The sequence below is a fragment of the Coffea eugenioides genome, chromosome 8 (assembly GCF_003713205.1).
Source record: "Coffea eugenioides isolate CCC68of chromosome 8, Ceug_1.0, whole genome shotgun sequence".
Classification (NCBI taxonomy): Eukaryota; Viridiplantae; Streptophyta; class Magnoliopsida; order Gentianales; family Rubiaceae; genus Coffea; species Coffea eugenioides.
Genome location: NC_040042.1, coordinates 3,643,638 through 3,713,660, shown reverse-complemented (window position 1 = coordinate 3,713,660; position 70,023 = coordinate 3,643,638). Strand labels below are relative to the sequence as shown.

Genomic DNA, 70,023 nt, shown 5'->3' with positions numbered 1-70,023 from the left:
TTTGTTCTTTTGGGTGTGAGATTTAAATAAGCATCTTCTTCCATTTTCAAGCAATAATTTTTTGGGGATATCTAATTTCACAGGTAAAATCCAGTTATCTCGTCCAGTTGTTGACTATTATTCAGAGCATGCTTACAAAATATGCTTGCTCTCACAGACTTCCACATCTGACAGGTTACAACTTTTAGTTAAGAATAAGGAATTCTTTCATTAGATTCAAGTCTATGCATCTAACTAAATCATAAAGGCATCCTTAGCCTAGTGTGAAACAAGGTGATACTAATTGCCATGAACACCTGCTATAGGCATGTCAATGGATCGGATCTTACCCAAATCCAACCTAGACCCACTATATTTGGGTAGGGTTTGGATTTAATTTCTCAAATCCAAATTCTATCCAGATCCAAACCCTATGAGAGAGTCGTGGGTTTAGGTAGGGTCTGGTTTTCTAGAATCCATATCCAAATCCAGACTCGTACCAGAACTTACCCAGACCCATATATATATTTAATTAAATAATATATATTAGTAAATTTATAAAATAATCTAATATTTTATGGCTATTAGATCGAATATAGTAAGATTTTATGGCATTAGAATCTGCATTTAGTGTTGGTGGTTGGGTGATTGATGAGACTCGTGCCAAATTGCTTCTAGATATGGTTGAAATATTAGTGACTACTAATGATTGGATTGAATCAAAGAAAAAATGAATAAGTGTTTGTAAATCTTCTTATTCTATTATTTATTTGTCATCGGTCCTTGGTCAAATGACTTTTATTTCATTCACTATTTTAGTGCTGGATTGCAAGACATCTACCAACATTGAGGTTTAAATAAGAAAAAGAGGCACAAAATTACATTTTTTTAATAAGATTAAATATTTATATATGTTATGGTTGTTTTCTTTTTTAAAAACTAATCCTAATTGTCATTGTAATTGATACAAACTTTTCAAGAAAAGGAGAAAAGGTAAAGGCAAACAAATGAAATATTGGATACGGATGCAGTTGAATCTTTGAAAATATATAGAAGTAGTCAATAATAATTCTTTCTTTGAGTTCACAATATTGCATTCAACTTGTCGAATGTTAATTTTATTATTTGAAAACAAAAATTGGATGGTATTTATATTATTTATAAACTCGATAAATTTTAAATACATTTTTACTTTAGTATGTTCAGAAAATACCCATGGATGCCTATTGGATACCCAGATCCATAAGAGTCTAGCTATGGACTTACTTTTTCAGACCCAAAAGGGTCTAGATTTGGGTCTGGATTTAACTAAATTAAATGGGTCTAGATCTAGATCAAAGGGATACAAAACAGACCCTACCCATTAACATGCCTAACCTGCTATTTGAGTTTTCAAGATGAATGAATATGACAAAACTAGAAGCTCATCTTAATAATTATATATTAATTCCAAGTAAAGCTTAAGTGGGTAGGTATAACCAACATTCTGAATGAAACACTAATGCAAACAAGACCACATGCACAATCATACATCCTGAGTGCCTCAAACAGTTCAGGGAAGAAAGTGACTGACCATTCTCACAAGCAATCAGACCATCCAGTCGAAAGAGTAAGCATTTGGCAAGGCTAGGAATCAGTGATCCAGAAGTCACTAAGACATTTACATGATCACATCCAGTCCTTGCACAATTAGATCTATGAGTTGAGTCTATAGGGGGTATGAGGTCTGTGTTCCCAGCAGCACAGTGCTCCAAGCACCCCCGAGCTGCATTGCAGAGATTTACACTGATCAATTACACATACATAAGTTACATCTAATCTCTTCAAAAGCACAGCTGATCAATTCTGATGAACCACCAGAAGGCAACAAGCGAAGTGAGCTAAAGAATAGAGACCATCAAGCATAGGGTTAAGCAGGTCTATACCACATCAGGTCCACTACACCAGATCAGACCTGGTTCCATTGTCAAAAATGTCAAACATGACCAACGTACAGTATGAGTTGCATTCCACTGAGAGTAGCATTTCAATAAAATCTCATTCCAATGCAAAAAATTGGGCCAAAGAGTTAACACTTGCAAACTTTACATTGTGTCCCATATCACACCAATGTGAAAAAGTAACCTCAATACAACAAAGTATTCAAGCAATTTTACCTGTGTCTCAATGTGGAAAAGAAGCAATCAAGCATATCATGTTGAAATATACTTAATTCACTGAATCATTGCAGGATAAGAGTGAGGCAAACAGAGATACAGCAACTTGCATCACTATGATAATTTCAAAATTGTCAGTGATGATTTACCTACCTGAAGACAACCATCTATCTGTATATCTGTCAGTTGAATCATAGAGAATCTCCCAGGATTTCACCATGTCTTGGTCAATGATGTTGTGTAACCCCTGAAAGAATTTAGAGGGTAAGATTTTCATAGATATGGTAAATCCAGAAAACACCACAGACATTCTTGAATTACTGTGCATCACGAATAAGATAAAAAACACTAACTAAAAAACAGAGACATAACACTGGTTGACTGAAGGTCAATCTTAATGATGAAATACGTGTGATTGAGCATATTGCAAACATCTTTATATGATTAAGCAGTTTCTATCACTAGGAAATTACACAATCAAGTCAGGATTGGGAAGCTTAGAAATTTTTTTCCCTCTTTTGCTAACCTTTTATCTTGGAAAGTTTTGACTTTTTTTTTTTAATTCTTTTCACCTTATGTCCCATATTTTACAAAGAGAAATAGAAATCATATTGAACTCAAAATGTGCTATTGATATCTCAGGCACCAAAATAATCAAGGACATTGTAAACTGAGTAAGAATTAGATAAGCCATGATTTAAAGGAATTAAAGTATAGTACCTTTTTGTACTTCTGAGCTATAACCCGGTGGCGGTATGCTAATTTTCTTTTATTGACATCATCAAATGGGGGCCCAAAACCATCATGATGGAAATCATAACCAGAGAGGTTTAGACCATCATCATATTCACGCATGACATCCAAATATGGTTGATTGCAGTTTTCAATCTGAATGATTAAACCATGAGAACTCCAACCAATAACAAAAGAAGGACTAAGATCAGCCATCCACACTTATGAACTGTGAACGAAATGCAACATTTTGAAATTTAGAAAAGATACGCTGAGGAGGCTACTCACTTGTTCATAGAAGAAATAATCATCACATATTTGAAGAATATGATTCTCCCACATCTTCCCCATTTCTACACCATTTTGTACATTCTTTACACCATTGAATGCTTCAGCATATGTTCCATTTATCAAAGACTTGAGCAATATTAGAGTCTCGTCCATGTCCCATATATACACATTGATTTTCTGATCTCCGCTGGTCCCAGCAGAACCCATTATAAACGTCAATCTAATTGCAACCCTTAATCAGTTGAGGTATCAATGCGTAAAGTCCATGCGATATCACTGACAATTGCACGCAGGAATTACATGAGATTCGATAAGTTTAAAGGAATCATAACTGCATATTTTCGGGAGAAAAAAATAGCAAAAAGCAGCAAGCAACAACAATTAAATATAAGTTGGTCCATAAAATTCACATAGCTACTTGCAGCATGAGTTCATGTCTACGCAATCTTGAAACCTCGAACCACAGAGGCCAAAAGTGGAAATGCATCCTTGTTTCTAGATTATTGTTTTTTCATTTTTAACTGTAATCATGATTTCCAATTTCAACAAGTAGAATGTCCCCAATGTATTTTTCACCAAGAACATACTTTTAAAAAAATTGTCATCACTCTAGCGGTAAAACACCTATCTAGAAAATCCCACCTGACTAACACGACTAATAACAGCAGGGATTTCAAAAGTTCGCAGTCAAGTATAGGTTCCATCAATTTTCAGCACTTCACCACACTATATCAAAACTATTCAAGTCGAAAGCACTGTCTATTTTATAGAACCAAAGAAACATAGTCAACACCCCTTGTTTCTTGAAAAATTCAATCCCAGTTACTAAACCAAAATAAAAATAAAACAAAATCTGATCTTTATGGCTCGAGACTTGACTTTCAAGTAAAGCATTACATCCCAGGAATACAAAAGTAGAATAGATTCAATAACCCATTTTGCAGATTCTTTTGTCATGAAATTTGAGACAGAAACCGGGGGGGAGGGGGGGGGGAAGGGAAAAAAAACATTTATTGGAAGCATATTGTCGAGACAACAACCAAAAACGAAAAAAAAAAAAAAAAAGAAGGTCTTGTTTATCTGGGAATGAATGAACATAAAAATTAAGAAAAACATGTATAAGAAAAGCAGTAAGAATCGAAATTTATCAGCAAAAAGAGCTAGAGCACCTTAGTGGATATGCAGATTCTTAAGCCTGCTTGGTTATGGATGCAGATTACTGGCAAGTGGGAAAGGGGGAGAGCAAATATATATTTTGGGCTGCCTTTGCTGATGCATTGGAGATTCAACGGCGTCGTTTCTATTCCTGAATGCTAGGAGGATCGAGCCTAACAAAAGAAAAGGAAGAATGCAAGAATGGGTTTAATCGTTTAGGGAAAATTTTTAAGTGGACAAATATTCTGTGAAATAACACCAAATTAATAAGGGATACTTTCAGAAACCTCCCTGAGGTTTCTAACAATTTCAATGAGCTTCCCTAAGGTTTTGAACATGACACATACCTCCCTCGATTTGATAGTTTTAAGTGGACAAATATTGAAATAACACCAAATTAATAACGGTTAATTTCAGAAATCTCTCCTGAGGTTTCTAATAATTTCAATGAGCTCCCCTGAGGTTTTGAACATTACACATACCTCCCTTGATTTGATAGTTTTAGTACAAAACCTTAAAATAATATTGACTTGGTCAAATTTTTAAATAAATATCCAAAAATGCCCTTGTGTAATAAGTTTTAATTTATTTCCTTATAGAATTATAAGATTATCTAATGTAATTATAATGAAAAGGTGCCGAAATTTTCATGTCTATACCTACTATTTGATAAACAACTATAATAATAATAATTTTGTCACTATGATAGGATACTTTTGATGGTATTTTATTATGGATTTAAATTTATAAGATAGAAAATAAAATATTGAAATAATTGATTCAGAATTTATGAATTTTTTGAGTAGTAGAATTATGGGAAATTTGCCAAATTGGTCCCTAATATTTACCAAAAATATTTTTTAGTCCCTAACATATAAAATCAGCCAAAATTATCCTCACATTTAAATTGTGATCCAATTTGGTCCTAATGCTCGTTTTTGCTAATTTCTCCGGCTAACAATAGCACGCCTCTCCCACGTGACCATATTTTTAGGGCAAAACCTGAAAACACATTTCCAGAATTGAAAGTAAAAGGATAGGGGACCACCACTCCCTTTTCACCTTTCCCCCTCAAATTACAGTTTCAAGAAACCCTAAATTGCATCCCTTAATTAACAATCATAACTTGGAAATGTTAGTGATAATGATGACGAAGACAAAGTTGTAGAGTGTGACAGCCGGCGTGCTTGGGGACATGGCATCTCATCCTAATTTCGGCCTTAATGAACTGGATTTCGTTTTCTCCACCCTCGTCGTCGGCTCCATTCTCAATTTCCTACTCATGTATCTCCTGGCACGCACCGCAGGGGCTGGGGACGCTTCTTCTTCTGGCCGCCTCCCCTCCATTTTCGCCGCCTGTCCTCCCAGCCACATGTTCAAGTCGGGGGCTTACGGCGTATTCAGTCGGATGGGGCCTTTTGTGTACAAAGGCACCCTCTTTGCAGCTGCGGGCTTCACTGCCGGACTCGTGGGAACTGTCATCTCCAATGCCCTGATCAAGATGAGGAAGAAGATGGATCCCAATTTCCAGACCCCCAACAAGCCTCCTCCGACGCCTTTGAACGCTTTCACTTGGGCCGTCCACATGGGTGTCAGCAGCAACTTCAGATACCAAGTCCTCAACGGCATCGAGTTTCTGCTTGCCAAGGGCCTTCCCTCTTTTCTTTTCAAAAGCTCCGTCGTCGTTTTGAGGTGCTTAAACAATGTTCTTGGAGGGATGTCTTTTGTTGTATTGGCCAGGTTAACAGGATCACAAGCTGCTGCTGCTCCTCTTCCTTCTCCGTTTTCCGCTGTTGCTGAACTGGAACAACAACAACAACAACAATTAGTCAAGGGGGAGGAGGAGGAGGTGGTGGTAGGTGTCCGGGAAGGTGGTGTTGCAGCTGGAGATGCTTTGCCTACTGACAAAGTCAAGTGGTCCCCTATCCTTTTACTTTCAACCGGTAATGAAATGTGTTTTCCGGTTTTGCCCCTAAAAATATAATCACGTGAGAGAGGCGTGCTAGCAAAAACGAGCATTAGGACTAAATTGGATCACAATTTAAGTGTGAGGGATAATTTTGGCTGATTTTATATGATAGGGACTAAAAAAGTGTTTTTGATAAATGTTAGGGACCAATTTGACAAATTTCCCTAGAATTATCATACTTTAGTAGTGATTTTGGACAATTTCTTTTTGATTTATTGTTAATTTTAATACCAAAAAATAGAAAACAAAGATTAGCAAAAATATCGAATTACGTATAAAGTTAACTTATTAAAAAAATCATTAGTTCGACATTTTGTTACAATAGAAACTAGAGATAATAATGGTAATTTTACAATTTTATTGGCAAAGAATTAAAAAAAAAGGAATAAGAAGGAAAAATAATGAAAAATAATTTTAAAGTCATTCTAACTATAAGCATATCAAATAAGGGAATTTCATTAAAATATTTAAGGGTAGTATTGTCATTTTAAATGACAAGGGAGGTATGTGTAATTTTTCAAACCTCAGAGGAGCTTAGCAAAATTGCTAAAAACCTCAAGGGAGGTTTCTGAAATTATCCCAATTAATAATTTTTTTAATCCTTTTTCTTTTCTTTTGTTGGTTTTTTTTACTTTTTCTTTCTCTTCTTTTCTTTTTTTTTTAATTTTGATTGTGCAAATAAATAACTGTAATTAACGAACTCAAATCAAAGAACACATTTGATAAACTTTGGATTTGTTAAAGATAATTTTTTATACATTATTAGTACATAATTTTTTAAACACTAGTTGGTATAAATTATGTCACGTAGCATAAATCCAAATTTGAAATTTAAATCATGTAATATGGTATACATTCAAATTTGCTATTTAAAAAAATCACTACACTATCAATGCATAAAAAGTTAATCATTTCTTAAATAAGTTAATCAAAATTTTAATCTCTTTATAGATTAAATGGAGTGTCTCAAAAGAGAAATATGAATAATAAATGGATTAATCTATTTGCTCAAGTATCAACTTTTTGCAGTTCATAATCAGTTGAAAAAGGTTCCCAAGTTATTAATAATCACTTCACAATCACTTAAAGGATTTTTGGCAGGAAAATTCTATATTTTTCACAAATCAAATTTGGATCATGAATCTTTTGGATTAAAAAAAAAAATCAAACATGAGCACTAAACTATGCTTTCCACTTTTTTGAATTTTTATGAGAACCCAACGTAAACTATACTTGCAAATGCTATAATTTCTTGTCTTTCTCCAAGAAAAAGTGCAGATTAACACTAGTTAGGTAAACATGTCCTTAGATGTAATCAATTTTTTTTTTAAGATTTGCTATCTTAGACAACTGTTTTGAAGAAACCTTAACCGGGAAGGAGAAGATTCACCATTCAGATAATGTTGTTTAGTCCAACTCTTTGCATTTCTTTTTTTTTTTTGGTTGCCTGCCACGGTATCCAGGACTTTACCCTGACTAATCCGTTGGTCGACCCGGGTCGCACACCTGGCTGTGGTGGGTGAGTCTCCCAACAAGGATAGTTGCATACACCAGGTTTCGAACCCGAGACCTGCTTAAGCGGAACCAAGCTGCTTACCACTTGGCCCAACCCCAGTTGGTACTCTTTGCATTTCTTAATTGTTGGATTTGGTGAAATATCACTAGCATGAAACATTTCATCAAATGGAAACAATGTCTATCCATAATGCTGACAGCAGATTCCAAAAACCATTTTTTTGAAAGAATGGCTGAAACCAGGCCAAATTTTCTGCCCTTCTTTGCCTCTACGAATACCAACGCCCCATCAATGTAGAGACATGTTAATATTCCCAGCAGCAATACCAGCACTACTTCAGCTGCCAAGCTCTGTAAGCATTGATGCTCAACTTACATTCTTGATGATTTCCAATAGCTAAAACGCCCATACTTAAACATTTATCTGCCACAAAGGGTTGATAGTTTATGGAATAATCTTGATTCAGCATGACAGATTCATGCAGCCAATACTTGTTCTGTATGATTGAAACACGTCATTTTAGTAATCAAAAGTGCATTTAAGGATCCACAGATGCTATGATGATGGAACAAATGAGGTGGCCTTTCTTTCTTGCCTCTCTTCAATCAAGTGAAAGCAGAAACTCGACTTTTGCACATTAGCTTGCAAATACACACAACAATGAACAAACTCAACCAACCCCTCTTGCATCTATCTATAGATATTGATTCACTTGCAATTTTCATTTCTGTTGATGGTGGTGTGTATATGTGTGAGAAGGAGACTATATACATATAAGCAAATGACTAAGCTTATAAATTCTTTCTTGCACTGAAGGTGGTGTGTATATGTCTGAGGGGAAGGCTATATACATATCAGCAAATGAATACACTTCAATTCTTTCTTGTATTGATGATTTCATGCTGTCTCGACCCGAAAGCAATTGACAAAGAACTGGAGACAAAATCCTCTCTGCTTCACTGGCCTTTGAGGTCTCATATCCCTTGTAGTAACAAATTCAGCCATGAAATTGACAACGGCCTAATCAAGCATAATGTAAACAAGTGAAGATCAAACATGCAATAGGCAATAGGGCTTAAATGCAACAGACTAAACAAAGAATACCTCGGCGCCAAGCTTTGCTATTTCCGTTGGTGGCAATTCTAGAGGTGTCTGGTCAGCGTGGAAAACTTTTAAATTTGCGAGGAATCTGAAAGAATCGGGCAACACAAATATTTGATTGTCACTGATATCCAGCTCTTCAAGCAGTTCAAGATTTCCAATTGATTTTGGCAAAGCTCGCAGGTCTGAAAAATTCTTCCCAACATTCAATTTTTTCAGGCTAACTGCGTGACATAGGCTTTCAGGTATACTCTCAAGTTCATTGAAGCTGACATCAAGTTCTTTCAGATGTAAAAGATTCCCCATGGTAGGCAGTACTTTGATTCTATTATAGTGCAAAGTAAGAATCTCCAAGTACTGGAGCTTACTGATTGAAAGAGGAAGAGCTTTGAGCTGATTGAAGTCTAATCTTAGCTCTACAAGCAACAGACATGATCCAATTGTATAAGGAAGCTCTTCAAGCTCGTTTAATTGCACACTAAGCTTCTTCAAAGAAGTCAGATTCCCAATTGCATCTGGCAAATGAGCAAACCGATTTGAACTTAAATCAAGACTGATCAGGTCCTTTAAGTTCTTAAATGAAGCTGGCAGTGACCTCAACCTGTTTGCATGCAGGTCCAGATCAGTTAGGCCAAGCAGTTCACCAAATGAATCAGGAAGGTTAAATAGTTGGTTGGAGTGGACATCAAGCTTTCTCAATGACTTGAGGCTACCAATAGTAGAGGGAAGAACCATGAGATTATTGTCTGCTATATTTAGCTCAATGATATGCGATAATTTTCCAAGTGACAATGGAAGCCACTCAATCTTGTCCATCAATTTACCCTGAAGATCAAGGAACTCTGCTTCAGCTTTAGCAGAACTTTCAATTATGGCAGCCACTCTCATTAGACTTAGTTGCTTAGACTCTTCATACTTTGCAGCTGCAAGCCAAAAAAAAAATTAAAGCCTTTTCACAAAATCCAAATTCTCCAAAAACATATAACTAATCCCTGCGCCTCTATCTTTGAGTGAGGTACGATTGAATAAGGCCAATTTTGACTCCATTGAAATGCCTATTTTCTAAAGTACATGATGAAAGTGTGCACTCAAGTTAAAGGTGTCCGGACGGCAATACAGGATTTGCAAACAGGCAACAGAAAAGGAACAAAATGAAGTGACTTGTGCAATTAATAAAAATTTTTGACATGTTTCTCAAATTTTGTACGGTTTCTACATCTATTAGCCAAGGAGACAAGAAATATGATGCTGACAGATTCCGGGATGATAAGAACCAAGTTAACTGACCAATTCAATAGTTTTTGGGACTCCAAAAAATTTCTCCCAAGAAACAATGCATAATTTTGGGGTAAATCCAACAATATTTCAGGAAAAACAAAGAAATTCAATTATCAAACTAAAGAGATTTCATCGTGATCTGGTTTTTGAAAAAAATTCTTTTGAACCCATTAGCTATTTGGCTCCTAAAAGAATGCATGATAAGAATCTGCATCCCATCATGTTCTTCATGTCAAGTTTCTTCGTTAAGGCTGGCAAAGAAGTCAACACTAGTGAACTTGTCGGAACTTGACATTTCACTCAATAACTGAAGCAAATTCTTGCACGGCTTTTATAGCCATCATGCTTGAACAAAAAGACTGATCAAAACTGACAGCGAGATGATAAGAACCAACTGCATGAACAATTCAATTCCTATTTCAAAAATCTCTTACCAAGAAATTAAAATGCAAAATTTTCTAAATTGAGCAATATTTTTTGAAAAAATAGAAGTTTACTTGTGAATCTAAAGGAAATTTGCATTTGCTTATGACCTGAAGGAATTGAAGGAGGCTCAGAAGAAGCATTCAAGGACATTCCTTTTGAATCCTCAATCTTTGGCTCTTCATTCCTACGGACACTCTCATCATCGCTGATCACCACTTCTATCCCAATTTCACCATCTGGGCCACCAAGATTGAGCTCTTTTTCCGGAGAGGTCTTCCCAGAAACTAACTCAGAAGCCCTCTGAATAAGCTCATCAAATGTCTGAAAAATCTTGTCGAGTTCAACTAAGTGAACTGCCTCTTTCATCTGTTCATGGCTTCTGAACAAAACCTTGGATTTCCTCACTTCTTGTAGCACAGAAAAGAGTTCTGGTGGAACATCTTGCGGAGCAACTTCCTTGGAAATCTCTTCAAGTCTTTCTTGCTCTTCATAGTTAACTGTTTTGACAACAGACATGGCTGCTTCAACCTCTTCAATAGAGGGTCTAGGCGGGAGTGATTTGTAGGATTTCATGATTTCTTCAACGGTTTCTACATAGGTAGGTGATGGATCATTTTTGTTGGGTGTCAGAGCCATGATTGGAATGTTTTTTTCGGTCAGCAGGAAGAAATCTTGGAATATTTGAGAGAGGGGATTAGAACCAATACGTGGTTTCTGAAGATAGTCTATGGGCTCGATTGCATACAGATTGCTTGTGTGCACAGATTTTAAATGTGCAACTTCAAAATAAAAAAAAATAAAAAAAAAAGAGGAATGAAATATGCAACTTAGGATTGCTATGTGGGGAAAGCAAATGAATAGTAAATTTATGTTGAGCATTTGATACAATAATTATTTCAAATATAATTTTACTTGAATCATAAACACGTTTCTTAACCTTCTTTATTTTTAATATTCTTAACTATTATCCTATCTCACATAAATCATATCACAAAAAGTGTTACATTAATTATTTTAAATAAATATTTCAAATAATCTCGATCTAAACATAGTTAATTGAGACACTATTGTGGTATGGACCTATAATAAACAAAGTAGATAAGAATTACAAGATTTTGTTCGTTCCTTTTCTCTTCTTCACCAAGATTGTTTCCAGAAGTTATTGAATAAACACCAAAATTGTTTAACGAACTGAACAAAGAAAAGGACTTTCATAATTTGAAACTCATTTCGACAAGAATATATAGGAGGAGTATAATATAAAGAGAAATCTATCGAAGTAGAGCCTACATATGTATAACTTAGAGTATTGACCTTTCCCACAGCGGTACCATATATAACTATCCTAATGACAAGTTTGGCATGTTTAATCTAATTAAAGAGCACGAGAAGAGTTATTCATGAGACTAGTATATCATATTATGTCTTTACGTGAAGAAATACTTTTCCTGATATAGTTATGGTATTTTTCCTCTAGGTCATACATTTAAATTCACATTAACAAGTGAATGAAGAGATTGGTATTGTACACAAGGCCTTAATCTAACTATACTTTAGTAGAACTACTAGGGGGAAAGCCCGTCCAACGCGTGGGAGTTTAGTGCCTATAATTAAAGATGGTTAATAATTATTATTTGGCATTTTCTAATTGAAGTATGACAATTTTATTATGTAATATTAAATAAAAATCATAAGATACATATTGAGTTAAAAAATATAATATGCAATAAAACATAATTATAAGATACGATCAACTACTTTGCATCTAACCTAATATAATAAAAGACCTATTTATATTTGCTCATGCATTTTAGGGATATTAAAATTTGTTATTTAGTTTGAATTTGATCTTGATATGAGGGCAATCCATCACATTATCTTGTCATATAAGTGAGATTTGAACAATTAGCATACTTGAAGAAATCATTGCTAGTGGAATTTCGGTTCTTGCAAGTCAAATTCTTGAATTTATATTTGATTACAAGGACAAATATCATCATGAGACCTTCACATTGAGCAAGCAATTAATTATAATTTATTGTATGATTTAGGACATATAGCAAAGCATCTCCTTCTCGATAGAGATTACAATCACGAAAGTATTAAAGCATGCATCTAACAACTAGCATGCTAATTTAGAGGAATAATTACCTCAAAAAAGTACTAAAGCATCTTAATCCACTCAATTCAAGAAAAACAATTAAAAGTAATGATGTATATGTGACGACCCCACTTCCTCCTAAGGCGAACTAAAGGGTTGGCGGGCCGCCTGTCCAACTCTCGCCAGGACTCACGCAAGCATTCTAACCCAAATCCTTTCGAAGAATAACCTAATCTATTACAAAACAATTCTCCCGAAGAAGGCCGTCACTAGAACCACATTAACTTCCGAGATAGTAGTAATTTAATGTAGCCAATCGACGGCTCCAAAAAAAAAATCCCACGCGTTACGAACTGCGGAATAGAATCGTACCGTCCCAACTAAGAAAAAAATTCATACAACAAAATACAACAATCAAGCCAAACATCCAAATTAAGTTTTACACATTTTCCAGCTTCAAGTGGCAATCCAAAATAAAAAGCACATTATCCAAATTAACGCATTACAGCCCACAAAAGTAGTCATAGTATTCAAGTATACCCCAAAAGGAAAACATGAGTAAGTCTCAAAGCTTTCAATTTCCAGAACCTGTTAAGGAAAACAAATAAACGTGGGGTGAGCTAAATCTCAGTGGTGCCCCAAAACATGCATCTAAATAAACAATAGCAAGAATCAATATTGACTAGGATAAACAAGTAGGAAAGCGGATAACAGCACAAAGTAGGATACAGGGGCTCTCAGGAGCCATTTTCCTCGCTTGATCACCATTCATCGTAGTTGACCCTCCGTCAACTCTCACTACTTATAGTCCATGTAGATCCTCTCATTTTTTTTACTCCTAACCCGTCACCGTTCTTACCCCTGTCCCGGGCCCGAACGCCAACTAAGGAAGTAGTATACTCGAGATATACCCTTAGAAATTGGGAGCAGTATACGTGAGTATACCCTCAGGAATTGGTCGAGGGATTCACCCAACGACGTTACTGCAGTTGGATTCAGGAGTCGAGGGATTCACCCAACGATGCAACTACATTTAATTCGAGGATTCACGAGTCGAGGGATTCACCCAACGACGTTACTGCAGTTGGATTCAGGAGTCGAGGGATTCACCCAACGACGCAACTACATTTAAATTTGAGGATTCACGAGTCGAGGGATTCACCCAATGACGTTACTGTAGTTGGATTCAGGAGTCGAGAGATTCACCCAACAACGCAACTACATTCAAATTCACGAAAAAAAATGTTTCACGCAAGTCACCACTCGAACGGCTAGTGCGATAAAGTACACACTGCTCATTTCGATGGATCAAAAACTAGTTTTGCAAGTATCACATTTCAAATCAAGAAAGCACTTTAACCAAGTAGGAATAGAACAAGCAGGGACACTCACCAAGAGTGAAGTTACTGATCAAGCTGGGAATCAAAATCTGCGTCCTCGCTAAATCCTAAAATACCAAATTTTAAAACTATAAGTTGGCTATACTAGTTCTAGGATGACGTAGGAAAATTATTCGTAGTATAGCTAGTTTATTTGCTTGGAATAAGTCAACAAACCATGTAGTATTAAAACTAGTAAAATACTTTGTAAAGTTTCCTTAATATTACTTTTCTTGTAAAAGTGTTACTAGAACTAATTTACGTGAAATAGTGTTTCTTGCCGAACAAGTTTTCTGCACGTTTAGTTAAAATCGCTAAAATCTCGTGTTTTGGAAATTTCCTCTAGAAAACTAGCAAGGGACTGGTCTTAAAGAAAGAAAAGGAAATGAAACAAGACTTAGGGTTTTAAAAGCTAGACAAGTTATTTTCTATAACTATCAAGGCTAGTTTAAGCTAAGGGAAAGTTGTCGGTTGGCAAAAATTTAGGGCAAACTACTAATTACTGAAGTTTATCGATTAATACTAGCGTAAAAATATTTTTGATTAGCTTGATCAAAATTGCTCGAGTTCACAGGGTCGAATCGACTTTCACAGGTTCGACTCTATTTTGAAGTCACATTATAACCTAGATTTGCCAACAAATAAGAATCACTTTTCAATAGCAAATCACTAGGGCTTCGTCAATCATTAGCCCTAGGTTTCAATAAATTCATTTCTGATCAATAATAAAATGAATGACCAAGGCTTTGTCAATCATTAGCACTTGGTTTTGGCAAGCCCATATCACATTTCAACTTAATCAAAATAAATATAAGGCCTCCAAGCAATTCTAGCAGTTAATTTCATCACACTTTAACGCTTATATAAAATCATTCAAATGGCCAAGGGCTTCATCAATCATTAGCCCTTAGCATCCAACAATTAATTCTTATAGCAATAAAGCTAACATTTCAAATGTTTAAATTGACTAACAGGTGTTTAAAACCAAGGACCAAATTTGCGACAACCTCATACTCAAGATCGCCTCCAATAATCTCATTACACGTACACCAATGCAGATTAAACATTTCACAATAGTTATGTTCCAAAGTTATCCATTCCAGTACCGATAACTTCATCACAATATTACAGTCATAATAAAATCAAATTGTCACTCCAAAATGCACATGCAAGACCCTCTTAATATAGTTTAAAGTGAAATCAATGAACATAAGATATTTTACAGCTCGAAACAGCATTTTTAGAACTAAAATTCGCCACAAGAAATCTGGAAAATTCCTTTACTACCTCATTCAACTTGCTTGAAAATTTTCCAGGTCTCCACTTCAACATTTTTGTTTAAATCTTCCAAAATATCCAGTGTTTTGTAGCTAAACAACTTACAGCTTGAAGTACACATTTTTCATGCATTTCAAAACCATTATACTCCAAGGAAAATTCCAGAAATTCCCCAAAATTCCAGAAATTTTCCAGCTATCCTCGGATGATCCTGCATGTATCAGATTTCTGTTTCATTTAATTTTTCTGGTTTAAACCAATTAATTAACTACATGCGGAGCTTACTTATCTTGTTATTAACTAGCTAATCATGGTTATAAGCTCAAAACAACAAAATTATACCAAATGAAGCTGCATTATTCAAGTCAAGCCCTCGGCAGTCTTAATGACTTGCGTTCATCAGAATTTTCTTTCCTAAACCACTCATCCGGCTGCCTAAAATCAACCTGCATGTTCCTAGATGGCTTAATCTTCTTGTTTTTGATTGGTTAAACACATAATTAAGCTCAGATTGTCACAGGGAAACAAAAATAAAGCTGCATTATCAAATTAATTCTCGGAAATTCTGATTTCTCAAGCGCATCAGAATTTCTTCTTCTAAATCACTTATCCGAATGCTTAAAATCCACATGCAAGGCCCTGACCATATTAATTATCCAAGCTTTAATTAGCTAAACATAATTACAGCTCCGGATTATCACAAGAAAGCAGGTTTACTCCAACATTTCTTAATCAACTTTCGGCCGAGTCATTTTTCTTCCCAAGACAGGTTTTCCTCATGCTTCAAATTCATTATCCGGATGCATAAATCGACATGCATGGTCTTAATCATCATGTTTTCACGTAGCTAATTCCATTTTTGTGCTCAGATGGTTATAAATAAACAAATTAGAATATGCATTTTTCGATTTAACTCTCGGCCGAACCAAATTTGCGCACTTCAGGTTCTTTTCTCTTTCTTTTAACAAAAAAAAACATTATTCGAGGGTTTTAAAATCAACATGCAACCCATAACTGACTTCTTTAGCTAGTGGTTAGATAAATAATCACCAGCACAGACTCAGCTTACTTCGAATTAATGGACTGATAGCTACATTATCAAATTTCCAGCCCACGGAAGTTTCTATTCACCAAAATAGGTTTTCTCAAGCTTCTGAGTTCAACATTCGATCGAATAACTCTACATGCATGCTCCTAATTAACTCAATCAACCTCTAACTAGTTTAATCCAGCTCAGAAATTACCTCAGCTCGCGGACAGATCAGAAAAATTTCTGCAGCTCGCGATTTTCTCCTCCCTTGCTCTCGGATGCAGCTCACTCTCTCTTCTCAATCGATACACACGAGGTGAAGGTGGAGTGCGGTGGTGGTTTGAGATGTAGGAATGAGGAGGGTGGAGAGAGAGGGAATGGCTCGCGGTTTTTGAGAGGGAGGTTGAGTGCATGAGGTGATTGAGTGTGGGGTTGGTGAAGGTGCGGGTTGGCCGAATGGAGAGGTGGTAATGATGTTGTCCGGAATGCGTTGGGATTGCATGGTGATTTTGTGGGATTGTGAAGGGTATTTTAGACTTTTCACTTTTCCTTCTAATGACCACTTAAGCCCTTGATTCTAGCATAATCTCACGAATTATCCCTAAGAGTGATTTAAACTCCTAATAATGTACTAATCCCACAAGGATTTCGATTATCGAAACTTTTACGTCCTACGTATACCTAGTATACTTAAACCATTTTTATCGAAAATTTATCGATTACATTTTAGTATTAAGGTTCCTAGTAATTCCTAACATTATTTAGCGATTAAATTAGTTATCAGAATTTTTCATTATTTATTCTCAAGAAATAGAGTTAGTCTAACTCGAAATTTATTGATTTAGTATAATAAGGTCAAAGGAAATAATAATTTGATACAAGCGGGTCAGTTTGCACATAAAAATTATTTTTACGCACTTTTTGTGAAACAAAGAAGGATAAAACTATAATTTATTGCAGGTTAAGAAATGCAAATGAAATATGAAATGATATTTGTCTATATGCATTTTCAGGGTTCTCACATCCTCCCCTCCTTACAATGAATTTTGTCCTCAAAATTCACACTTTCGAAAGAAATAAATCGGAATACTTTTTCTGCATTTCTTCTTCTGATTCCCAAGTTGCTTCCTCTAATCTATGATTTCTCCACAGAATCTTCACCAGAGGAATTTTCTTATTTCTCAGTTCCTTTACGTCCCTTTCCAAAATCTTGACTGGTCCTTCTTCATACGTTAACGTCTCATCCACCTCAATTCCTTCCAGTTGCAACACATGACCTGGGTCGGGATAATATTTCCTAAGCATGAAGACGTGAAATACATCGTGAGCCTTGGCCATGCTTGCAGGTAGCTTCAGCTGATATGCTACATTCCCGACTCGTTTCAAAATTTCAAAAGGTCCGATATATCTTAGCTTTAGTTTCTTACCTTTCTTAGATACTACTCCGCCCTTCAAGGGTTTAACTCTTAGGAGAACTTTGTCTCCTACTTCGAATTCCAAATCTTTCCTCCTTGTGTCGGCGTAGCTCTTTTGTCTACTCTGGGCAACTTGAAGCCTTTCTCTAATCAATTTTACTTTCTCCTGGGCTTCTTCTATCCAAGGTATCGCTGTTGGATCTACGACTTTCTTTTCTCCAACTTCATCCCAATGAATTGGAGATCGACACCTTCTCCCATACAACGCTTCATAAGGTGCCATCTGAATTGAAGTCTGATAACTGTTATTGTATGCGAATTCCACTAAGGTCATATATTGACTCCATTTACCTCCAAAATCTAATATACACGACCTCAGCAGATCCTCCAAAGTTTGAATTATCCTTTTCGACTGCCCGTCAGTTTGGGGATGATACGCAGTACTAAATTTCAACTTGGTCCCCAAAAACTCTTGAAATTTCTGCCAGAAACGCGAGACGAACCTAGGATATCGGTCAGATACAATACTTACAGGAACACCATGTAATCTTAGGATCTCTTCTGTGTACAACTTGACCAGTTTTTCCAAAGAGAAACTCATGCTCACTGGTAGGAAATGTGCAGACTTAGTGAGTCGGTCAACTATTACCCAAATTGCATCAAATCCTTTTTGGCTTCTAGGCAATCCTGTTACAAAATTCATTGTTATATGTTCCCATTTTCATTCAGGGATTTCTAACGGTTGCAATAAACCAGAGGGCTTCTGATGTTCAGCTTTTACTTGTTGGCAGATCAAGCATCTCTGTACAAACTCTGCTACGTCCTTTTTCAAACCTTCCCACCAGTATAATCCCTTCACATCATGATATATCTTGGTCACACCTGGGTGTATAGTATACTTCGATCGATGTGATTCTTCTAAAATTCCTTTCCTTATCTCTTCATCTGCCGGAATCACAATTCGATCTCGAAATCTCAATACACCTTCAGACCCTAATTTAAAGTCTAGGGTTTCCCCTTTTTGCATTTTCTCCAAATTCTTCTGAATCATAGGGTCCGTTTTCTGGGCCTCCTTAATACGCTCTAGTAATAGTGACTTCAACGATAAGTTTCCAAATAAAACCTTCAATTTCTCCAAGCGAGGGTTCCAACCAATTATTTCTTCTAACATGTCCCACTCTTTAACCATTAACCCTGCTACTTGGGCCTTTCTACTTAGAGCGTCAGCTACCACATTGATTTTTCCTGGGTGGTAATTAATCGAACAGTCATAGTCTTCCAGAAATTCTACCCATCGCCTTTGTCTCAAATTTAGTTCCTTTTGGGAGAACAAATACTTGAGACTCTTATGGTCCGTATACACGTCAAAAGTCACACCGTACAAGTAGTGTCTCCATTTCTTTAAGGCGAAAATTACTGCAGTTAGTTCTAGGTATGAGTTGGGCAGTTTTGTTCGTGGGGTTTCAATCTCCTAGAAGCATAGGCAACTACCTTACCCATTTGCATTAAGACACATCCTAGACCTTCTCTGGATGCATCGGAATACACGACATAACCTTCTCCTCCATCAGGTAATACCAAAACAGGAGCGGATGTTAAACGCTTCTTTAACTCCTGAAAACTTGACTCACACTTCGGAGTCCAAATAAACTTAGTCCCTTTCTTGGTTAGCTCGGTCATAGGTCCTGCAATCTTCAAGAAATTCTGGATAAACCGCCTATAATAACCTGCTAGTCCCAAGAAACCTCTAACTTCAGTTGGAGGTTCTGACTGTTTCCAATTCATAACGGCCTCAACTTTTGCCGGATCCACGGCAATCCACTCTTTGGAAACTTTATACCCTAGAAATGAAATCTCATCCAGCCAAAACTCACACTTACTGAATTTGGCATATAACTTATGTTCTCTTAGTATCTGCAAAACTACTTCCAAGTGCTTAACATGTTCCTCTCGAGTTTTGGAGTAAATCAAGATATCATCTATGAAAACCACTACAAACTGGTCCAGATACTTCTTAAAGACTCTTTGCATTAGGTCCATGAAAGCAGCTGGTGCGTTGGTTAATCCGAAAGGCATGACTGCGAACTCAAAATATCCATACCTTGTACTAAAAGCAGTCTTGGGTATATCCTCCTTCTTAATCTTTAACTGGTAATACCCTTGCCTTAAATCCAGTTTAGAGAAGACCACTGATCCTTACAGTTGGTCGAACAAGCTATCAATCAACGGTAGAGGGTATTTATTCTTAATTGTAACCTCATTTAACCCTCGGTAGTCGATACATAGTCTCAAACTTCCGTCATTTTTCTTGACAAAAAGAACGGGTGCTCCCCATGGTGAGTCACTCTCTTTCACGAAACCTTTCTCCAACAAATCCTGCAGTTGAATTTTCAACTTCTTTAGTTCGGCAGGAGTCATTCGGTACGGAGTCTTAGAAATTGGAGCCGTTCCAGGCATCAAATCAATCTTAAATTTCACTTCTCTTTCCGGCGGTAGAGTCTTTAGCTCTTCGGGAAAAACATCCAAAAATTCCCGTACCACTGGTACATCTTCTAATTTCACTTGATCACTGGGAGCATTAATCAAGAAGGTTAAGAAACCTTGCGCTCCTTTAGACAACATTTTCCTTGCCCGAATTCCTGAGATCATAGCAGACGATGCTAACTTATCCTTAACATCTAACCTCAGGGTTGCTTCTCCAGGTATACAAAATTCTATCACTTTCGCTCGGCAATCAAGCTTAGCATGATACTGGCCTAGGAAATCCATTCCTATGATAACATCATACCCTTTTATGTCCAGACTTATTAGATCCACTAGCATTTTACGCTCTCCAATTTAGAATTCACAATTCTTATAGGCTAAACTAGTGATTATCTTCTTATTACTCATTGGTGTCCTAACTTCAAGATCGAAGGGTAATCTAACAGGTTTCACATCTATTCCAGACATAAAAGATGGATTTACGAATGAATGGGTTGCACCAGGGTCAATTAACACTTTAGCTAATCGATGAAAAATCGGAAGTGTACCTTCCACAACTTTCGAGAAATCAGGTACAGGTTGGTCATCTATAGCATACACTCTGGCAGGAACTGTCGGCCGGCTTTCTCCAGATGTGTTTGGCCTAGCGTTCGGAGTAGTCCCTTCCTGCACTTTTGGACAACCAGAAATTTGGTGCTCAATACTTTCGCACCTCAAGTACTTTCCTTGCTTCTTCCAGCAACCGTCTATAGTATGACCAGGTTTCTTACAATAGGCACAAGTCACTTGGGGAATTATTGCTCAGCCTCCCGACGAGGTGTTCCTAGGTTGTCCCCTTCCATTCGGTCCCACTCTAGTTCCATTATTTCGTCCCCCTGCATTCCTTGCCCCGGTTCCTCTTGCTTGTGCGCCTCGTGATGCTCCAGGACTAGTCACTCCAATGGTTCCTCTGCCCACTTTGGCCGGTAGAGCATTTCCATATGCCGGCTCCCGACTACTGCTAGGAGCAAATCTTTTCTTGGCCTGAAAAGATTTCACTTGAGCTCTAGCTACTTCAACTCTCTGGGCTCTCTCGACGGCATCTGCGAAAGTGTCTATCCTCACGGCAACTAAACCTTCCTGTATTTCCACATTCAACTCCTGCGCGAACCTTCTGACACGCCTTTGCTCCGTGGCTATCAATTCAGGAGCAAAGCGGGACAGTTTCGTAAATTGGACCTCATATTCGGCGACACTCATCGTCCCTTGCTTACATTTTATGAAGTCGTCCTCTCTCTTCTCTTGAATGAGAGGTGGAAGAAATTTGGCATTGAACTCTCTTGTGAAGTTCGCCCAAGTCCTTGGAGTATGGTTCGTGTCCCAGGTAACCCTTACCAGATTCCACCAGGAGCGAGCAGCTCCCTCAAATTGAAATGTGGCAAAAGTCACATGTCGTTCCTCCGCATAGTTTAAGGCTGCGAAGATATCCGTGATTCTCTCCCACCAGCCTTCAACTGCTTCCGGTTCAGGTCCCCCATAAAATTTGGGAGGTCCAAACTTTAGGAATCTCTCTAAGGCCCGATCCTCCGCTTCAGCTAGGCCTCCTTGGCGGTGCATTGGTCCAGAGGCTTGGTGTTCAGTCAAGCGCTCTAAGACATCAGTGATACGGTTGATTGCAGTGGCCACTTGATCTCCGGCCAGACCCTCTTGCCCTTGGTTTTGATTGACCTCCGGCTCCCTATCACCACCCGCTTCCGGGTGTTGCCTAGTGGGTCTCCCACGGCTCCTTCCTATCACCTGGCGATCCATAGCCTAACTATGCCTATTACGGAAGGATAAGACAATCAGGTGAAAGTATTACCTATCTACGATTATTATTATTCTCTTTGTGATTAAAATCAACATGAAAATGGAGGGGAAGGAAATGAAACACTTAACATATATTTCCGCGGGGAAGTCATACAAATAGCGGGTTGGGATATTCCCAAAAGTAAGGCACATAAGTTAGCAAAAATACATACAGATAATCCCTTAAATAAAAAAAAAATTAGGGATATAGTGTCTCGAAAGCAAGTCATCCACCTAGATAAAATTTGATGACTTAACAAATGTCCCCCTTTCCTAACCCTACATATCTAGAGTAAACAGGTCAGTCCTAACCTAACCCTGGGCAGGGCTATCCGGAGCAACGTCCTCCTCCGGATCCTCCTCCGGGTCCTCCTCTGCACCTGTCTGCTCGCCACTCTGAATAAAGCTAGTGGCCTCGTCCATCATCATTGCGGCATCAGCCCTGATGCCGGCACTCCTATCACGCATCCTCTCGGCTAGTCGAGTCGCCCTAAACTTCTGTCGCTTTATCTCCAAATGAGCGGCCTCCAACTTAGCGTGCTCAGCGGCTAGCCTACTCTCCAAATTGGCTATGCGGTCGAACTGAGTATCCACCATAATACTCAGCTCCTCCACGTCCTGGGTCAGGATATGGTTGGCGTCCCACAAGTGGCAGCGCTCATCATCCAGGGATAATACCAAGTCGTTGGGATACGCGTGTGTGGCTCTACACTGGCATCTAGGGTGCCTATCAGCGGGTGAGTATCGAACTCGATCTCCTCCATCTTGAGGCCTATAGGAAATGGATCTCAGCTGCTCTACGTGTCCATTGGACGTTCCACTACCGTTAGCATGTCCATTACTATTCTCCATACCTGCAAAGTAATCAAAACTTAAGGGTTAGAACTTAGATAACTAACTGGATCGGATATTACTTAAGATATATCTAATAATCTCAATTCTTATTTCTAAAGAGGATTAGGGTTTCTAACGCATCTAATATATCTCTCAGATAACTTTTCTAACCTAAGCTCTGATACCACCTGTGACGACCCCACTTCCCCCTAAGGCGGCCCGCCAACCCTTTGGTTCGCCTTAGGGGGAAGTGGGGTCGTCACAGTACATACTTTAGATTTGTAGCCAAATAGTTTTAAGTAAATAGTTAAACATATTGGCAAATCAGATGAAGTGAAAAATTGTCTAAATGGAATAGTCAATAAAGGAGCAAACGATTTGAAAATTACCCTAACTAATAGTTAAAACAATAAAAGAAGTAGATGCAATCTATAAATGAAAAAATTTATGATGATAAACTTATTTTAAACCATAAATAACAATTAACAAATGTGGTCTCTTCCTTATCAAACTTGTCTAACATGGACAATTGAATTAAAATATTAAAAAATTATTGCACATACAACTTGTAATAGTACAGATTTTTTACAACCAAAAAGTAGATTGGTTAAAGAAAACATACCTATTGAAAAAGGTGTTGTAAAATGGGGAAGAGGAGTAGCTAATATAGCAACATCCGAATTCAATATGCTGCACGATTGTGGTGGAACAAAACTTATAAGTAAATGAAATAAATTTGAATAGATGGGGGTTACTATGGTAACGGCCGAGAAACCAGACTTCTCTACTAATTGACATTAATTGTGTCTTAACATCTATATATCATAACTTTGCAAATAACTAATGAGAAAGGTTTTAAGAAATTAAAAGACTTAGATGTTAATACAATTAAATGATTAGAAGGGCTTTTATGTAATTTCACTAAAACACAAGTTGAATTTAGTTGTACCCAATGTTTAATCAGATATCAAACACTGTCACATATCAAACTTACCGTTAGCTTTAAATGTTTAAAAGGACATCCAAGTAATTACAACAAAACTAAATTAGTTATAATGACTCATATTCAATACTCTAATTGCACTTCAAACACTCTCACATTTCCAAAAAAGTCCCACACTTGCGGTTGAAATTCAAGCTCTAAACTCATTCTTATATAGTATAACTAGGAGGGGAATGTCCGCGCATCGCGCGGGTGCTTGGTGCTTGTGGTTAAAGAAGATTTTACGGTAGTTCAAGCGAATATCAAAAAACTCACGCACATTGAGTAATAATATGAAGTAACAAAATATCTAATGTATACTGGAAGATGGAGAAGGAAATTATGCATGCTATCTTGCTCAGTTCATATATTTTGAAACAAACACTTGTATATGAGCTTTTCATTAACAAGACTAAATGAACTTTAAACAGATACCCAAATGATTAATGGTAATAAACAAAGTGATTATCCACTTAAAGATGCATCTACACAACATTCTTGTTGATGAAAGTAGCCAACTTTTTTAGCAACGACAAAGTCTAACCTCAAAAGGTTTGGTTCCATCCGAGAATTCAGCAATGGATCATCAACCCCCTTAGATTTTGGGTGAACATAATGCCAAATGCCCTTAACATAGGCCTTTACATGTAATTTCATTAACTAGATACTAATTAGATCTTTCCCCCAAAAATAAGGACAATTGAGAAAAATCACATCAAGATCGAAGCCGTCTAGTATCTCCAACCAAACCCTTGATGCCATGTTATGTGTTAAATTGCCACTAGCACTATCCCAACCAAAAAACACCCTATCAAAGCTAGCATAATCCCTAAGTCATACCTCAGGACCCTCGCCATTTGAATGAGGGGCAACCTATTTGACTGCAATCTAAAAATCTTCATAAGCAATAGGCAAAAGATGCTCAGAGGCGAGCCGATAGTTAATTGAAACTGCTACAACACCAGCTTCTGTAACTACTACATTAAGGTGTGCGTGATATGTAGGAGAGAAGGCAGATTTGATCAAAAAGCTTCCACCATATAAGTAGACCAAAAGAAGAAGTTTTGTATCTCTAAATCTATTCCAACATAACCACATCATTTTAATTGTATAGAACAACCAACTTTGTGGGGAAACAATAATATCAACATTAAATTGTGCTAACAGAGTATCCAATTTTGGAATGAAAGCATTTAGCTAACAATAGAAATTACGATTTTACAAAGCAAATTATACCATTAAAAAAAAGAATGAAACCTCACATCCAGTTGAACTACCAAGAATAACTTCACCAGTGAACCATATTGAAATCTAGAATACAATGGCAATACAAATAGGTATTTATCGGAAGACAAAAGTGTGACGGCCCCACCTCCCCCTAAGGCGAACCAAAGGGTTCGACGGACCGCCTGCCCAACTCTCGCCGGGACTCAGTCGTTCACTACGGTCCTCAATTAAATTATAATATAAATCTCAAATATACATCAAATATTCCACAAATTCAATTGCGCTACAAACTAAAACCTCAAGAGATACAAGAAATACTAATTTTTCGAATAAAACAAAGGTTCTCAATTCTCACATAAGTACAAGTACAATCGCAGTCTCAAATATTACACAAGGTCGAACTAAAACTTCAACGGTACAGGAGATAATCCAACCATTCACATGGAGCACTTTAATATCAATGCTTTCGTCGCTTTAAGTCCTGTGGAGGGGAATAAAATAGTTTTGGGGTGAGCCAGAAACTCAGCGAGTAACCAGTAAAATCAGTAATCAAATATATTTCACAATAATGCATTTCGATGATGTTCTGATTCCGAGATCAAATGTACGTATTTTTGCTCTGATGAGCCAGTGAAATCATTGCACTTAACATCCAACGCTCAAATAGATCATTTAACGTTAAACAGTAGAAGGGAGCCCGTTGGTGCTCCAGATGAACATAAACAAGTGGTGGAGACGTTGGTGTTCAGCACAAGACTCCCCAAGAACTTATTGAAACCAAATCATGCCATGAACTCCCATGCAAGCACGCATGATATGCAATTGAGTAAAGAATGCAGGAAATAGTTCATAAGTAGCTTTGAAAATAGTTTAGGGTCACTCACCACCACGGCTCATGAACCTCATCCATTATGGACAGTTTCGTAGATCAAACTCAAGCCCTTCAACTCAAACTCAAAGCAATAGTATGCTTTCAAAGATCGGACAGCATTTTCCCTTAATTCCTTCACTTCCATCCTACAATCAAACACCAATCTCATCCCAAAATCAAATACAACTTCATATACAAATCATAGGCTATAAAACACCTTTCGGCATAACAATCACAACCGAAGCCACACTTATCGGATTAAAACTAATCTTATAGCGTTTCGAAGCCAAGACATATACCTACATTCCTTATGAAGACCTCTAAAGCCAACTCATGCATTTTCATGGTCAAAAATGGAAATCTCCACGAAAACAGAAATCTGTTCGCGAAACAGGCTCATGGGCAGTCAAGGGTATTTCAGTCATTTCATAGGCTACGGTGTTCGGATCGAGCTGAAATTTTACAGACAGCTAGTTAACACTATTCTCTACAACTTTCATGTTTTAATCTAAACCTGATTCGGCCTCTAACATACTCAAACAGAACCAGACAGAACAGGGCAAATTGAAAACCTTAAACTGAAATTTATGCACTCTAGCTGAAATTTCTTCAGGCAATCAAAACTAAAATACTAAAGCTTCATTTCACATCATCTTATGCTATCATTCCATGTCCCAACAACAATCATCATATAAAATCAGAAAAATCACCAAAAATTCTAAAATTTGTCAAACTCTACTTTAAACCCTAAAATCTTCCACAAAATAATCTATTTAGCCACTACAACCCACTAATCAACCATTATGAAAGCAAAGAAGGAACTTTCTTAGAAACTTACCTCAAAAACTCAAGAAAGCTAGCAACTTAGGTCTTCCCTTTCCAAAACAACTCCATTAACCTCTTTAATCCTCCCTAGCAAAACGTTTCTATGGAGTAATTTGAGTTTCCAATTGTTGGAACTTAAGATTTGGTTGGGATTTGAAATTGAAGATGAAACTTTTCCTCTCTTTCTTTCTCTCAAGTGGTCAGCCAAGAAGGAAGAAGAAATGGGATATTTTTTGTCAAATTTTTGGTATTTAGTAAAGGTAAGAAAGTTAAGTCAAAGTCCAACTCCAATCGGGTCGCGACACCTAGCACCTTTTAATGTTATTCTCATCCTCTTGTCTCCCAATACAAATTAATCTAACTAACCACCAATTATCTCCTAGCACCTGGTAAAATAATAACACTTAGCACAAAAATCACTTAGTCTCCAAAATTTTATCGCACTAGCAGGTCCCACGTCTATAATGCACTTCCAATATAACGTACACTAACTTGTACCAAGAAAATGACTTGAAAACTATTTTCACTTATAAAAATGTATAAAACTTTAATATTTTAAAGGACAGTATAAAATGTAGGCAAAGAAATAAAATAATACTTAGAAACTATGAAAATTTTCGGGTTCTCACGGAAATGAACATAACGGAAGAATGTGAAGGGGTAAACATTTGAAGAATTGAAGTTGAAACTAATGCTCAATCATAAATTCCTTAATAAACCACATTGTCCTTGCTTTAATTGAGATGAAAATGACGTTTGAAGTTCTTCAAATTATAATAGCAAAGTAATAGTAATAATTGATACAAACCAAAATGAATGTCTCTGCAAGGACATTTAAGTAATTACACCAATAAAGAAGCTATTATAGGTTGTACCCATTGTAGAAAAGATGACCAAATAATCTCACATTTCCAAACTACCCAAACCTTTGAACAAATCATCATTGCATCTTTTAGAATACAAGGATATTTCAATAAACACAATAATACACATGCTATCTAAAGTAGTACCCAATACTATAACTACACTCAAAACAACCTCACAATCCCAAATATCCCTATTCTTGCGGTTGAAATTCAAAGCCATTCTTTGACCCAAACTCATTCTTATATAGTATAAGGATATAATAAGGCTATTCATGCCATTTTGAAATTGCATACTTTTATGAATCAATCCAACTGCTTATACTAGATTCATACGATTGTACTTATGCTAAAGCTAAAATTACTATGTGCATCACTTTTTTCACCTATTAAATTATATTGGAGTGGAGAATAATATGTTCATCTTTTTTTTCCTCCTACAAGTTTTACGTTTTGAAAAGGGTAAATTTTGACATTCAAACGATTGTACTTGTGCTAAAATGGAAATTACTATGTTCATCTCTTTTCTTTTGCCTAAAAAACTATACTGAAGTGGAGAGTAATATGCTGATCTCTTTTTTCTCTACAAATTTTACCTTTTAAAAAGGGTAAATTTTTGACATTCAAGGGGAAGAGACACACATTTTCACTCACCATATGACCTTTCCGGTCAACATCCATTTGGTCTCTTGATCACTATCAAAACTTTAAGTTTTGTTGTGGGCGAGGAGTTAAGGGTTCAAATCTTATCTCTCATCGATTACTATGTGTAATTTGCCACTTCAATGGCTTCCTCTAATAGTGTTTTCCATAGGTTAGGTTTCTCCTCCCCCTAAAATAGGATAGGATAGGATAGACTATGGGCCTATTTGGAACCCAAGTTTTTGGCCAAGTTTTTTAGTTACTAGTTTTTTAACAACTTTAGTTACAGGAATCCAAAAAAATTTATTAAACTTTTTAACCTACACATTTCGAAATATTTAATACTCAAAAAAATTTCTCTTTTCTTCTTCTTGCTCCTTCACCCGATCCATCACACCTTCATCCCCCGTTCATAGAAGCCCAGTACCGAGGGTTGAGAGAAACGTAGGCCCAAGATCTGCATACCAGAGGGAGGCTGCAAAAGCGATCTTTGATGGGGGTTCTGCAAAATATCTCTACTAGGGATGTGCTGGGTCGAGCATCCCATGATGCTGCTCTTCTTTGCATTTCCTCCCTCCCTGCCTTTGTCGACCAGCAAGCACAGCTGAACGAGTTGGAAAAAGTGCAACAACAGATACCTCACTGATTAAGAAGCATTATCAGAATAATTATTAAGGCTTTCTCCAATTCTGCCTATTTCCTTTTTCTTGCTTTGACAATTTCACCAGAGCGGCTTTGTCCCTTTCTTTTTAAGAGGACCTTTCACTCACAATCATCCGTGGTTGCCGGTTCTCTGGCTTCGGGAGGGAGAAGGGGAGGGTGAAGGGGAGTAGAGAGGGAGAGGGAGAAGAGGGGAAGAGAAAAAGAAAAAAAAATTGGCTTCACCATGGCTGTTGGTTCTTCAAAGCTGGAGGCAGAGGTGGCGGGGGAGGGAAAAGGAAGGGGGAAGGAAGAAGAAGAAGAGAGGAAAGAAAAGAAAAAGGAAAGAAAGAAAAAGAAAAAGAAAGAGAAAAAGGAAAACTTAGCCGCAATTTTGGACCATCTGCGTTCTTTAATGTTGGAGCAGAGGTGACGGGGGAGGGAAGGGAAAGGGGGAAGGAAGAAAAAGAAGAAGAAGAGAGGAAAGAAAAGAAAAGAAAAAGGAAAGAAAGAAAAAGAAAAATAAAGAGAAAAATAAAGAAAAAAAGAAAAGGAAAAAAAAGTTTTTCATCTTAAAAATTTTTTTCAAAAATTTCTACAATAGACTACAGTAAAGTTTTAAACAAACTTCCAAAAAACTCAGGTTCCAAACGGGACCTATGGGCCTGTTTGGAAGTCAGGTTTTTGGACAAGTTTTTACTTACAAGTTTTTTAACAACTTTTGCTACAAGAACCCCAAAAAACCTTCTCAAAATTTTTTACTTACATACTTCAAAATATCCAAAACACACAAAAAAAATTCCCTTCCCTTTTTTTCTTCTTCCATCCCTATCCCAACCCACACCACCGCCGGTGTCGACCACCACTGCTGTTTCGTTCCCCATCCTTCTGAGATGCGCCTGGCTTGTTGATGGCTGTGGAGAAGGTGCACGCTGGGGAAAGGGCAGGGGGAAGGGGGCAATGCTGGGGAAAGGGTAGGGGGTGGCGGGGGGAGGGGGTCGCGCTGGGGAAAGGGCAGGGAGGGTGGCGGGGCACAGGGGGAAAGGGCACAAGGGGCGGCGGGGGAGAGCGGGGGAAAGGGATGGTGGGCATAGGGGGTGGCGGAGAAGGGAGTGGGAGGGCAGAGGGGAGGAGAAGGGGAAAGGGAGGAGAGGGGTGGCGCGGAGGTGGCAGGCGTGAGTTACTGCTGGGAGGTAATGGGGAGGAAAGAAAGAAAGAAGAAGAAGAAAAAGGAAGAAGAAGAAGAAGAAGAGAGGAAAGAAAAGAAAAAGGAAAGAAAGAAAAAGAAAGAGAAAGAGAAAGAGAAAAAGAAAGTAAAAAAAGAAAAGGAAAAAAAAGTTTTTCACTTTACAAAAATTTCTACAAAAAAATTTTTCACCTTACAAAAACTTCTACAAAATTTTTTCAAAAACTTCTACAGTGCACTACAGTAAAGTTTTAGACAAACTCTCAAAAAACTCAGGTTCCAAACAGGCTCTATGTTATACAAATATTGTCGTTGTTGAAAAAAAAAAAGAAAAAAATGACTTACCATATTTATCATTATTTAAATTAAAAAAATAAGTACAAAATTTCCTGCAAGAAGGACAAAATTGGAAATCCAGCTGCAGGCATTCACACACCTAGCCTCACTCCTCCTGAATTCCCATAGATATCCGTCCTCCTCAAAGCCCACCTCCCTTCCCTGCCTCCTTCCCCTCCTTTCACTCCCCTCTTTACAGCTCAAACCCCCCACCTTCCAATTCCTAAAACGCTAATCATCATCGCTCTTGTAAGTCTTCTTTCTCTTCTTCCTTAATCTTTACATTCATATGTAATAGTTATACATATATATATGTGCTTACATTTTATCTGTATCTGTACCATTAATTGATAAGATTTTTATTTTTTTTTAGGGTTAATTTTGAATTTAATTTGTGACTTTAAAATCCCAAATGGGTTGTACCGTCAGAGATAAACACATCAGAACAAATCGGCGGGCTCGATCGGTAAAGCCCGAGACCGATCATCATAGTACTAACGCTCCCACCAACACCCCTAACAGCTCCACCATCAACCACATGGCAATTTCGAAATCTATAATGGAAACTGGATTGAGGCCCTTAAATTATCAAATGGGTACAAGTGATTCGGTGCAGAATCCGAACCTGAGTACGGGCCCGAACTCTGTTTTCGATGATAGTGGGTGGGGCTACTGTACTGAGGAGCAGTTAGAGGAGATTTTGTTGAAAAATTTGGAGTTTTTGTATAATGAGGCAATTTCCAAGCTCGTGGCGTTGGGTTATGATGAGGAAGTGGCTTTGAAGGCTATATTGAGGAATGGGCATTGTTATGGTGGAATGGATGTGTTGACTAATATATTGCATAATTCTTTGGCTTATTTAAATAGCGGTTGTTGTCTGAGTAATGGGAATTCTGAGGAATCTGAGGCTGTTTTTGGGGATTTGAGGCAGTTGGAGGAGTATTCTCTCGCGGGCATGGTGTGTTTGTTGCAACAAATCAAGCCACATTTGAGTCGAGGTGATGCAATGTGGTGTTTGCTCATGAGTGATCTTCATGTGGGCCGTGCGAGTGTGATGGAAATTCCTGTCCTTCCTTCGCCTAATGGAAATGGTGCATGTGCTAGTAGTTCAGTAAATAGTGGAAATGTTGAGGCGGTTGGTAATGGTCCGGTTGGGGTTGCTCCTGCTTTATGTAGGTTTCATAGTGGCTGGGGTTTTGGAAATGGGGGAACTTCTGAGTTTCCGATGAATGGCTTTTTCTCCTATGCATCTGAAATGGCTTTGCAGAAGGAGATTGAGTGTCCAAAGAGGTTCAATCTTACTCCTTCCATGAAGACTTTGTTAAAGAGAAATGTGGCTATGTTTGCTGCAGGATTCAGAGCAAATGCGAGACAGTTTCAGAGTCAGTTGCAGACTTCCCCAAGCTCTGCGTCCAGTGGGGATTCTTCAGTTGCAAATGGAACTAAGGCCGAAAGTGCTCCAGTAGGGCAGAATGAGGAAAATGTCAAGAATCAAGACGTTGTTAACTCGGTGTTGAATAAATTTCGCGACTTGAACCTTGATGAGAATATTGAGCGGGTGCCAATGGATCAGAAAGATGAAATGATCCTAAGTTTGATCCATCAGATTAAGACTCTTGAGGAACAGGTTAAGGAGCGGAAGGAGTGGGCCCACCAGAAGGCAATGCAAGCTGCGAGAAAGCTCAGCCATGATTTAACTGAGCTAAAGATGTTGAGGATGGAAAGGGAAGAGACTCAGCGGTTGAAGAAGGGGAAGCAGAATCTCGAAGATACTACAATGAAGAGGCTTACAGAAATGGAGAATTCTTTGAGGAAGGCAAGTGGTCAGGTTGACCGTGCAAATGCTGCAGTCAGAAAGCTTGAGACTGAGAATGCAGAAATTAGAGCAGAGATGGAGGCTTCTAAGTTAAGTGCATCAGAGTCGGTCACAAGTTGTTTGGAGGCCGCAAAGAGGGAGAAAAAATGCCTGAAGAGGCTGTTGGCTTGGGAAAAACAGAAAGCTAAGCTGCAGGAGGATATTGCAGCAGAGAAACAGAAGGTTTCGGATATAAAACAACAGTTAACTCAAGTTGAGACGGCTCAGAATGAGGCTGAGGTGAGTTGTCCTTTTATCAGTTTAGTAATTTAACTTCACATGTTTTAACAGCTTACTGCGAAGAATGGTTTTACATATTCATGAGCTTTTAAGACAGTTAAAGGCATGTTGAACCAATTGAATTGACAAGCTCTGTTGCAACATGGCATATTGGTGCTTTTCTGTTTGAAGGCCTAGCAGTCTCTTGTTGAATATGTCAGACTTTTTCTCTTATCCATTTTCTTCGAAGTTTGACGTATTTGGTCAGATATGAAGGTGGCTCAGCTAATGAATCGGCATTTTTTTTGGCATTACAGATAAAGAATTGATATGGCATGTCTTGGTTTCACATGTCAAGTCCATTTTGCTTTATGTCTCTTGTTTATTTGTAAGGCTTACACTGTAAGTGATAAAGACTTCACAATCCCTTCTTAGCCTCAGACTCTGGTTTCAAGTGAAAAATTCTAGCTGATAGCATTTTTCATCTAATAAACACTTGAAGAACTTAGCTAAATGCTATTATCTCCTTTACAAAGTCATACTTGAGGATAACACTCTCAAGTTCATTTTCATTAGAGACTTGGACAGTATGCTTTTTGGTTTTCTTCTTTCGTATCACGACCACCTATCATGCTGTATAGAGATGATTAATGCAGAGAATTCATTTATATCTACTTTGATGTTAAACCATTGCAAGAGAGGGGATGTTTAAATAGATGAGTGTCCATATTCCTCATGTTTGAATGTTAGCTTTACTTTAGATTATAGTTGTGTGAGCAATTTTATCTACTTAGTTGTTAAGTACTAAAAAATTAATGTGATGCTTTTAGTATTAGTTCATTGTGGATACTTGAACCTTATTCGTCAAACGCTTTGTTTCGTGCCTGTAGATGTGCTCTATTTGCATTTTTACGCATAACTTCACTCCTTGGCATCTTGTAGTATGTTGTTTTTTGGGTTTAACTGGCCTAAGTTAGATTCAAAATACATATTTTGACTTCTATATTGGAGAAAGCATGATAACTTGTACAGAATGTTCGAGGAGTGCTTTCTTTAAACTTGGAAGTTAGAGTTTGTCTTGACAGATTAGCTCTTTGTTTTTCTGCCATATTATTTGTATGAATGAATTCTGAAGTTTACTCAGGTTCAGTTATCCTTTCACCACGACACTGGCTGAAGTTTACCTGCATAATTTCATTTAGCTAGTTCTACCTGCATAGTTTAATCTGTGGGCTGCAAATCCCCTAATCAGTCTAGTTGGATATGCTTATATGACAAGTATACACTTGACAGATGTGGTCACCTCTATTGCTCACTTATGCCTCTGACAATAGAAATAACGTTCTTTTTTAGATACCTGTGTATTCCTGTAAAACAGAACTTGCAGCAAGATCCTTTTTTTTGGTGCTGATTTTAGCCATTAGAATTGGGCCTTGTTCAGAGGATTTGTCTCTCTTCATTCTTTTCCTGAACAATTTCGATGGAGTACATGGGGTTTCTATCATGCTTCCTCTTCCGCCTGTTCTTAATCTTAAATGCTCCTCGTCCTTTCTAATTGCCTCATGGGCATTTGACATCTGTCAACATCTTGGATTTTTGGTGAAAGTATTGGTTATACGATTTTATGCAACAGGCAAAATGGAGGCAAGAACAAAATGATAAAGAAGTAGCCCTGGCTCAAGTAGAGGATGAACGCCGCCTTAAGGAAGCTACTGAGGCTAATAGCAAAAGAAGGCTAGAAGCTTTGCGCCTGAAATCAGAAATAGATTTCCAGCGCCACAAGGATGATCTTCAGCGACTGGAGCAAGAACTTGCACGCCTGAAAGCGTCGCAACGAAGTAATGAGCTGCAACATCCGTCTACCGATGAATTAACCGGAAACTCTGAGGTAACAAAGCCTCAAGCAGAAGGCATTGTAAGGCTGCTTCATGAATTTGATAATTTGGACAATGCATCGGAGAAGGAAACCAATTATAATAGGGAATGCGTGGTTTGCATGAAGGATGAAGTTTCTGTAGTTTTTCTTCCTTGTGCTCATCAAGTTCTCTGTGTGAAGTGCAATGAAGGTTATGGGAAAAAGGGTAAAGCAACGTGTCCATGCTGCAGGGTTCCAATTGAACAAAGAGTTCGAGTTTTTGGTGCTACTTCGTAGTGCTAAATGTGAGACTTGAGAACTGCATGAATAGAATAAACTTTCGTTCATGAGGAGCTATGTTCATGTAATTTTTCCTTATCCTATACGTGTCTGGACTACGAATTTAACCGTAGGTCTTGGACATGGTGGTTGGATCAGCGTTATACGGTGTATGTAATGAAGCGGCACAGCCTGGATCAGGCTTATGGCATAAATATTCTCATTAACATTGTTACAGGCAATTGTCATCTGGCATGCTGCCATCTGCTCTGCATAAGGGATAAATTCGTGCATTTGTTTTGGTTCATCGGGGTGTGGTCGAAAATAATTTTGGTAGGAGACAACCAATGACCACACAGGGAGAAAATTAATGCCAAACGAACTCATTTTAACAAATAAGCATATACTGCAATGTGTACTTCGACTGGTGCAATTCGATTGGGGTGCTAAAGTATTTTGATGGAAAGCGGGAAATAACTAGTAGGGTTTACTCCATACGCTTTTAGGTGACAACTCCCCATTCGGGTAAGGATAGAACGGGGGAGGAGGTGTGATAATGGAAGGTGAACAAAATAGAGATGTGACAATCAAGTTGTGAGGAACTGGATGTTAAAACTGACGACCAAACATAGCATCACCCGAACCAATTTTTATCATCTAACACCAACACACAGGAGGAAGAAAAAGAAATCAAAATGTAGCCTTTTTTTTTTTTCCTTTTATCAGCAAGGCCAACAGAACAAAAGGGTGTTTTAATGTTACGTGCACCAGTCTTGCTTAACTTTTCAGACAACCATGCCAAAGGCTGTGGAATCAAAACCAAGGTACCGAATAGTTTTCCATGGTATTAGGAGCAGCCTATTGAAATGGAGGAAAATTAATGGAGATCTTGTACGTGCTACGCATAGTAAGGCAGGAGCTGTACAATCATTACGACAAAAACAGAACAACCAAGGTGGCGCCAACAAGTAAATTAGTGATCAACTGAGTAGTGAATAACATAGCATAATCCTGAACATGCATGTGAGAAACCAAACTGCCAGAAAAGGTATGGATCGAGCACGTCAAACAGTGATTGACAATGGAGTTGGAGAGTGGGGCATGAACAAAATTAGATACGCCAGGATGAAAGGGATGGCCTCCGTAGCAAATCTCCCAGGAATAGGACCTATCAGGCCATCAATGCAAAGTCCTGAAAAAAAAAACAGATGATGTCAACATACACAAACCTACCAATCCGGTGGTGTAAACGAGGATGGCATGCTCGTAGCTAGCTACTAAGGCTCGAAACAATGAGCTGCTACCAAAAAATAACCAGGTGGCGCTGACAAATAAATTAGTGATCGGCCGTCAGTTTGCCTGCTGGCAACGGATTCTTCATGTCTTTGGACATGGTGATGATTGTCATGGCTGGGAGTTTTGTGTTGCCCTTGGCTGGAGTGGTTCCAATATTTAGGGTCTTGTGTCTATTCAGATCGATAATATGACACTGATCTTTGTATTGATTCTTTCCAACAAAAATATTACGATTCTTTCTCCTATTCAGACTTAGCTTTAATTAATTTTAGGGTTAGTTACAATTTATACCCTCAACAAGCACAGTAATTAACGATTCACTTCAAGGGTACTAAGTGAGATTTTGAAAACCTGAAGAGAACTAAGTGATATTTCACAAAATAGTAAAAAAACAAGCTGTACATGTAGTGCGTATTGTAGCAGTACTGTACCCTGTAGCAAACAGTAAAAATCACTGTAGCAGGTATTATAACCATGTTGCCTTGTAGTCCCAATAAGTATTTCTGGTGAATTAAAGGTGGTGGTAAAAAGTTTGGATTTATTCAAGTTTGTTCTCTATTCTGATGGTTTAATTAATTTTAATATCTGTACACTAGAACGGGTGTTGATGAATTTTCGGGTTGGAACCTTAGGGAGGTTTCTGAAATTATCCCTTTTAATAATTGCTTCATTAAGGATAAGCTCATCTCCTCCTACAAAACTTGCATTTCTAAAGTACCATTGTAATTTTAACTTATTCCAACAAGATATGAAGTGTGTTCAAATCAAAGTTTTTACTGAATGAAGAGAACATTGATGAAACTGCATGTAGGTGCAGAGCAGCATTTGTTTAATTCGCCAGGTTTTCCTTCCAAATCTTCTGGTACTTAATCATCTAACCCTGGACTAGTTTCTGTAAACAACAGAACGAAAATCCTACTGCAGCAAAAATAATATCAATTGCAGTTGTGTGGTAAGGAAAATTTGTCATCGAATGGAGAATAAGAAGTTTGGTAATGTACGACGTGGAAAAATAAGAAACTCCCATGTGGTTATACCTATGATTTTCAAGGGCTTGATGGTACTACACGAGAATACACCAAAAAAATTTTCAGGCCAGCTGTGTGAGAATAACATGAAAGTAGGACTCATGATTTTTGTTAAAACGTTAGGTTAACAAGAATCCTTGCATTTCCTTTCGTAACTAGCTCAAAAACAACTCATTTATACATGAAAGCTATTACAGCTATATTGATGTATGTGTATATATAACCCGTGACAACTTTTATGTATGCCCTAAGGGGCTGGACTTCTTCTGCAGTTGTTTGAAACAGCAGAAATGGTGGTTTGCAGTTTGCAGATTCACCATCTTGCAGTTGGACATTAAAGTACTTTGGTCAACGGCGGTTGCACCAGTATTAAGAGGCTCAGCCAATCATGAGCGGACAAGCGTTGAAGTGACGGTTGACTTTGTAGTTTCTTGCAGGAAATAGGTGGAACTAATGTATCATATGGATTTCCCAAAAGAGGGGGAAAAAATGTATGATAGATGCATTATTTTGATAATCCATTTAGTGACTCAGGTATTGTTGAGTAATTTACAGAAAATTTTATGCATATGTTGCCTTAGTACGTTGAAATTAGCACTACTTTGTCAGTATCTTAGTTTCTCTTACCCAAACAATTTTTTGAATTTGATTGACTTGATTTGTTAGTTTTATATATAAACAAACAAATAAATAAATAAACATACATACAAAACACCCAACCCTCCCCCCCTTTATGTGAGACTTTTTTATTTTTTTCCGCTTTACAAGATACCCGAGGAACCTATTGTTATTAATACAAACAAATTGCGATTTAATAATGGATTAATTTTTCCTACATTGATAGTACACTGTTAGTAGTATAGGATGAATGACAACTACGTAAAATTTGAATATAAAATTCAAATTTTATATATATGTAAAAACGGTTCATTATTGGCGAGATGAATATTAACATATAATTGGATAAAGTTTGATGTATAGTAGGTGAATGTGCTCGAGTTTGTAACCTCTAGTTTCTTCTAGGATGATGTGAATCGCCCAATGAATCAAAATATGTAATGGAAGTTGTGGTGATGTTTTCTTTCTCTTCTTGAGATTTCCATTTCTTCAAATAGAAGATTTCTATTTCTTCAAATTGAATAACTGGGGAAAAGAAAATGAAAGCTTTATCAGCAACCAAAAATTGTACACTTGAACTCGGCCTGCATGTGATCGTCTATAGCTTTTAGTTGTCTACCAAAATATTTTACTACGTATGTTAATAGTAAGAGAGAAGTAAACAAGAAGTACATGTAAGATTGGAGTCACCCTTGTTTTGTCTACCGCGATGATGGATGGAGAAGATTTATGTGCCGAAGCTGTAATTAAGTAAAAGATCATGCAACATACCCAATTGGAGATATCATTTTCAAGTAGTGCTGGACTACATTCGTCAAAACAGGGAAAAAAAAGAGTAAAGGGTCATGAATGCGCATTAGCACTCATTAAGATTTACGATTTACCTCCCGTGTTAGATTTTTGAAATGATAAAGTCAATTTGAGAAAGCACATAAATGTAAGAAAGGATATTAATTAAGATTTACTTTCCGTGTTAGAATTTTGAAATGATAAAGCCAATTTGAGAAAGCATATAACTGTAAGAAAATATATTAATTATTTAGATATACACCCGTTAGAAAATTAAAAAAAAAATAAAAAAAAAAACCAAAATGGTAAGATCAGACTGTGCATACCTCCAATCTTAAATTCACATCGCTCCATCTTAAATTCATGCCTGTTACAACTTTTAATACTAATGGTACAAATTATTAATAATAATGGTACAAGTCATCACCGCATTAAGAGTATGATTCGGCCTATTCCTAAAGAAATTAATTGTTAAGCGTAGTGATGTAAAATCAGAAAATCTAAACAAGTTGTTACTGATATGGCGGTGAATTGTTACTGACATCACGTAAATTGACTAAACTCTACATATCTTCCTATATTAGATGATTATGTATATGTTTTACATATTAGTTCACATCAGATTTCTTACCATCTGTCATTATTCATATCATATGCTAAAGTAACCTATAAATTTCACTTTCGATTTTCATGACCGCCGAAAAAAGAAAAGAATCCCATATACACCTGTGAAGATCTGTACACCTTTAATACTATCTCATTTGCTTTTCCCCCAAGCATGTGAGCACATACACATCACTGCTTCCTTTTGATTCACATATAAAGCAAACCTCAACTCAGTCTCTGGTCTCTAATGCTTGGAAGACAATTAAGTACTGATTTTCTGAGCATTATTTTTTGATCTGCATCCCAAAACCTGCCAGGAGTTACTACAGAACATAGCGTTCTTTGTACCGACAGGATGGGTGTGGAAATAGTGATAAACGGGGACAGCCCTTATGGAACTAGCGCCAGATTGGAGAAGATGAAGAAAAGTCTGAACATGTATGTGGAAAAGGTGAAAAATTTTCCGGGATTAGCATGGAAAATGATATGGAAGGTTGGAAGAGAAGATCCAAGGAGAGTTATTCATTCGATCAAAGTTGGTTTGTCATTGACACTAGTTTCCTTGTTATATCTTTTGGAGCCATTGTTTGAAGACATTGGCCAGAATGCCATCTGGGCTGTTATGACTGTGGTGGTTGTGCTGGAATTCACCGCAGGTTTGTGTGTGTGTGTGTGTGTTTTTTTTTTACCTTTCATTTCATGCATATTCAGTTTTCTTTTGTGATAATAATCTCAATTACCAAAGAGTTATGATTTTTTTTAACTGTTCTTTTAATTCTTGAATGATATCTAGGAGCAACATTGTGCAAGGGCCTCAACAGAGGATTCGGGACGCTGTTAGCAGGATTACTTGCATTTTTCATCGAGTATATCGCCACAGCTTCTGGGCAGATTTTCAAGGCGATTTTCATTGGAACTGCAGTTTTCTTGATTGGTAAGTTCTATTTCTATATCAGTCAAAAAACTATGAGAGCTTTCGGCTCTTCTTCAAACAAAAAATGATTTTTTTCTTTCTTTTTTTTGGAAGCTCATATGCAACTTCAAAGTTTGTGCTTAGAAAATCTTTGCTGATTCATTATGAAGTTTGGAGTAAATTGTGCCCATCCGGCACCAAGACTATTAATTTTGTACACTTTTATCCCCTAAAATATGTTATGTATCATTTAAACCCTTAAACAACTTAATGTGTAAATTTTTAGCTTTTCTATCATGTTTGAGCTAACGGAATGGACTATGTACATATTAATATATATATATTTTTTTACATATTAATACTTTAACTATATGTATAGTACTTATGCAATTTTATTGCACCCCAAATAGTAATATTAATAATTCTTACCATGGAAGAGAAAGGAAGTTATCATACTAGATCTGTAGCGCGCGTATGTAAATTCTTATCTAGTAATCTCTTTCTCTTTCGATTCAGTTTCTGTGTAATAGTACCTCATTCAGTTTTTATTGTTGTCTAATTTGACAGGAATGTCAGCTACTTACGTGAGGTTTGTCCCATATATAAAGAAGAATTACGACTATGGGGTTGTCATATTCCTCTTGACCTTCAATTTGATTACTGTATCAAGCTTCCGAGTTGAGAATGTGTTAAAGATAGCCCATGAGAGGATTTACATGATAGCTATTGGTTGTGGAATCTGTCTCCTCATGAGCCTCTTAGTATTTCCAAATTGGTCTGGGGAAGAACTCCATGATTCCACTGTTTTTAAGCTTGAAGGGCTAGCAATATCAATTCAAGGTAATTTAGGACTCAACTTACTAAGTTAAAATCCAGAATTTTCTAGTGAATTTCCGCTCATGCTGCAAATTAGAAGACAACTTGAACAAGTTGGAAGTCATTTCTGGCTACCTCCAGATGAAAATTGAAAAGCCATACTGTCTTAGTTATAATCACGTGAATTGAAGGGTTGGTGTTACATTAATTTGTGGTGTAGCTTTAAAGATATATATGTAGTTACAAAGTCAAAAATCATGAACTAAATAACCAATTCTGTGATACTAGGATATGATAGGTCAAGCAGTAAAGTTCATGTGAATTTATGAGCCGTAATTACTAACTGACTTTTTTTTTTCATGACAGCAACTAGTTACTGATAGCCAATAATATTTTTTTTGCAGCATGTGTGAATGATTATTTTAGTGAGGAGGAACCAAAAGCAGCAAATGGAGAATCATTGGAGGATCCAATTTATAAGGGCTACAAGGCAGTCTTGGACTCCAAATCCACTGATGAGACCTTGGTAAGCTTTTCTTGATCTACCATGTTTTATGTTAATCTCAATTTACTTTCTTAATTTTTGATCCCTATGTTTTGTGAAGTTCATGTAGTAATTAATTGACACCATTAAAGCAGTATCCCATTTTGTCTAATATAACCAGCAGTTTAGCACTATGTCCCTAGTTAACAAGCGTAGTTAAACTGAAATTTGTGCAGGCAATGTATGCAAGTTGGGAACCAAGGCATTCAAGATATTGCTATAGATTCCCATGGCAGCAATATGTTAAACTTGGAGCTGTTCTTCGCCATTTTGGGTATACTGTCGTTGCTCTACATGGATGTTTAAAAACTGAAATTCAGGTAATCCTACAAATTTCTTTCTTTCTTGTTTCTGGATCTTACTATTCAATATTTATGCACATGATCGACTTCATACCACGGAGGCTTCAAAAATCTGTGCTGTTTAATTCTGGTGCATCTAAATTTGTGAAGAATATTATCTAATGGTTTTATCTTTTCTGCTGCAAAATACCTTTAAGGAAGATTCTTTAAACATTTCAACCATCAACTTTGTTTTCCAACGTCTGTCGCCACATCTGGCTCCTTGTGAAGGCCACTGCAGTATTTATTGACTTGCTTCTCCAGTTTAGTCGGTTAACATGGATCGTTATAATAAACTTGTCCAAAAAGACCAGTCAAATGGGTGCAGGATGACAATCTTGACACACTGCTAAATGCTACACAATTCTTGTATAGATTGGATTAAACCCTCTTATTTAACCCTATGTTTTAGATCCCATATCTCGAACCTGTTTTTACATTGTCGTATATATGCCTCATTGGACTGATAAAATTTAGTTGAATTTCATCATAGCCAAGCAAACTATGTAGCTTTCCCTTGTAATCAAATCCTATTTTCCAACTGAACTCATTATTTTCTCTCTTTCTTGTTAGACTCCACGATCTGTTCGAGCTCTTTTCAAAGATCCATGTATTCGAGTTGCTAGAGAAGTATCAAAAGCACTGATGGAACTGGCAGATAGCGTAAGCAAACGCCGCCAATGCTCGCCAGAGGTACTATCCGATCACCTCCACGAAGCCCTACAAGACCTTGATACCGCCTTAAGATCCCAACCAAAACTTTTTCTTGGCCCCAATGCCAATAGTAACACCAACATGTTAGCCCTTGCAGCTGCGCAAGCACGACAAAAATCAGGAAAAGATTTTGGAATTTCATTATCAAGCGTAAAAACGGACACATCTGCATTGCTCGAATGGAGATCCAAGAGGGCTTCCGAGCAATCGAAAGAGAATGATCGAAAAGTGCTCAGGCCAACTTTGAGCAAGATTGCAATCACGAGCCTTGAGTTTTCGGAAGCACTTCCCTTTGCTGCTTTTGCCTCTTTGCTAGTAGAAATTGTGGCAAGGCTTGATTTAGTGATTGAGGAAGTTGAAGAATTGGGAAGGTTGGCTCATTTCAAGGAATTTGAACCAGGAGACGCAGTTCTTAGTGTGATTTGTCAGACACCTAAAGCTGAAAATGCAAAACCTATGGAGAATCATTTACCATCTCATGGTGCAGCTGAATAAATTGATAGGCACAAGAGGTTTATATGTGTAGAATGTACTTCAAGAATTTAGTATATTGCCTTAAGCCGGCTCTTGATGCATTGATGTGCATTGCTACCTAAAAGAGCAAAGAAGTACATGTAGGGTTTTTTTTTTGAAGTGCATGTGCGGTTGATTATGAATTTGTAACATTTGTCTCCCAAATGAGGGTGGAATTTGTGTTGTAATGGTAAATCGAATGCGATTTGGTTTTCTCTTTTGATGATGTAGATTTATTCCAAAACACTTTTTCAAGGAAAATCTAATTTTTCTTCTTAAACTTTGTCAATGAATTAAATTAGTCATCGAAATTGTAGAAGCATAACATGTTGTATAATTGTGGTTTATAACTTTCGGAATCCTCTCAATAATTCTTTCTTTCTTTTTTTTTTTGGGTTCCTTTTATAATTATGGTTCGTCTTTTTATCAATTTATTGTTTCCAAAACTCTCCAACACTCCAATAACGTATTAGACATTCAAAATGAGAAATATTCAGTTATTGAACTAATCTGAGAGTAAAGTACAAGTATTTGCAATACAAAACTAGAATGAAAAATCAAAGAGTTGAAGGAAAGGAATATTCAGTCGATTTTTTTTTCCTATTTTATTTTTTGAAGGAAAGGAAAACCGTTGATAGTTGTACGTAATTGTTTTCTGTGGTTGACTGGTTTCTCACTGCAAGAATACCAGGAACAGGCGAGGCGAGAAAGGCAGGGAAACTAATCAGCACGCAGAAGTTGAAAAAAATGCAAAAGTGAAGGGCCCTACCGGGTTCGAACCGGTGACCTCTCGATCTGCAGTCGAATGCTCTACCACTGAGCTAAGGACCCGGACGTTGGCTACTGTCGAATTGCTTAAATAAATTTCATCTAATAATTAATGTGGTTGGGCATATTGGCTTTTCGTTTCTTTAAATAGGCCTCCTCACAAGCTCGATAGCCCCAGGCCTCCTGAAATAATTAATCGGAGAAGCAATCCCAAAATTAACAAAAATCTGTAATAAATGAAAATTTTGAGTATTTAAGACCAAGCACAATTGGGACACTTAAGTAACAGGGAAATCCTTAATTCTGAAATCCACCCCTTTTCTCTTCCCCTATGAAAAATTTTTGAGTAATTTTGTTATCTTACTAATTACTAACTAAAAACAAGGTTAGATCTTTTATTTTATTTTTTGGTAAAATCAAAGTTGTGTCATTTACCCAATGTGTGAAAACGCTAGAAAACTAAAACATGTTTAGAACTCCTTTCTTTTTTTGGGTTAGGGGTTCATTCTCAATCAATTATGATGAATAATTAAAGAAACAACTATAATTGGGGAGAGTTGTGTTAAACAGTAAAGTAAAGTGAGAGAAATTTTAAATCGGGTCTGGGGTCTGGATTCAACGCCTCCCACTCATTTTAAAAAAAAAAAAAAAAAAAAGAGAGTAGCTGTAGCTAGTTTTTATCAATTAGCTACATTACAAAATAATTAAGGATCAAATATCACCTAGGATCATTATAAAAGAAGTTATATTCATGTTGCAATTTAGGTGGAGTTCTTACTGCTTTGAACCGAATTCCTACAATTTCAACAAAGCTTAAACTAAACTAATGAATAGTTCAATGAGCAAAAGTACCCCTCTGGTAGATTGATAGAAAAGATGGTAGAACCAAACCTATGTCATAAAGGGAAAATAAGTCGGACCAATGTATGGTTCAACATCATGCAGTTGGAGAGAGGATAAGATATATAGTCTTCTGAAGTCAGTCAATATTCCAGAGGCAAATAAGTTTATAAAATCGCAAGTGGAAATTCGAGAATGCTGAATATGGCTTAAATCCTCCCGAAGATGGCTTGTTTCTTCTCAAATTCTTTATCACATGGTTGCAAGAAATGGCCACAAAACTTGTTCAATTGGGATTTCGGCAGCAAGAAGAATGATTCAAGGCCACAACCAAAGTACCATGACATTCAACTCCCTTTCCCACCTTCCCTAGTTGGCAAAACTTTCTTGAAGGGTACAATTTCGTCTCTCTTTCTCTTAGTTATTCTTTTATTCGTTAATTCAGCATCTTCTATTTTGTGCAAAAAGTATTCCTAAACAAATGAAAAAGCAAGCCTAGAATCCCATTATTTAACCCTTTCAATAAGTGGGAATGGATTTCTATTTTGATATCTGGTTCATTGAAGTCAAAAGAAAAGTGCTTGCATTGTGGGATAAGGTCGGCTAGCTTTGGGCCATCTTGATGGTTAAAAACTGCTTCCTTCTGCAGATAAATTATCCAGACATGCAACTGAAAAAGTTAGAGATTCTTCCTTTAACTCCAACAATCTACTAAAATGTTCACAAAAAGAAGTCACAAAGAAGTACGAACTTGATGATGCAATATCAAACAATTACAAAGATTGCAGAACAAATTTGAACTTTATGCCTAGCTACAAAGATAAAAGATTAAAAATGTAACCGCTAGCCAATTTGTTAGGCCTAAGTTTTTTAATGGATTTTAGTAGGTAGGGAGCTGAGATGCTGCTACAAGGCCACTGTTGATGGCTTTAGTGCAACTGATTTTCACAACAGCAGTGACTTTAAGGGACCATGTGTGATCATTGGTTACACAAGCAAATCATTCAAGTTTGGAGCTTTTAATCCTGAAGGATATAGAAGCACAGATGACTACTATGATACTTTTGATGCATTCCTTTTTTATTGGCGAGAAAAGGAGGAGAAGGAGAGGGATGGTGATCCTATAATCTTACCTAAAGTAGGAGGTAGTGGTGCTGCCCTTTTCGATTATGCTCGAGGAGGGCCACAATTCGGTGCAGATGGTCTGCTGATTGGACCTCCCTTGGCTCCTGTTATGGGAGGATTTGCAGGCCCTGATACCAATTCAGGGATTGGTGATTTGAGGCAAGCTAAGTCCAGACTGGGATTGTCTTATGCCAGAAGACAAGATGGGAAGGAATCACTGTTTGGAGACGAGTCCAAGGCTAGTCTTGACGAAGTTTTAGTATTTTGTAGTCCTGAAATTGCAAGCCTGTACTAATTCAGGCAGTTTTGTGTTTCATTCTTGCAACTGCAATTTGTGAAAAGCAAAAGCTGAGGCATTTTCTTTCACACATGGACAAATAACGCTTAGGATAAGATCATACTATACTTCCTTTAAGTATTGAAGCATGTAAATCCGGTTCTTCATTCTCATTGCCACCCTTTTACAGATGATATGAGAAGCTACAATCTTCATGAATCATGATGTACAGGTTTCTAGTGCAGAATAGATGTGTCAACAATAGAACTAGCCATTTTTGGACATAGGCGTTCCTTCAGAGGTTGTTTCGTGTAGCATTCAACAAATCTGTCTTCAGAACAGTAACGATACATCATACATTTGAAAAGGATTTCTATATTAATGCATTCTATATTTTCAGAACTTGTTCCTCAAACTTTAAGAACTTTATGTAACAAAAAACACCCTAGTCCATGACCGCTAATTTGAGCCATGCTAACTTGATTGGTAGCTCTCATGATGTAGCTTTCAATCACAAATTCAAAGAAGGAAAGCGATAACACATTCTTGAAGAAGTGGAGCAGTACACTAAAGCAGACTAAAAAGAGCCTCAGAAAGAAAACCGAGTGCTTAAAGGGATTTTTTGGACTAATCAATTTATTTGCTTATTACAGAGAACAAGGGGCCACAAGCATGCTTGATTCTGCTTGCCCTGGCAACTAGGTTTAATGGTTGATGTTTGTAGGGGCGGGAGAATATATGTATTTTGAGAGAATCTCTGTTTTCTTTAGCAGTGGATTACAAGCTTCAAAAAGCACTTTGGCTAAAGTTCATTTGTGTAGCTTCTTTATCAATATATATTCTTACCGAAGGAAGAAGGGTCGGAAAACAATTGAAATCTTGTAACTAGATATAAAGTTAAACTTGTTAGATCCTTGTCAAGCCAAAGTTTTTAATGACCTAATCGGAAAACATTTGAAATCTTCTGTTCTGTAGCATTAACTTTTAGATGTCAGAAGTAATGGCTTAATTCCCACGAGCATGGTTGATCATGCTATGGACTTCTAGTATCTGGAAAGTTGAATTGAGTATAATCGTTTAAGGAGAAACCAAAAGTACATAAATGCTGCGCAAATTTGAGCTTTCACAATTTTTTGGAGCTGATATTAGCATCCTTCCTCTGGCCCCGGCCTTTGTTTCCATTTGCAAGTTGGAGCACTCGGGCTGTTTTCTGATCATGGTGGGAACTGGGAAGGAATCATCTCTGTCAAACTTTAGTGGTGATTACTTGATCGATTGATTAGGACCATGGTTCGCCATCACGGGTCGCGATCGCGTCGCGGTCTTGGTTGTTCCACATTCGTTGTGGCATATCGGTTGAATATCGGGTGATACCACATTATAACACATGAAAGTTTCCAAAAATTTTGAAAAAATTACTAAAATTAGAAAATACCAAAAAGGCACAATTTAAAAAAATATCCGAGCGACTCTGAGTTGACTCGGATATATCGGCCGATATCATGCATCATGGATTCCAATCGGCCGATATCGGCTGAGTCAAAACAAGTCGTCCGAGATTTGGGATCGATGTCGTATTGGTCTCCTGCGTTTTAGTTACGACTTGGCCGATACGTATCGGTATCGGCCGCTATTGCGAACCATGATTAGGACACTTACTAAGATTTTGAAGCTAGTCAGTTTCAAATTTGAGGATCTACTGACGCATCTGGCATATTTTTAGGAGAGGAAGTTGCAGGATGCCTGAGCTATAACTTCTGCAGTGGTCAGACTATTTTGTTGGCTTTAGCACAATGGATTCTTCTTTACGGAGAAAAAAGAATTGCTATAAATGAACAAACTTTCGATAATTGGGGTGCCTGATGGACCTCAAGAAAAGGAAAGTAACAAGGTCATGGCGTGTTAATCTAGGATCCTTTCAAAAAGCATACTGATATATTGTCACCTTTTCTGTTTCCCATTCCCCTTGTACGCTTGAGGTTTTCTTCCAACCAAATGAGCAGATGAAGCTGAACCAGGCCATATGATTTGCAAACATGCTTGTTTCATTACTTCTGTGTCCATAAGCGAGTAGAATATTGAAGATGTCTCAGAAATATATAATATCGACACAATAGAGCAGCATTTGATAATTTTATTCCATTACAAGATACATAGATTTTCCAGCATGCAAGTAAACAACGCCTATTGAGAATCGATAAAACTCGGAGATGTTTCTTTGCTAAACAAAGAAAAACTATAAAGACACCCCTCATGTCTGGCCTTTGGACTAAAGCAATGCCAAAACATGACAGATGTTTCCACAACCACCTTATGCTAGAGAAATTTTGAAGGGTTCTACTTGGGTTTCCATTCCACTCCTAGAGAAACGTTAAAAGGCGTTCTCTTGGAGTACACCTCTAGATTATTACATGTAAACATATTCTGACAATAAAGTAGCCAAGTCATTTTCCTCCAATCATAAAGGGTTAATTTCTCCAGCAACTCCTGGATTTGAGAGGGAGAAAAATGAGTAACATTCATTTTTCCTGTTGTTGATCCTTAGAAAGGATTTGGATTTAGAGCATTGGGCGGGCCAAAGCTATCATACAACATATCCTCATTTCCATAGTACCCCATATAGCTTCCATGAACCGAGTAAGGCGACATGCATCCATAGCGAGTGAAATCATCAGAAGTTTCGCCTTCCTCTCTAAAATTTGAGTTTGATGAACTTGGTGAGGCTTCGTATGGATCATATGTCTGCCATGAAGTTGAATTTTGGAATTCAAATTGTGGACAGTAGTATCCTGATAGACGCTGTCCTTGGCGGTATTCCTGCATTATTTCAAGCATTTAACCTCTTAGTTTAAAGTCCAAATGCAGAACAAACCCCTAATGCATTACAACATGCCTAATGCAAATGGGCATTTTCAGTACCTTCGAAGAATCCAGAATCATATCAGGTGAGACCCAATTGCTTGAGGGATCCATCCCCATTGAAGAGTATGTTGAAGAGTGATCATACTCTCCCATTACTGAAGCCTGATGAGGAGAGGCAATAGGAGTTGAGTTATTACTCTCAATATGACTAGCCTGCATTGGTATCTCTTCAGAAATGACAACCGGGTCATTTGAGATTGTTGCTGCTGGTGCAACATTTCCAATGTGGGAGCTACTTCCCACCTGCTTCAATGTTGAATCTCCATGAACATCATTTGTTTTCTGCTCATTCTTCTTGATGACACGACACAAGGCGTAAGGTCCCTGTAGATATTCACTCAGTTAGCTGAATGCGATAGATGTTTGTGCTGCAGCACAAGTAAAATGATCAGAAGCCAGGCTATAAAAGTGATCAGAAGAGGTTGCATTTGCTACCTTAAAAACTGGACTGCCTTGAGAAACATCATCAGAGAGACGATATTCGTGCATCACCCAATCTGTTCTATCTCCAAGCGGGGCTCTTCCACGATAGAACACCAGGGTTTTTCGATAACCTATCACTGCAGACTGGCAGACTACTTTTCTATCTTTCCCTGTAGCCTTCCAGTATCCAGCTCTAGTAGCTCGATTTGTTCGCGAGCCATTGGGATACTTTTTGTCCCGAGGACAGAAGAAGAACCATTCCATGTCACGCTTTGGCAAGAATGACTTCTCTGCAGTTCAAAGCCATAGCAATGAAAACATCGGATGCATGAAATCTACGAGGGTATATTAAAAGAAACACAAGAATGACAAAATGAAGTAGACGTTGCTGAATGTCTCAGTGTGAAACGTCACTTTAAATCTGAATTAAACTAAACTTGAAAAGTAAAAAGTATGATGGATGTCCCACAATCAATGTGTACACAATCTTGTCAGCAGTTTTTAAGTGGTTCTTGTAAGAAGAATAAAGAAGAAAAGGAATAGACAGATGAGCAGTAAAGCATCAACTTTCCAACATCATTACACATATCACACAAATTGGAATGATTTAGAAGAAGCTCATGATTGAATTAAAAAAAATTCTTTACATTCCACCGCCACATACTAGCTGAGATCATATCTCCAGCCTAAGATACGCTCAGGACAATGACAGCTGCAAGTCAATATTATCCAAATTCTTGTATAATCTGCAATTGTTCCGAGATTATTTCTCAGTTGCTTGAGTAAACAGGTTGTATTTGAATTTTAAAATACCTGGCAGTTCCCAAGGATCAAATTTGTACAAGTCAATAACTGGGATTACTTCTAGCTCAATTTCAAGTCCATCTGTTTTCCTTTTGAGATAGTAACCAACCAGTTCCTCATCAGTGGGGTGAAAACGAAATCCTGGAGGTAGTGATGCTCCTCCCATTTTGTGTTTCTCCTGACTATATACTCTCTAACGCTACCAAAAACAGAGGAAACAAAGACTTCTGCAGGCGTAGTTTACTGGTTATGACAATGTACCATCATACTGGACTAAGTTTAAGTGCCAAGACTGTACCTATTAAAAATCTGAAAGATCCAAAAATAAAAGCTTTTGTCAACCACAAACTTTGTTTCAAGAACTTCAAAGAATTTCCACAAAATGCACCTTTGGAACAACAAACTCATTTTCCTTGAAAGAAATTCGATGGTTTTGTTGATTACAAAATCGCTTCCCCCTCCCCAATTAAGCTCTCTTTGGAAACAGTTAAGGTAAAATTCCAGCAGAAAATAAGCAAAAATTTGACCAGTACCAAGAAGTTAATATGTGCAAATAAGACAAAATAAATAGTCAAGACAAAACACAAGACAAGAATTTAAGAAATGTGATCTAAAGATGGCCTAGTTTAAAATTTTTGACCAGCTATAGAATTAAACTGAGCGAAAACTACTGGCTGAGATTAGCTATCCATAGAAGAAGAGAAGATGTGTAGAGTAAACATAGGTGAGTGCCGGATAGACTATATATAGAGGGACTGAAGGGTGAAGAAGCCAACAACCTAAAATACAAACACCGAAAGCCGAAAGGTTTCTTGCTTGTCTGAAGCTACCAAAAATTCCACAAGATGACCCCACAAAACCCAGAACTCCATTCACACCTAGATCATCCTAAAAACAGTAAATTTAAATATTTTGACAATTAAAGATACTGAAGGCAAGCACTGATTGGAGGGGCATTCGGGAATGTTTATATATAGTATGATTTTTGGTCATTGTTCTTTACTCTTTATCAAGTCTTGAAGCTCTTAGGTCCTTCCACATCATCCTGAGTCAGACAAAAAAACTTTTGCTTTGTTTAGTGAAGTGATTGTGTCATGTTATGGCCCAGCGTTCAAAAAGAGGGGGTCCTGAAAGTGCTTAATGAGCTTGTTAGTACTAACACTTTTTGGAGGATGACCAAGCACACAACTTGGTGGAGGAAAATCTTGCTGATATTTGTTGAATTCACATCTAATTGATCTAAAGTTGTACTTATTGAAGGGCCATGTAATTAAACGCTACCAACCAACTAATAAAAAGGTTTAGCAGCAAAAATACCAAGTAGATGTGATGGAACTGCTTGCTTTTTAAACATCTACAAAGTGGTACAGTATAAAAGAGGAGGAAATTGTTAGTATTGCTCATTCTCATGGTTTTGGCCTTTGTGAAGGTATGGGATTTTGGGAGATTCGAGGGATTTTGGGAATTTGAAGCAGTGGCGAGTTGCAGTCCTAACTTGCACAACAAGTTTGAAAGGAAGGTTTTACAGCCACAAATTCTGCTTGGTTAAGGTTGCAAGACAGTTTCAGAGATTAGCTTAGCTTGACAGAATAATTGACATCAGAACTGAACTTATTATGCTGTGGTTAACTTAGAGATGGACAACTGGAAATCATTTGTCTTTTCCTTTTCCTTTTGAATTGATAACTGGAGAAATATTCAACAAAACAGCTTGCTGTGCTTTACAGATGAGAAGAAAAGGTGAAAAGAGACTCGAGAAAAAAGAACCATAGCTCAAGGCTTTTTAACACACAGAGTGGTGTTACCGTTGTAAGCCAATTGTGAAATGGACTTCCAACACTTGCATCGTTTCATGAAAATGGCAAAAAAATGAATCTTTTTGTTTCATCGGGACATGTCTGAACTGAATTAACTCGTAAAGATTTCGCTGGAACCTGCTAGCTTGTTTCCTTGGACCAAAAAGTTTCATAAATTTGTGATTTGTCCCACTAATCCTCATTATCCAGAACCAAAAAGGAGAGTTTCACATTAACGATATCAGATAATTAACATCACAATTATCTACTCATAACCTATTCACACGTCTTTCTGACGGCAGATATAAAAAGTGTTCCATTATTAGTCCATTAAATGCAGCCAAAACTAAATCAATATAAGATATCAATGGAGAATCAAATCTATTTTTAGCCCACCACTGAAGTAGGTTAGACAAACATCACCATCAAGATAATGCCTACTCAAAGGCCAAAGCGTCACATGAAAATAACTGATGGCTTCTTTTCTTTTACATTTTTATTACTAATTATCTCCAAATTGCAAATCAACTTTACTCCCATTCACATTCAATATAGATCTGAAAAGGGTAGCTTTATAAATCCCGTTAATTTCACGTTTTAGCAAAGTTGCTAAAAATAACCATTCATGCATTTACTCGATAACAAAAATTAGAGTAAATCTTATATACACTGACAGTGCATCACCATCACCGACTCTTATTATGTACTCTAGAGTAGCTATGTCGCGGGACTCCCGAGTTCATGTTTCGAATGAAATTTTCATTGGATCAGGTGATATCTCAGTACAAAGTACGAAACAAGAGTATCAAGAAATGTCTAGTACTTGCCTCATGGATGGCTTGATTTTGAATTTTGGTTGGCTGAACTTGCCCGATAAACCAAAAGTCTTGCAGTTTTGGAGCAATTTTGTCTGTAATTTCTTTGTTAAGGTCAACTTCAAGAATCTCAAACGCGTGATCATATCATAGACAAATTGACAAGTTATGCCGTCTTTGTGTTGTGTGCAACTGTTCATGGAAAATGCAGTTGATTTGCACATCTGCGGAATGATGATTAGGCTGAGTCATTACCTCAGTTTAAGGAAGTGCAAGTTTTGGTAGTTGATGTAACAATTGTCCATTCCTGGTTTACATTATGCATAGACATGTATGTGTCTCTCACACAAACTTCCAAATTTCATGATTTTAGGAGTAAATGAACTTTGATACACTAGCTTGAGCTTCCTGTTTTCCCCTTAACTTATTCTGAGTAAATAAACTGTAATAATTAGATCATGCAGTGCTTCAATTAGTGTTTTACTTACTAATAAAGATTACTACGCAATCCAATCAACCGTTCTAGAAAAAAAAAATTTAAAAGAAAAATTATGAATCTAAGAATGAACCAATCTAATGATGGCAGTAAATAATTCACATATGTGGAATATCAAAAGCAAAAAATTGCAAAATGGGCTCAGCTCAGGACCATTTTCATCAAGTTGTAAACTAATTGTATTAATTATATTGTTGTGGATTAACTGTAATATTATAAAATTCATTAAAAGTGGAAGAGCATTATTTTTTGTCAATTCTAATTGCTCGAGACTAATCTTGGCCTTCTTTTGGCTTCTCCATTCTTAACATTATCCTCAGAATCAAATGGATCAAATGAAAAGATCTAACCTTACCAATTCTTGAGCAAATTTCAGCCAGACTTGCTAAATATTTGCATCCCTAGTAAGCAATTCGAGAAGTTGCTTTTCTACTTGCCATTTTTATCAAGTTTCTTGCGGTGGCCTGGCATAATTCGTCCTCTCAAGGGGTGGTTAATTTAATGGAAACTCATGATGCCTACGACCAAACTTACCATTCGACATGAACTGACGGCTACAATATGAAGATTTACACTTTTTAGGAGCGTTAGTTATCTCATATGAGAAAAAAAAAAAAGACAATGGACCAAAGATGTTTCACTTACTCTTTTTTTTTTTTTAAAAAAAAAAATCTTATTGGAGGTGACTAATTAGCATTGTCCAATTAATGGTCGGATTGGTGTGAATTGGACGAGTTTTCTTTAAAAAAAAAAAAAAAAAAGGTTGGTCAATTAGTGTGAGAGTGAATAATCATTTTGGAAGAAAATTATGGTCTTTTTCTAGGGAATTGTAAAGTTTCAAAGGCCACAAAAGAAATCCTTATCATCCTTGTCGTTCTTGGTCTACTCCCTTTCGGCCTTTTGTCTCATACAATGGTGGGATGTGTCTCACTCCACCTCAAACCAACGGCTAGCAAAAGAAGAAGAGGAAATAATTTCTCATGTTGAGCCAAGAATTTATTGTCAAGCCAGCAATGCAGTTCATCAGTTCGAATTGATTTTTGGAAAAAAAAAAAAAAAAAAAAACAACAACACAACATTGTAGATAAGATGTCAAGGTATTATCAGCTCGATTCAATGAATGGAGTTAATGGACTCATTCCTATAGTTATGATGATTAAGCAAAAAATAAGCATGGTCCATCCATTGTGTTATTATGTGGTGTAGGGATAATTACAACTTTTTCACAACCAAAACTTCATTAATAGCATTGATTAATTATGAAAATAATGAATAGAATTAATATATTGAGCAAGAAATTAACATGTTTAGGGCAAAAGTCTTTTTCACCTCATGTAAACTCAATTGTGGATCAAACTATTTTTCCTTTTTAAAGGTGTTTCATGCTGACATTAATTAATATAATGTCATTTTCCAATCATGCACTTTTTAGCTGGTCAGTGATTGTCCTGTGCATGCGCAATTTCAATCAATTTCAATTTTTAAGCGACAAAAAAATAAGCTTGTATTGTATGTAGAAACAAAATATGGAGATTTGACGAAACATTTCCCCATTTTAGTGGATCCAATGTTGACTAAGAAGTATCTTGTTCTTTTCTTTCAACCCAAAAAAAAAAAAAAAAAAAAGTTCCCTAAGGAGGGAAAGAAAGCATTTGTTATTCTAACTTTATAGGGTTAGGAGTGAAAATTGAAAAACTGAACGGATTGCTCCATGCAATTTACTGCATTTTGCTTTGTATCGACCAAACAAAAAAAAAAAAAAAGGAATGCTAAAGCTAAGTTATTTTGGCTGCATACATGCGAGACTGATTAGTTTGTTGAGATATGCCAACTTTGGCAGATTTTTCTAGATTCATTTGGTGCTAGAATAAATTAGCTAATTGCTAAATAAATGTTATTTTTAGGATATTTGTTAACAAAAAAATAAATATTTTTGTTAAGATTTACGTTACGTTAATTTGTTAACAAGTAGTTTTGTTGAGATTTTTTTTAAGAATTTATTATTTGAAAATTATGTCATTTTATTTCGTGTAAACATCGTAAAAAGTGGTTTGATGAATTAAGAACATAAGATTATTTTCAGCCTTTGATATATACAAGCCTTTTGTAAACTTTTTTTTTGTTTTTTTGCAATACTATTTATAGTGTTGTTTCTTAATTTATATCCAAAAAAACTACTCTTAAATTAGTATAGAAAGTCATTTAGCGTAGTCTACTCTTAAATTAGTTTTCCACGGCGCAATAATTATGTCATCTGAAGATTTTATAAAAGCCGCCTTTAGAAGTTTTTGGCATGAGCCAAAATCCGGACGACAAAAAAAAGTAGTAGTGTATATAAAAAATGGTCGCCGCGGACAATATCCCATAATGAATGTGCGACACTTGTAAAATCTGGAAACAGTTTGGCAGAGGAATTTCAATCATATCTTATCAGCCACCTATGGCATGTTGGACGACAGTCATAGACAGCCGCTGATTTGTGGAATTAGTTTTCAAGAACCAATTCGAGTTAATCGTTACAACAATTAGACAATTACCAATCTCTTCTATTTTCATTATGTGGTTCAAAACGAGTTGGGCAAGTTAAATTTTGACCTCTTTCACTCTTATTTTTGTGGCTAAAAACAAGTTGAATTTAAGTTAAGTTCCAATTTAACTGAGTCAAACCAAGATCGACTTAAAACCTAATTGACACCAATCGTACCACGGAAAACTGTAGCCGTGAAGTGAAATTAAGGGTGCGTTTGATAAAATTAAAATTTGAATCCATTAAGTTACTAAATTGTTAAGTATTAAATCTAATATATTTGAATGCATATCACATTCAGTGATAAGTGAATAGTTTATCACTTAATTTTGGGAGCAAGTTTTGCCTAGAAAATTCAGTACTACTTAATTATTTTAAATGTTTAATTTTTTATTATCAAACGATCTGAATATGTTAATATCTGAATTCATTAATTTCAAGTGCTGAGTTGAATTATCAAACAGAGCCTAAGTGTTCGATGAAATTCCAACTCAATCGAGCTTAATACCATGATAGGATTAGTTTCAACTAGGAGAGCTAATGAAAAATATGAAATGTCTTTAAAAGCCATCCATTAGCACAATTTTCTTTTCCATTTTTTTTTATATAGAACCAAGAAGGATATGCATCATATCATAACAAAATCCTCATTAGAACAATTGGGATGTCTCTCCAGCCTCTTGATATGGAAGAACAAAAAAAAAAGTACTTCTTATTGCAGCTATTGATTTGAATTTCTCTCCATTTGCTTCTTGATTGCATTCTTCGATGCCTTCGAACTTTTTTCATTTACTATTTTCTCTCATTCCTCGTTAAAATCTCCAAACAGCAGAAATCTAATCATTTTAAAAGACGAGAAAGACTTTCACCAGGTAACAAATTATTGGTGTACTACTAAACTAAACACTACTATCAAGATATCAATGCCCAACAAAAAGTTATATGTGGAAACCACTTTCATAAACACGTTAAACACGATTGGGATTACATAGCACCCGCACTACATTAATCTGTATCTGTAACATTATTATTAGTTTTAAGTTAGAAATGAATAGAATTATGTAGGTCCATCTGTGTCTGGCCGCTGTCCTCAAGTCACAATACAGGAGTTGATTGGGGTAATTAGTCACAAGGGAAGCTGAGAACTTCACAGGAGTATCTTTCAAATCTTAAGATATGTTTGCTTTAGTGTTTATCAAGTCATAATTACCGTATCTTAACTCTTGACCAAAAAAATGGAATGAAATACTACGACATCTATGGTTTCAACTTCCAAACTTCGAACTGGACTTCTTCCTAGTTAGTATAACATTCTCTTTCACTTTTCCTTGTACTAATTCTTATTGCCTGTAATGTTAAATTAGTAAAATAAGTATCCTTAAGGGGCATTCTGATATTTTTGTAAAATGCTCCATGGGTAAAGTTTAATAATATTTTCAATGATTTAAGTAAAAAAAAAATTTTGAAAGTGTCAAAGGGATGTAACAGGATTTCTCAAATTTGGAGGGGGGAAAGGAACAAAGTCTTCTATGGTTTTTTTTTTTTTTTGGTAAAGAATGAAATACTACAACTTCTACGGTTTCAACTCCCAAACCTTACTTCTTCCGAATTATGACGTTCTCGTGTTCTTTTCCTTGTACTAATTCTTATCGCCTATAGTGCTAGAATTATATTAGTCTTGGAATCCAATGACTTTGAAATGATTAGCACCGAGGGAAGTAGAGGCTAGCATATGTGCTTGACGGAACTAGTAAATAAATATACTCAAGGAAGGGGAGGAAGAGGGGGAGGGGGGGGGGGGGGGTTCTTATATTTTTGTGGAGAAAATTATTGAAATGGACCCTCACATCTGTATAAAGTCTTTTTTTGGTCCTTCACATATCAAAAGATGTAAAATGGTCCCTCACATTTATAAAAGGTCCTTTTTTGGTCTCTCACACTATCAAATAGTCCATGTTTTAGCCTTCACATATGAAAAGATGGGAAATGTTCCCTCACATGTGCCAAAAAAAATTCCTTCTTTGGTCCTTCACATTATTAGAATTTAAAATAAATATATTCTAAACAAAATTTAGTTATATATAATTTTTATTCTACATAATTAAGATATATTTGTGATGTCATTAATTACATCATCTCTAGTTAGTTTTTCACCTGAATAACGCACCTCTTAGTTACGAATCAAAAAATTTCAGTGGTGATATTGGAACAACTCATCATTTTCCCCCAAATAGAAAGTCACATGCCAGCACCTAATTTCTTTCCCCAAATGAAACCCAATTTTAAATCCAAATAAAATTTCAAAGTCAAACCAGATGGTAACTCGGCCAAAATCATGGGTCAAGAGAAATTGGATTTTACTGGAGGAGCTAGGGTCTAAAAATTGAAGAATCGAATGATGCAATAACAATGTCATGAATATATTTTAATTATGTAACTAAAGATTTAATAAAATATATTTGTAATAAATTCTAATAATGTGAGGGACCAAAAAAAAAGACTCTATGCAAATGTGAGGAACCATTTCTATCTTTTCACAAGCTAAGGACCAAAAAAGAACTTTTTGTAAATGTGAGGGACCATTTTACAACTTTTATATGAAAGGGACCAAAAAGGACTTGTTACAAATGTGAAGGACCATTTGCTGATTTTTTCCATTTTTTGTAGAACAATTGAAGGGCAAAAATTAATATTCAAGGATATAAGTGAATACTTAATGAGGCAATCTTAAAATTTTTTTTTTATAAAATGAAAATTTTGAACATGTCAAAGGGATATAAAAGAACTTCTCAAATTTGAGGAGGGAGAGGCAAAGTCTAAATTTTATAAGGATAAAAATGAAAAGTTTTGACTTTTTAAGGAGGTATTTAAAATTTTCTAAGATTTTGAGTGCTGACAGCTACCCCTCCACGGACACCTACAACTGCAGGTGATTCCTTGGATGGCGCATTATTGAACTCACGAATATTTTTTTCAAAAAAGAATTGAGCTTAAATTTAAATTCACCAGCCAAAAGGTACTGATCAATTTGATTTTGTTATAAAATAATCAACTTTGAGTTATAATACCTAAGAGGGCTTGAGCTCCAATATCACAGATTATTGAGTTTATAATTTTGAAAAATTTGCCTACGAGGATCAGATGCAAACCGCGGAGCCCAGAATTTTGCTCGTTGAAGCTGAGGCCGTTAACAGCAATTGTCCATGGCGGAGAACCCAATTGGACGATTTTTCTGCCCAAGTCAATCTTAATGGGCTAGTAAAGTTTGGCCCACCATCCATTCACATAGTTGCTGATAAGTCACAATGGCATGTCCATTGTTCAGGTATTTTGTATTCACTTTTTAGCAACTTTATTTTTATTTTGAAAAAATTGTTCAAAATATTCTTCATATTTTACATAATGACTTTTTTTGTCTTTCACTTTTAAAAGTGTAATTTTATGTTCATTGCAAATTCACATTGGTCAAATTTAGTTTCTATTTATATTTCTAATTAGCTTTTGATCGAAATCCACCACATGTCTTGGATCATCCATCCCAGGGCTCTTTTATCCAATCCCATCTTGATATGGTAAGTTCCCCATACCTGTGCACCTTATTATTATCCTATATTCCATCTTGTATGTAAATAACTTTTTTGTTCCAAACGTCCCTCATATTTTATAAAATAAATTTTTTGTTCCTTATTTTTAAAAATGTAATTTTACATTTCTTATAAATTCACATTAATCAGATTTAATTTTTATCTAAATTTCTAATTAGTTTTTGATTGGAATCCACCACGTGTCTTGGATCATCCACCCCAGGGCTTTTTTATCCAGTCCCATCTTGATATGGTAAGTTCCCCATACCTGTGCACCTTATTATTATTATTATATATTCCATCGTCTATGCAAATAATTTTTTTTTATGTAAAGCTTAATCACAATATTGAGTATTCTCAATGTTATGTATTTACCTCCAGGAATCAACAAGCACTTATGAGCTCATAGAGCTAAGCACTGGAGGGAAACTGAGTTGGCACAACATTGATGTACAGCAATGTGGTCCGGACACAATTATGTAGTTACCCACCTTCTGTTTATCTTTTCGTAATCAAACAAAAGATTTGCATAGTAGACTGACCATGTATATCAAACTTCAAGTTATCGATTCATGTTCATGAATGAGTAGTTTGGTTCCTTGCATCAGGTTTCTTGAAATCTTAAGCTCATGCAGGTGAACATTTTGGTTGGAAATGATGCCATCTATAGTTTATCTGCCAATCATGTTTCATGCTGCACCGGTGATTTCTCTGTCGGTTTCTTTCACCCATCAAAATTTTGATTGGATGAACAAATTTGGCTGCTACAAATTACAATGGGCATAGCCCTTGAGATTCAATTATATCATTTACCAGATCAATTCTGGGTAGAGATAGGAGCCATTCTATATTCACATGATAATAAAATGGATAGTTTGCTTATTAACATGTTTACATTATAGTGATCTTAAATTCTGAAAGTGCACCCAATGGTGACTGCCGGGGATAAGCTGTCTAAAAGGTTTGGGGTGAAAAATGGTTGGGTCATGGGTAGATGCTTTAGTTCAAATGTTGTTTGCTAAGTAATTCATATCTTTCTCATAGATATGTCTGATCATGTAGACTTGCAGCAAACAGATGCAGGGCAGGGCAACTCACTGGAAGCCTGCTGCTCATGGAACTAGGGCTACCATCAATGTTAAGCATAGTCTCCAGCTCATTGCCGATTGTTAGATGTTCCCAGGGAGCTGCTATAATTGACCCGGAGAAGAACCAACTCTTCTACTTGCATGCACGAGGTGTTGACATAGAAACTGCCAGAAAAGCTCTCATCTTCTCATTGCTAAGGTGACAGAACGATATCCTGATTCTTCTATTAGAAAGAGAGTTGAGAATCATATAAGTAACTTTTAGATCCTACACTTTCTTAGGAGTTGAAGCTGGTTTATAGTACAGCGATCTTGTAATGTATATCTGAGTTATCACTACATCTTTTTATATAATAAAGCTTCAAGAAAATTTTACTGCAGCCAAACTTTGGAGTTTGGAGCAGTTAACCTATCTATGGACCAAATACTTCTGTTCCTTTTTTCCTAACATTTGATGATAGCAGTTGTACCCCTTCTGACCATGTATCTGTTTATAAATTGCAGGGAATATGGTATAAGGATTACATTCTCGTTGAAGTGTTGGTTATTGTAACTTGTTGCATCAGGACTTTGCTTATTCAGGGGCAAAGATCAACTGTACTTGCTCTTAAGTGGCCCTGCAACTGTACTAAATTTTACACAGGCAACTTGGTAATGTATTTCCGTCTATAAGCCTCACAGGTGGAGGCACTTAGCACCAAAATTACAGATTCTTGCCTTTGACTATGGCTGATCTGAGTACTGTTTCTGAACCACCACCATATTACAAGCATAGCTTTTGGCGCTAAGATGCAAGAAGAAGAGATATACAATGAATGACGAATCCTGCGTCTATGCAAATTTAGAACCAAAACAAAAGAGAAGGAAAAGAAAAAATTTCCTGTTAGTTGGTGCCTGAAAGCACTTTCCAGCGTTCCTACCAACAAAAATTTCTATACCTTTCCCTGATCCAATTTTTTCACTATGCTTGAGCATTGGTGATCCTGCTACAGGGCTATCCTCAAACTCTAAGCTTATGATATGATAACCCAGAAAATTGGTCCTTAAACTTTCCTAATCCCTACCGTCAAGTAGGGCTGGAGGATCAAAGCTCTACACTAGAGACAACCATCCAGAGATTATACCAGTTATCCAAATTCTTTCTTCAAATGATAGCACCATCACAGTAACATATATCACAGTAGCATCATCACGGTACTTCCAGCCATCACCTTGGGATATCCAGTATTCATGAAAATCAATTTTGGCGGACAAAAGTGAATACAGTCTATAATGAGTCTGTAATGAATAGGAAGAAAGTCTGCAATCAATAGGAAGAAGGGAAATTTAGAAAACAAGAAGGAATATATTTATTGGCTAAAATAAACTGTAACATACAAATTCTTTCTGTTTTGAGTAACTCATTTTGAGTTACTCTTTATTACAAAAAAGCTATGGCGATGATAGAACATTGTAGCACTATTTAATTTGGTAAATATATCAGTTGTTTCTGCCCATTGATATTCGAAGATAAACATGAACTTGACCGTGGATATCTTCTCCTCTTATCCACAAATTTGGTGAGGGGGCAATCAATTGGACCACGGCCAGTATTATCATAACAAACCACGACTTCGTGGAGTTGAAGAGCTCTCCGATGCGGATGAACTACACGCTGGCTGCAAGTCAGGTCGGGAACCTTGGTGGTAGCAGCAACGATGGACATGTTGAAACGGTGAAAATCGTAAAAATTACCGGGAGTTATACCGGCACGTTGAAAGAGCTGCAGAAGATATATTTGATTCTTTAAAGTTATAGCTAAATCGAAATAACCTTTTTGTGTGTATGGTGGAGAGCAACAAGTGCCGTGGTCTATCCATTCATGTGCCCAAAATGTTTGATGTTTCCAATGTCCAACTGATTCTAGATTTGGCCATACACTATCACGGAGCTGAAAATCATTTTGCTGCATTTCAAACCATTTAAAACATAAAAAATTGTTAAGGTATGTAACTAAAGTAGTCAATGACAATAAAATTAGCACAAACAAGAAATATCAGAACAAATACCGATAAATATATATATGGGGATGATGAACAAGTGAAGACAGGTTGGCTGAAATTGCTTGGCCACAACCCATGAATTGTGAAGTTGCTTGGCAATGGATTTCTCCTACAATTTGACCCTGGTTTTGTGCAATAGCCAGGTGGCCATTGGTGGGCCATCCTAAAGAAATCAAAATATGAATTAACACTGATAGTAGTAGTAAAGTAAACAATAAGAACAATAACATCACGATGCGTGTCATTGTCAATGTCTCTTGTGGTGTGATTTTTGTAGTGGAATATGTGTGCCATTGTGGAGTATTTATAGTCAGTTTTCTTAGAAAAAAAATGGAAGAAACAAGTAAGCAATGAAAAGACTGCCCTAGCTAAAGAATAGGTAAAGAATAGAAGAGGTAAACAATGAAAAGAGCATGCTTTGTCCAACCTTCTAAGAAGGTTCCAACTTGTCCAAAATATTTTCTTCCTCCTTCATCTCTGCCTTTTTGAGAAAGCTTAGAGATTTCGGTTTAACACTGTGTTTTGAGCAGGTCTAAAGAAAGAAGAAAGTCAACTTTCCACATGTTGAAGTTCTAACGAATAATCATGTCTCAGTGTACTCGGGCTAGTATCCTTTTTCTCAGATTAGGGGACTTTGCTACTTCAAGTCTTATTCTTCTAAGCTATGATGCAAGCAAATGTTCGTGATTTTCTTATATGACCAAAAAAAGATCAGTTCCTATAATAGAATTGTTATTTGAATTACATTTGGTTATCATAAAATACGAGGGAAAATAGGAGGTTAGTGGCAGTTATTCATAGTTACTAAAATTTATGTATCTTACAATCCAATTTCCTTCGAAATCAAATTTATGAGAACAAAATACAGGAAAGTGAACAAGAGTGCAAAAAAAAAAAAAAAATTCAACTTTTCTACTAACCAAACTCACATGAAGGAAAAAAATAACTACATTTCCTTCACTTTTCATACAAACGAGCACTACTTGTAGAAATTAATTATTAAAAGTCATGTAAAATAATTAAAATAAAGTTAGTTTTCAAACTAATTTAGATAAAAAGTAACTTTAGGCCATACTATAAATTATAGGACACATCAGAAGAATTTTAGATTTTCAACACAAATTTTATTTTGTTTCAACTCCCAATGAAAAAACATATTGATATTGAATAATAATTGATACTCAATTGATTAGGCTAAAAAACTGAAATATCAGACTAACATCATCATGGTACTTCCGGCCAACAAAGTGTACTTAAAGTTGGATGAGGGTGGATGTGCAGGTTCATTGGTTTTTTCTTTTTCTTTTTTTAAGGCAGAGAGCACGAAAGAGCTGTGGCTGGAAAGTTTTACAGTTGGAGAGCTGTTAGGAGTCAAGGGAAAGATGAATTAGAGAGGAGCTTGGAGTTTGGAGGATTTGCAGGTTCTATCGGAATTAGAGAGAAATTAGCTGTGTTTTAGTTCCATTAGGATTTAGAATGGAAAACTAAGAGTAGTTTGACTTGGAAAAGACCATCCAAACAAAAGTACGTACAAATTTCGGAGCTAATGACCATCCATATGTATATACAAATTTTCAAGCAAAAGTCTACCTTATAGTTTGCCGGAAATTCCTCGTACATATTTTGAAGGAAAAAAGAAACACGTACACTATAGATATAACATCGGAAAGCAGAAAGTTTTAACTAGGATCACAAGTAGTTTCGACACACATCCTGCAAAACCAAGAAATATAGATCACACGTCTACTGCCTCCTTCCTGTCTGCAACCTTCTTGCCAAGACCCGCCCACCAATATTAACCTTTCCGACCTCTTTGTTTCCCCTTCAGAAACACAACAATCAACAGACTTATTTACATATATAGTATAGGAAAACGCTTCCACCAAGATTGTAGGATGGACCTGCCCCAGGAAATGATGATGGAGATCCTAATAAGATTGCCCGTCAAATCCCTGTTGAAAATCAGATGTGTTTGTAAAGCTTGGTGTGGTTTGATCAAAAGCCCCTCCTTCATTGATATGCATCTGAGGCGTTCCGGGAATAATAAATATGTCATGCTCAAGCGCTACATCGAGCACGAGAACCAAACCATGATATCCTTCCATTCCAACAATGATGAAGCAGAAAAATCTCTATCTCTATGTCTTCGTTCACCCATAGAGGTTACTTGGTTTTACCATCGCAATCTTGAAGCTGCCCACTTGATTGGTCCATGCAATGGCATCGTTTGCATTACCGATGGCATGGACATATATCTCTGTAATCCTGCCACTCGTGAACTAAGGAAACTTCCTCCCAGCCCCTTTGGATGCCCTGAATATTATCGTCCTATCACAGATGGTGTAGGAATCGGATTTGATCCATCCACCAATGATTACAAGGTTGTTAGGATTCTGTATTGGGATGCTATAGAGTATAGGCCTGACCATCAATACCAAGCTGAACTATACTCTCTCAACACAAATTCTTGGAGAGAATTAAGAGATGTGATCTTGCCCTTCTATCATTTATTTGCCCGATGCAACCTGTTATTTCAGGGGCGCTTCCACTGGCGTGCCTGGCATGCCTTGGCTCAACCCTGCGACACTGACTGTATCCTTTCTTTTGATATGAGGGCCGAGGTGTTTGACGTGATCCACTACCCTCCTAGTTGTGTTGGAGATTTAGGTCTTGTTGAAAACAAAGAACCCAGTTTTGTTAGCTTAAATGATTCCTTGGCCTTGATTTTATGCACCTCCTTGCCGGAGGAGCACCCAGCCCCTCCACAGATCATTGATATATGGGTAATGATGGAGTACGGGGTCGAAGAGTCTTGGACGAAGAAATTCTCCCTGGGGCCTTTTACAATTGGAATTCGTCGTCCGCTCTGCCTTTGGAAGGATGACAAGCAACTTCTTCTGGAGAGTAGATCCGGGCAGTTGATTTCATGCTCTCTCCTCCCGGATGAGCTGGAAGCAACAGAAATCAAGGAGCATGACATTTTCGAGTCTTCAACCTTGCTTGAAGGTCGAATTTATGCTGAAAGTCTAGTTTCACTCAACCCTATATATATGGAAGAGGCCATCATCGAATGAACCAAAACTGTAACCGGAATGCTAAACCTGCATCATGCACATTTTTATCTACGAGAACCACATCCGCTGTTACCATTGGTTATTAGTGTAAATTTGCAAGAAAATGCCCAAGTTGTTTTACCATAAAAGTAAGCCAGAGTTTTTGCTGTGATTTGTAGCATCAGGATTTTGCTCATTGAGGTCCTAAGGGGCAAAACACCAACTGTACTGTTTCTTCAAGTGGTCTGCAACGTTGCTGAATTTTACAGACATCTTGGGTAAAATATTTCTATTTATAAGCCGCACAGGTGGAAGCCCCACCTCCAAAATTACAAATTCTCACCTTTTGACTATAGCGGATCTATGTGCTGTTCTAAACCCCTCCCCAACCCACCATCTTACAAACACAGCTTTTGGCTCTAAAATGCGGAACGAAGAGATACACAATGAATCACATATCGTGCATCTATGCAAAATTTAGAGCCGAATAAAAAAAGAGAAGGAAAAGAAATTTTCCTGTTACTTTGTTGCCTAAAAGCACTTTCCAGCGGTCCCAACTACAAAAATTTCTATACCTTTCCCTGACCCATTTTTTTTCACATTGCTTTGAGCATTGATGATCCTGCTCTCAGGATTCCCCACGAACTCTATGCTTATGATTTGATAACCAAGAAAATTGGTTCTTAAACTTCCCTAATCCCTGCTGTCAACACAGCCGGAGGATCGAAGCTCTAGAGACAGAGACCATTTAGAGATTCTACCAGTTATGCCAACTCAAGGGTATTTTCCTGATGACTTCCAGATTCTTCCTTCAAGTGATATCACCATCACAGTGACATCATCATGGTACTTCCTCCGATCACCTTGGGGGATGTCCATTAGTTCATGAAAATCCATTCCTGCAGACAAAAGAGAATCCTATCCTTACTATACTGGCCTAGATGTTTTCTCATGCATTAAGAGGATACGCAACTCTTGTATTAAGCTACAAAGCATATGCAGCAAAAGAACATCGCAGGAGTGAACAACAAGAATCCAGGCCCAAGCCTCATCATTTTCCAGATGTTAAAAAACCAAAAAGAGAAGGGAAATTAAATATATATTAAAAAAAGGGAGAATCTGACGTTCTTGGGAATTCTTCTTTTTAGAAGGTTTGCATTTAGAAATTTAAATGAATTGATTAGTAGTTTGAGTTTCCATTTTTTGGGATTTTTGCATAGATATTCAACACGCAAGTAACTGAAGAGCAAGAAGGTGCTGCAGATTGCATAATTTACAAGCCATCAAGTCCATTCATGAAAAGGTGAGGCACAAGCCAAGTATAAGAATTTGCATCAACTAGACTTTTTTTTTTGTTATTTTTAACAAAAGTTGACATTACTGTTGATCCAACCTTAATTATTGTAAATTTTCTTAAAAACACTACCATACGCAACCGTCGCAAACTTTTCTGGTCAAGCCATCAAATTTTTATGCTAATCATTGCATGTCGTTTTTCAACATGTTAGTAACTGAAGAGCAAGAAGGCACCACTGATTGCATAAATTGCAAGCCATCAAGTCCATCCATGAAAAGGTGAGGCACAGGCCAAATATAAGAATTTGCGTCAACTTGACTTTTTGTTTTTTGTGCTATTTTGTTGTAAATTTTCTGGACAGTGCTGTAGTGCCTATAGTTATGGTAACGATGTTAGGAAAACCTACTATTACAGGTTTCTATTATCTTTAGTGACAAATCGAATTTTTGAGCGACTTTTTAAATATTATATTAAAATAATTAATATTAACTTTAGTAAGTTTTTACTTAAAACGAGTAAGTATATGCCTAAAAGATAAGTTTTAGTCAAAAATAGAAATTTACCCTTTCAGTAATTTAATTTACTTATTATTTGACAAATGTTACTTTTGTTTAATTAAAACTTATTAATACTAAAAGTAAAAAAAATTACATATTAAAGTAAGAAAATAATCGATTTCTAAAACGGTTTGGGTTTCCACATCTCTCTAAAGTTGCTTCCCTTCTTTTTATTATCTTCTCAGAAATTTTTCCCTGGAAAAGGAAGGAGTACGATCATCATCTTATGGAACGGGATTAGCTTTTGCTAAAATTTAGAAAATTGATCAAGCGGGCTAAGCAATTCTATCTTCAGGCTAAACTCTTCTGGTAGGTTTCATGCCTCAGTCTCTATTTCTGCCTTCTACTAAGCATTGATTCTCATTTCAGTCAATCAATTGGCCTGCCTAGGTGCAGAGGAAAAGCTAAATATGCTTTATAGATAGCACAGGTTCAGGAGAAAGGGTTTCCCCTCTATCAGACACAACAAAAGGGTTAGCAACGGTGGTAGCCAACCAAAGAGCATATGAAAAATAGCGGTGACGAGGTTAGACCATCATGTTCTCTTGAAATCGTTTGTTTATATTGCTGTAATTTATTTATATTTCATTTGTTTTGTTTGTCAAGATTTTCTTGTGAAATCAGGGCTGAGAATTTGAAGAATTTATTGCAATTTTGGGGTTGAAATTGTCCATTGAAACATCTAGGAAATGGTTGTAGTTTTGATTGTTTACGGGTAAAATATGCTTAATAGCCATATGAAACATCTAGGAAAGGACTTGAGACTAGGTGTTTAAGTTAAATGTGATTAATTTGGGAATGCATATAAGATGTTCGGTGAAATGCCAAAGAGAAATTTGACTTGGTGGTTTTGATTTTCAGTTTGGCGGACAAAATACAATTGATTCTTAAACATTTTAATATTTTTGATGATAATAAGCTTTTTGATAACTACCATTGACTTTGTCTCTAATAATTTCGTAAGCACGTTCCTGGCATATATACATAATCATAATTTATAGTCTTTTAGGGTCAACTTTCAGAAGCAGTCAAATGGTTCGATATCTGTAAGAACATTCATAAAAGAGCATGAAGGCAAAATACGCAATGACATAATCAATTTTGTCTTCTTGAATTCCTCTAAAAGAAGGAATTTTGTCTTCTTTAATGAACGGAAAACTGATGTTGCAGACAAGTTTTTGCTGCTTATAGGTTTCCTTTGCATAAGAACTAGGCAATCTCTTTCAGGCATTTGTAGGTTGTACTAGGCTCTCTTCTGCAACTTTCGACCAATCCTATTTGCAAAAATTTTTTTTTTAGTCGCATGTTCTTTGAGAAAATCAACTTTGTTCAATATTTGAGAAGCTCACTTATATATTTCCTAAGACAGGAAACGCATGGTACAAAGTACATCTTGCTAAACAAATACGCAATCAATGTGCCTACTTGTACTTTCATTTATTTCATCTTCAGTATAGAAGAACAAACAAATAAAAAAAATGACATAATCAATCTTATGCAATAATGAAACATTTTGAAATGTATTTACTTCCAGTTGAATTATTCCGTGGATGACCATACAAAATAACCCTTAACATTTACTTCATCACTACAAAAGGATGAAAAATACCATAAATAATTACCTGAAGGAAGAATAGCACATATTCTGCTATTGTTCTATCGTTATGTAGTTGTTCTTGGCTATCCAACCTAACAGCTTCATAATAATTCTTCCAAAATTTAAATGAAAGGAGCAGTCTATCTTTGAGAGCCACAATTTTGCTTACTCAATTGTTAATCGAGTATTCAAAAGGTGATTTTGAATATATCTTATTCTGGTAGTATCCACTCGAGATTTTAGGAGTGTTAAACTTGTATCATTTTTTTAAACAACGGCTGCAGAACAAGGTGAAATTATTGTCAGATACAATAGCTAGAGTTGTAAGACTTTCTTTGCCTTATCTTGTAAAGGGGCCAAAAAGGAGTTAATGGATAGTAACTGGTTTCAGATCATTCCTCCTGGTCAGGTAATATATAGCTTGCTTTTATTTTTGTCTCGAGACATGCAATATAATTGTGCTGTATTTGCATTTGAATAGGCATTAATGTGGGCATGCAATCCTTCATTAATCCAAAGTCATGTACGAAACACTAGCTTGTTAGGAGACGAAAATCAGGTACATTTTTTTCTTCTTCACGCCTAAGTTTTATGTTACCTATTTGCTATGATTATGTGTTGTTGTGGCCTTTTTTTAATACAAATCTTGTGATGGTTTTGTAGTGAATGAACCAGATTTCAGCCAAGACCATTAAGAAATTTTATTCTTGAGAGGGTACAGATTTTTCAGATGGACTTTGCTAAAAAATTTTAGGATGATTTACGTTTCTCCGAAGGTAGTGTAATGCGTTTTGATTGTAAATCTGAACACAATCTCCTTAGTTTGCAATGATTGGTGTTTACTTGTTTTAATGTGAATACTTTCAACATCCAAGTGCATAAGATCTGAGGTTGCCATTCTTTGTTTCGGCCAATTTGCATTAGATGGACCTTTGTTTAGTCCAAGTACTAAATAAATTGGTGAGTAGATTATTACTGATGCTCAAAATGAGCCGTTTCATCCTATTTTGAAATACCAGTTTTATATAAAATGTCGTGAGACATGTAGAATTTTGTTGTTTACTTCAAATTGGACTGGCTTACTTGATTTAAGTGCCGTGATTT

At 36.7% G+C, this 70,023-nt stretch overlaps 9 protein-coding genes, 1 long non-coding RNA gene and 1 other non-coding gene across 14 annotated transcripts in view; 7 read left to right on the top strand and 4 right to left on the bottom strand.

The window, feature by feature from the left end:
- The window catches only part of LOC113779800 (eyes absent homolog), a 5,703-nt gene extending 1,235 nt beyond the window's left edge, over window positions 1-4,468 (bottom strand). The window contains exons 1-5 of the mRNA XM_027325523.1: window positions 4,328-4,468; window positions 3,156-3,434; window positions 2,856-3,023; window positions 2,289-2,382; window positions 1,553-1,744 (exon numbers count right to left, since the gene is read on the bottom strand). Coding sequence (XP_027181324.1) covers window positions 1,553-1,744; window positions 2,289-2,382; window positions 2,856-3,023; window positions 3,156-3,365 — 664 coding nt within the window. The 5' untranslated portion in view covers window positions 3,366-3,434; window positions 4,328-4,468. The remainder of the gene's footprint in view (window positions 1-1,552; window positions 1,745-2,288; window positions 2,383-2,855; window positions 3,024-3,155; window positions 3,435-4,327) is intronic.
- LOC113779999 (protein RETICULATA-RELATED 3, chloroplastic-like) lies at window positions 4,364-6,297 on the top strand. Its single transcript, XM_027325823.1, has 2 exons — window positions 4,364-4,384; window positions 5,482-6,297. The coding sequence occupies exons 1-2, from the start codon at window positions 4,364-4,366 to the stop codon at window positions 6,295-6,297; spliced, it is 837 nt and encodes a 278-aa protein (XP_027181624.1).
- A 2,125-nt stretch (window positions 6,298-8,422) lies between these two features.
- LOC113781307 (plant intracellular Ras-group-related LRR protein 5-like) lies at window positions 8,423-11,314 on the bottom strand. The gene is made up of 3 exons (XM_027327224.1): window positions 10,711-11,314; window positions 8,903-9,822; window positions 8,423-8,818 (listed from the first exon to the last, which is right to left on the bottom strand). Exons 1-3 carry the CDS (start codon window positions 11,237-11,239, stop codon window positions 8,696-8,698), a joined length of 1,572 nt encoding a protein of 523 aa, XP_027183025.1. The 5' UTR covers window positions 11,240-11,314; the 3' UTR covers window positions 8,423-8,695.
- A 19,357-nt stretch (window positions 11,315-30,671) lies between these two features.
- LOC113781439 (MND1-interacting protein 1-like) lies at window positions 30,672-34,972 on the top strand. The gene is made up of 3 exons (XM_027327378.1): window positions 30,672-30,771; window positions 30,896-32,617; window positions 34,230-34,972. The coding sequence occupies exons 2-3, from the start codon at window positions 30,935-30,937 to the stop codon at window positions 34,746-34,748; spliced, it is 2,202 nt and encodes a 733-aa protein (XP_027183179.1). The 5' UTR covers window positions 30,672-30,771; window positions 30,896-30,934; the 3' UTR covers window positions 34,749-34,972.
- A 4,364-nt stretch (window positions 34,973-39,336) lies between these two features.
- On the top strand, window positions 39,337-43,131 carry LOC113780940 (aluminum-activated malate transporter 12-like). Its single transcript, XM_027326728.1, has 6 exons — window positions 39,337-39,723; window positions 39,861-40,001; window positions 40,548-40,820; window positions 41,201-41,322; window positions 41,517-41,660; window positions 42,255-43,131. Exons 1-6 carry the CDS (start codon window positions 39,423-39,425, stop codon window positions 42,888-42,890), a joined length of 1,617 nt encoding a protein of 538 aa, XP_027182529.1. The 5' UTR covers window positions 39,337-39,422; the 3' UTR covers window positions 42,891-43,131.
- Window positions 43,132-43,667: 536 nt separating this feature from the next.
- On the bottom strand, window positions 43,668-43,739 carry TRNAC-GCA. Its single transcript has one exon. It is a non-coding gene; the product is annotated as a tRNA-Cys (tRNA).
- An 860-nt stretch (window positions 43,740-44,599) lies between these two features.
- On the top strand, window positions 44,600-46,137 carry LOC113781565. 2 transcript variants are annotated; one of them, XM_027327521.1, is made up of 2 exons: window positions 44,600-44,910; window positions 45,404-46,137. In XM_027327521.1, the coding sequence occupies exons 1-2, from the start codon at window positions 44,742-44,744 to the stop codon at window positions 45,934-45,936; spliced, it is 702 nt and encodes a 233-aa protein (XP_027183322.1). In that variant the 5' UTR covers window positions 44,600-44,741; the 3' UTR covers window positions 45,937-46,137. The 2 variants fall into 2 exon arrangements, with proteins under 2 accessions (XP_027183322.1, XP_027183321.1); XM_027327520.1 differs by having other exon boundaries at window positions 45,401-46,137.
- A 1,906-nt stretch (window positions 46,138-48,043) lies between these two features.
- Window positions 48,044-50,740, bottom strand: LOC113781564 (NAC domain-containing protein 71-like). Its single transcript, XM_027327519.1, has 4 exons — window positions 50,077-50,740; window positions 49,276-49,553; window positions 48,838-49,164; window positions 48,044-48,735 (listed from the first exon to the last, which is right to left on the bottom strand). Exons 1-4 carry the CDS (start codon window positions 50,231-50,233, stop codon window positions 48,460-48,462), a joined length of 1,038 nt encoding a protein of 345 aa, XP_027183320.1. The 5' UTR covers window positions 50,234-50,740; the 3' UTR covers window positions 48,044-48,459.
- A 13,570-nt stretch (window positions 50,741-64,310) lies between these two features.
- Window positions 64,311-65,489, top strand: LOC113779998 (F-box protein CPR1-like). Its single transcript, XM_027325822.1, has one exon. It carries the CDS (start codon window positions 64,311-64,313, stop codon window positions 65,487-65,489), a length of 1,179 nt encoding a protein of 392 aa, XP_027181623.1.
- A 2,023-nt stretch (window positions 65,490-67,512) lies between these two features.
- On the top strand, window positions 67,513-69,791 carry LOC113781428. 2 transcript variants are annotated; one of them, XR_003469602.1, is made up of 5 exons: window positions 67,513-67,631; window positions 67,744-67,848; window positions 69,273-69,328; window positions 69,401-69,478; window positions 69,583-69,791. It is a non-coding gene; the product is annotated as an uncharacterized LOC113781428 (long non-coding RNA). The 2 variants fall into 2 exon arrangements; XR_003469601.1 differs by lacking the exon at window positions 69,273-69,328.
- LOC113781427 (F-box protein At4g00755-like) overlaps window positions 69,792-70,023 on the top strand; it is a 1,325-nt gene continuing 1,093 nt past the window's right edge. For both annotated transcript variants that reach the window (XM_027327361.1, XM_027327362.1), the window contains exon 1: window positions 69,792-70,023. This exon is cut by the window's right edge and continues 782 nt beyond it. The gene's annotated coding sequence lies outside the window, so the exon portion shown is untranslated.

Excerpts from the sequence above, each read along its gene's own strand:
- LOC113779999 (XM_027325823.1), top strand. The coding sequence starts at position 4,364 with ATGGATGCAGATTACTGGCAA. Across the intron at positions 4,385-5,481 it reads TGGATGCAGATTACTGGCAA|AGTGTGACAGCCGGCGTGCT; the intron begins GTGGGAAAGGGG and ends ACAAAGTTGTAG.
- LOC113781307 (XM_027327224.1), bottom strand. The coding sequence starts at position 11,239 with ATGGCTCTGACACCCAACAAAAATGATCCATCACCTACCTATGTAGAA. Across the intron at positions 9,823-10,710 it reads GCCTCCTTCAATTCCTTCAG|CTGCAAAGTATGAAGAGTCT; the intron begins GTCATAAGCAAA and ends TTTGGCTTGCAG. Across the intron at positions 8,819-8,902 it reads TAGCAAAGCTTGGCGCCGAG|GCCGTTGTCAATTTCATGGC; the intron begins GTATTCTTTGTT and ends ATGCTTGATTAG.
- LOC113781439 (XM_027327378.1), top strand. The coding sequence starts at position 30,935 with ATGGGTTGTACCGTCAGAGATAAACACATCAGAACAAATCGGCGGGCT. Across the intron at positions 32,618-34,229 it reads CGGCTCAGAATGAGGCTGAG|GCAAAATGGAGGCAAGAACA; the intron begins GTGAGTTGTCCT and ends TTTATGCAACAG.
- LOC113780940 (XM_027326728.1), top strand. The coding sequence starts at position 39,423 with ATGGGTGTGGAAATAGTGATAAACGGGGACAGCCCTTATGGAACTAGC. Across the intron at positions 40,002-40,547 it reads AACTGCAGTTTTCTTGATTG|GAATGTCAGCTACTTACGTG; the intron begins GTAAGTTCTATT and ends CTAATTTGACAG. Across the intron at positions 40,821-41,200 it reads GCTAGCAATATCAATTCAAG|CATGTGTGAATGATTATTTT; the intron begins GTAATTTAGGAC and ends TTTTTTTTGCAG.
- LOC113781565 (XM_027327520.1), top strand. The coding sequence starts at position 44,742 with ATGGCTTGTTTCTTCTCAAATTCTTTATCACATGGTTGCAAGAAATGG. Across the intron at positions 44,911-45,400 it reads TGGCAAAACTTTCTTGAAGG|TAGGTAGGGAGCTGAGATGC; the intron begins GTACAATTTCGT and ends AATGGATTTTAG.
- LOC113781564 (XM_027327519.1), bottom strand. The coding sequence starts at position 50,233 with ATGGGAGGAGCATCACTACCTCCAGGATTTCGTTTTCACCCCACTGAT. Across the intron at positions 49,165-49,275 it reads AAGGCAGTCCAGTTTTTAAG|GGACCTTACGCCTTGTGTCG; the intron begins GTAGCAAATGCA and ends GAATATCTACAG. Across the intron at positions 48,736-48,837 it reads TGATTCTGGATTCTTCGAAG|GAATACCGCCAAGGACAGCG; the intron begins GTACTGAAAATG and ends GAAATAATGCAG.
- LOC113779998 (XM_027325822.1), top strand. The coding sequence starts at position 64,311 with ATGGACCTGCCCCAGGAAATGATGATGGAGATCCTAATAAGATTGCCC.